General features: G+C 37.7%; 2 protein-coding genes and 1 long non-coding RNA gene across 3 annotated transcripts in view; 2 read left to right on the forward strand and 1 right to left on the reverse strand.

The window, feature by feature from the left end:
• Positions 1-11784: 11784 nt before the first annotated feature.
• On the reverse strand, positions 11785-14722 carry si:ch211-214p13.8 (B- and T-lymphocyte attenuator). Its single transcript, XM_026913006.3, has 5 exons — positions 14500-14722; positions 12765-13097; positions 12510-12653; positions 12390-12421; positions 11785-12310 (listed from the first exon to the last, which is right to left on the reverse strand). Exons 1-5 carry the CDS (start codon positions 14582-14584, stop codon positions 12014-12016), a joined length of 891 nt encoding a protein of 296 aa, XP_026768807.3. The 5' UTR covers positions 14585-14722; the 3' UTR covers positions 11785-12013.
• A 5984-nt stretch (positions 14723-20706) lies between these two features.
• On the forward strand, positions 20707-50882 carry LOC113525438 (basement membrane proteoglycan). Its single transcript, XM_026911949.3, has 4 exons — positions 20707-20999; positions 39018-39114; positions 49690-49871; positions 50828-50882. Exons 1-4 carry the CDS (start codon positions 20936-20938, stop codon positions 50875-50877), a joined length of 393 nt encoding a protein of 130 aa, XP_026767750.2. The 5' UTR covers positions 20707-20935; the 3' UTR covers positions 50878-50882.
• A 12438-nt stretch (positions 50883-63320) lies between these two features.
• The window catches only part of LOC113547128 (uncharacterized), a 9647-nt gene continuing 878 nt past the window's right edge, over positions 63321-72089 (forward strand). The window contains exons 1-4 of the long non-coding RNA XR_003404780.3: positions 63321-63596; positions 66566-66674; positions 68690-68866; positions 71336-72089. The exon at positions 71336-72089 is cut by the window's right edge and continues 878 nt beyond it. This is a non-coding gene — a long non-coding RNA (uncharacterized LOC113547128). The remainder of the gene's footprint in view (positions 63597-66565; positions 66675-68689; positions 68867-71335) is intronic.

Below are 72089 nucleotides of genomic sequence, written 5' to 3' on the forward strand. Positions count from 1 at the left end.
TTTATCTTATATTTTATATTGTGCACCAACACAGTAAATTGTGCACACAACATAATGTTGGCTCAAGATACTAAAGCAAGGTCACGAATCGGTGTTTTTTGCGTGGGATGTAGACTATTTTTCATGTTTTTATTTTGTGATTTTGAGGTGCTGTGCCAATAAAATAATGTTTTGGTTGATCTGATGTGCTTTCCTGTAAAGAAAACATGCCTACAGTTTGCTGGACAAGCTGATTGAGCACACATCTGCTTACATAATTTCATCCATATAAAATTTGTGTAAGCATTGGCTCTCATTAACATGGTCACTCCACTGATCTCAACTGTTTAAAGGGATGATCTAATTAATTAATTAATTAATTAATTAATTGTGTCATATTTATGTAGTTAATATTGTGCTTCAAATGGCATTCCATTGTGTTTGCATATGTTTACAGGCCAAAACACTAATTTCAACATGACATTCTCTATATATTTGTAAAGCTAGTCTATTAATTTGATAAACATATAAAGATCTACATGAAATATTCCTGAACAATTTATAGAAGAGAAATGCGAAAAATCTAAAATTTACAAAGCTGTAAAAACACCTTTTTACAGCACAAAAGCTACATTTCAAGTAAAGTTCTTTCAAGTGGAAAAGCATGCAAAGGAAAATCTTTTTACCATTGACTGTGTGTTGTGATGTCAGGTGTATTTATGTCAAAGAACTCAGGCAAGTTAGATGTTGTGCAAGGTCCTGACTATGAATTCAATTCAATTCAATTTTATTTGTATAGCACTTTTAACAATGGTCATTGTCACAGAGAAGCTTTATTCCTGTACAATATATAAATTCAGGATATGAATTTTAAATTGATAACTTTATCCCTAAAGAGCAAGCCTGAGGTGGCAAGGAAAAACTCCCTGAGACGACATGAGGAAGAACCCTTGAGAGGAACCAGTCTCAAAAGCGAACCCATCCTCATCTGGGTGACAGTGAATAGTGCAATTATAAATAATTCCTTTCTTTAACTGTGTGCTACATGCAATTGTGTGACCAGGAAATTCATGAAGTCTGATCATGAAGTCATGATGTGGTGCCACTAACAATTGCCTAATCACACACACACATACGCATGAAGTCTGATTTGTTGAGATTGTTAGGTATGCTAATTGTCACGTAATGGTTACGGACAATGTACGTTGTGTGCAGAGTGCAAGCAGGGACTCCGGCAATATTAGCTATAACAGCGTAACTTAAAAGGAGAGCCAGAAGGTAACACAGACATGGGGGTGCCCTGGGATATAAAGCGACCAAACATCCCAGGTCACCACAACACTATATGCTCATAAACCCTCTAGATCTGCTCCTTTACCTAAGAAAAAACTATTCACAAAAGACTTGACTAATAATTCTAGCACTTTCTGGTCCATAGAGCAGGCTAAGACTGCCAAATGCAAAAAGCATACACCACTACGTATACTTCCTTTTTTTGGTGTTTTTAGTACATCATTAAGTTATTATGTGCACTACATTTCACTAGAATGTAACCTGGAATGAACCTAGAATTATTATTTGACTGGCACTAAAATATATGTCATATGTGTGTCATACGACAAGCAGCTTCCCTGTTTTATGTTCCGGTTCAGTTGTACAGGCATTGAGACAGACCTTTTTTTTTTTTTTTTTACTTAAACTGTATGTATGTCATGACACCTTTTGACATTGGCTTGTCCCCAGAAAATAAAGCCAAAGCAGTTTATACCTACAGGGCTGTTATTTCTGTGTATAGGGCCAATCTCACACACTAACCCTGACTAACTCCACAAACAGCATACCTTCATTTGTCTTATTTTCCTCTTTCTGTCTAGTTTATTCAAATTAAGCTGCCAAAAGTATTTCAGTGTGATATCATGACCCCTGTTGCCCCAGAAAATAATGTAGGTGCTACTGAAAGAGGAAATCAGGCTGATGTGAGAAACTGTGTGGTTTGCACATAAGAAAATCATCTGAGTTAAATTTACTCCTGTCAGAGCTCATAGAAAGCACGTGGTCTTGAATGGACTATGTGTGTGGTTGTGGTATGAAAGTTTATATAGCAGAAGACTTCCTCCTGCATTTATTACCACACATCCAATATTTTAACACTGATTGAGCAGTGTTTTTTTATGTAATCTTAAAACATAGTACATGCTCACTCTGTTTCTACAGACTGAAGCACCACAGATTGTTAGTGGAGGATGACAGTGAGATTTAAATCAGAATATAGAGAAGTAATCTTGATGGAAGTGAGTGAAAAGAATGGACACTCTCAACCAGAGGGGAATGAGGAAGTCTCGCCACCACCGTCTCTGAAATATTCATTATTCCTCTGCAATTCATGCAAATTTAATACATCATATCTATCACATTTTGTACGTAAATCATCATTGTTGTGTTGTGATCAAATCCCTTTTAGTAAGAGGGACTACAGAGCATCTATAAAGCCAATACAGTAATGTAATTAAGTAGTTATTCACATTGCACCAAATAAGATATTCTGCAAATGCAACCTTGTCCCATACATAATAGAACGGTGCCACACCTAAGTCTGCTTTTATTCTCTCTTTCAAAATCTGAACTATAAACCATTCAATTCAATCTAGTTTTATTTATACAGTGCTTTTAAGATCAGAAATAAGACACAAAGCAGCTTTACAGAAATCCAAATGTAGATTTAGATGCCTAATGAGCAATTAAGAGGTGACAGTGGCAAGAAAAAAACTCCTTAAGATGACATGAGGAAGAAATCTTGAGAGGAACCAGACTGAAAAGGGAACCCATCCCCCTCTGGGTGGCACTGGATAGTAGGATTATAAATCATTTCTCTTCTAGAAATGTGTAATCTTATGTCAAACATTACTAAGTGTGTTAAAAGTATGCTTAGTATGAACAGCTTTTGAATAAGAATGCTGGGATGAGCGCAGGACGGTCTTTATAATTACAGCAGCAGTTCTTATGTACAAGCATACAATATCCAGTGAGTGGTGAGATTATGCACTAAAGCAAGAGTGAGAGTTGGGCGTAAATTATTTTTGGGAAGTGAAAATCTTTAGGGTGTCCATGTCAGACTATCCACAGCAGCAGAAGGTGAATCACAGGAGCAGAAATCTACAAGCACAAGTAGAGTTTATGAGACCTGATTCTCAACCACACACTCTCTAGAGATCTATAGAGCTCATTGTGCACTACATAAATAGAGGGAGAAAGTTAGCACTTCCTGTGTACGTCTAGTTCAACTTTGATGTGAACTGAAACCCGACATCTCTTCAAAGACACGACTGAGATTTAAAGACAAACATAGATGCGTATATGCTTACAGTTGAAACCAAGTTTACAATCCACAAGTTTACATACAACAAGTTTACATCCATCTAGGCTAAAGACATTCAAACTTATTTTCAGTGGATTAGATGTTTTTATACACATTGTAAATATATGGTGGGATTGCCTTTTAATTGAATCAAATGCTTAGAGTAGCCTTCCACAAGCTTCTCACAATACTTTTTTGCTTATTCCTCCTGACAGAACTTGTGTAACTTTCCAACACTTTCACTTTGTAGGCTTTAAACTATTTTGTTACAACTTTGGAGGTATGCTTAGGATCACTCTGCTGCTAGAAAACCCAGTTTTGGCCAAGTTTTCATTTTTTTGGCTGATGTCTTGAGGTGTTGCTTCAGTATTTCTAGATCTTCCTCCTTCTGAAGTTTCTGATGCCATCAATTTTCTGATGTTCCAGCAGAACACCCCCACAACACGATGCTGCCACCTTCATGCTTCACAGTTGGGTTGGGGTTCTTATGATAAAAAAGACTCCATATATAGTTCTGATCATTATGGGCAAACAGTTCAATTTTAGATAACACTCCTCCAAAAGACTGGTGATCACCTACAAACTTCGGTCTGGCTTTTTTTTTACTGGTCTTAGAGTAAGGGCATGATAGCCTTGTGGTACTCTCTTAATGGTGGATGTATATACTTTGGTACTTGATGCCCCATCTCCTTCACAGGTCCCTTTGTTGTGGTCTTGGGGTTCAGTTGGGGTTGATTTTGTGTCTTCTTCCTGAACAATGCAGTGTCTGCATGGTCCCAAGAATTTTTATTTGCATATATTTGTTTGGACAGATGATCATGGTATCTTCAGTTGTTTGGAAATTGATCCTAAAGAGGAACCAGACTTGTGGAGGGCCACATTTTTTTCTGAGCTCTTAGCTAAGTAGCTTGCTGAGTTCCATGGTGTCAAAGCAAAAAGGCAGTGTCTCTAAAGGTAGGACATTTTACAGCCATAGGTGCGCTCTTAATGATGACATATCTTTAGCCTAAGTGTATGTAGAGTTTTGTTCTCAGCTATTTGTGCATGAACCCGTAATTTAAGATTTCAGCAAATGTCACATCTACAAACTACCAAAATCCTCAGCCAACTACAAACTTAGTCACATGCCTTGTCATACAGTTCAGTAACTTGTTTTAGTCTCCCCATTTAAAGTCCCTAGCAATCCACAAGTTATGATAATTGTTGTTTTCCAATATTGATGTATAATGTTTTTTGAGTTCTACCTAAACTAGTTAAATCTGTCTGCTGATCTATCCTTTGATTTTCATTTAATTCACAGATGGTTTTTAGACAATTCACATGTGTTTCACACGTGAATTTTTGCACCTGCAGAGTGTGTGGTTTCATTGCTCAGATGATTTTCTCACAATAATTCTTTTCACATAATGTCACATGTTCACTTTCAGGGTACAAAATGCTTTTGTACAGCTTTTTTAGCCGAAGCCCTTATCCAGAGTGACTTGCATTTATCTCATATTTATAGAACTGAGCAGTTAAGGGTTAAGAGCCTTGCTCAAGGGCCTAGCAGTGGCAGCTTGGTAGGGATTTAAACTCATAACTGTTTTTTTGTAAGGGTTGCATCCGAACCCTGTTTCTCAGACAGAGAAGTCTCTGCATATTGATAGAACTGAATTTGTTGCTTATGTCGCATACAAAATATGTACAGTTTCGTGAAAGGTGTCGCACCAAATCATACCTTGCCAGAGACTGAAAGTGGCAGTTTTAGCACCTTGAAGCGATGATCTGGCACGTGAGCGCTTTGCTTTCCTGGAAGCGTGTTTGTGCATGGTGGAACTGCTTGCAGGCAGGATGGGTGTGCATCAGCTGAGGTGTGATGAGAGGCTGAAAAAAAAAAAACACCAAGCTACAGGTGTCTGCGTGCTGCCTGTGTGAAATATGTCCTAGCTCACATTTTACAGCGCTTATGCGTAGCATTGCTAGGAGTCTGGGAGTGTGCATATCTTTAGATATATTTTCTTTGGCTTATGGATCATTGTTAACATCACTTAATGTAAATATAAATTCCTAACTCCTGTCTGTGACAGACATTTTCAAACCAATTCCCTTTTTGAGTACAGCAGTTAATACCATTATTTAATGTACTCTATTACTCAATTGGAAGGCCACAACAACAACAACAACAACAAGTGAATATCAAATTAGTCACCAATTTCCCCATCCTTCCACTCAGAATAATTACTGCTGTTGCTTTTGTGTCCATACAGCTCTGGAAAATCAGATCTGTGACACATTAAGGCAGAAAATGTGATTTATGTCACTTCAACCTGGTAATATGAACACAGCCTTTCTGTTTAGATCAGGGCTTATTTGACTGATCATTATCAGTTTGCAAATGTTAATTGAGACTTCTTTATGCATGCAAATGTAAAGTTTGGTGTTCCACAAGACAATGTTCTAGACCCAGTGCTTTTTCTCCTCATACACTACCTCTGGGTACAATTATTCATAAAAATGGTATTTGCTACAACTGATATGCTCATATCAGTATGTTTCAGCAGTATGTTTCAGCAGTATGTTTCAGCAACTGCTTAAATAAATCACATTAACATATACCATGCATTAAAACCCATTTAAGATCTGACTAAAGAATTTTGGTAATGGTCTGATTTGTGTAAAACAAATGTTCATGACAACTGGTATGAACCCACCAAAACATTCATAACATGTTCCCTGACAGAAAGCTGGATAAACATAAGAGTCATGTGATAATCCTGCCATCGCATCCACAGTACAGATGTGCACCAAGTCCAGGCCAATCAGCTGTTATGATATGATATGGAACAATCAGTGATACCACACATGTGAGTCACATTTGTGGGGGGGAAAAAGGTTCTGTTTATACAGAAAGCACTGGAAATGCAAGGTACATACCAGCAATATAAGTGCTTCACTGCAAATTTAATTAACCAGTCCCATAAAATGATCAGTCTCATAGAATATCCTCTTTTTAAATAATTAAAATCACCAACCTTTAAATAAGTCAAAATAAGTCAAAATGAACTTAAATTTTAGTTGAGAACTAAAATAATTAGTGAATTCTAAATAGGAACAGACAAAGAATAGTTGTGTGTATGTGCGTGTGTTTATGTGTGTGTGAGAGAGAGAGGAATGTGTGGATGTGTGCATGTGTGTGGGAGGAAAAGAGAGTGTGTGCGCCTCTGTGTGTGGTGTGTTCTCTGCTCTAGACCTCACGTGTCCGTGTGCGCATTCGTGCTGAGCTTAGAAAAGAATGAATTACCACAAAAGTACTTTAAAAGTACTGCAAAAGTATTTTAATAAAGGTACGCCCCCTATCGAGTATGCATGGTAACTACACATTGTATTGCAATATACTACAGTATATTGGTAAATATAGTATATTATAGCATTAGCATAAAGCATCCATCCATCCTCTGTACCATTTATCCTACACAGGGTCACAGGGGGAGCCTGGAGCCTATCCCAGGGGACACTCTGGACAGGGTGCCAACCCATCACAGGGCACACCCATTCACTCATTACAGACAATTCAGAGATGCCAATCAGCCTACAATGCATGTCTTTGGACTGGGGGAGGAAACCAGAGTACCCAGAGGAAACCCCCAAAGTACGGGGGAGAACACACACACACATGATTCAAACCTCCAACCCTGGAGTTGCAAGGCAACCATGCTAACCACTAAGCCGCCATGCCCCCTAGCATAAAGCATACAGTAAATTAAATGTTTTATTCCCCATTATTGCCAATATTTTGGTTCGGTCTGTTATATTTACTGCTATCTGAAACAAAGATAACAACCAGTCGACCAACATGTCATAAGATGGATTAACCTGGCATCAGATGGTTGAGCAGTTCATAAAGAGCCTTTACCATCTCCAAGCTCATGAGCGTTACAATTTAGCTTTTGACCATTCAGCTAATGAACACAGTAGAGAGAAATAGTAGGAGCGGTATAAAGGTATAAATCTGCATTATCAACTTTTTAACAAGTTTGTGGTTTTAGGTTTGCGTGTTTTTGTTAGATAATATTATATTTGGATAATTTGGTTTCACTGATTTGAGTTTGAACCACTACTGAGCCAGGTCTGTACTACAAACGGGCCAGATATTTATAATTGCCATTTGGACTTGCACCAATAGACCAGTGTCAACAGTATTCTTTGTCAATGTATAAAGATTGCAAATATGGTCTGGCGCAGATTCATAAAACTGGTCAGATCCGGTATTGGGCTGCTTTCTGAAAAAAAAAAAAAGCATTGGGTTGGCTCGGTTATGTGGATCCGGAGCAGCACTACATTTGGCCAGTGCAAAGCAGTGTATTCCAACAGGCATGATCTGTCATATGGACTGCTTTTTGTCCATTTTTTTATGTCAAGTTGACGAGTTTAAAATATTTCATGGAATACGTCATCTCAGTTTCCATTTCTCCAGCCATTTTTTTGCTGATTTTCAGTGGAATCCTCCCTCAAATGTATACATGTGGAAAGAGTACACCTTGCAGGCTGCCTTGTGCATGATGCTCAAACTGCATGGCGGTTTCATACAAACCAAAATGGGTGCAAACACCTTAGTACAGCAGTTTGCATTTCAAACCTTCCTCAATGTACACTGCTTAGTAAGGGTTTTTTCTTGCCACTGTCACTTGCTCATTAGAGATCTAAATCTATATCTGGATTTGTGCCATTGTTAAAAGCGCTACACAGATTGAACAGTTAATACGAACACACAAACATAACACAGGCAGCAATGATAATGCAATGCATAATCCATTGTCAAGTGCTAAAAACCCATGCAGATGTGGTTCCTCTGAAGTGGTGAAAATACTTTATGTGTCAGAATTTCTATTCCTGCTCCATCTGAGGTTATTTATGGCCATGAGCAGGATGTCTGGGATAGATAGATAGATAGATGGAAACTTTACTGATACCAAGGGAAATTGCAGTGTTATAATAGTGGTAAAAAGACAAACATTCACTGATAACCATAAGTACAATAAGATAGCACAGTGCAAAGTGTTAAAAGAGAGAGAGAGAGAGAGAGAGAGAGAGAGAGAGAGAGAGAGAATCTAATGTAAATCTATTAGGGGGCTTGTCCCTAAAAGATAAGTGGAAACAAACTTGTAAACAAGGCACATAGATATTGTGCAAGAAAGTGGGAGATGCCAGTTAAAATGTGCCATGAGGTACTTCTTCTTCTATTTATACTATTACTACTACTACTACTAATAATAATAATAATAATAATAATATTAATATAATAATAATGAGCTTTGGATGAGTTAAACATTGGGCTATAGTCATCTCCCACTTCTCCATCTCTTTCTTTTCTGTTGTCTATATCACCTCATTTCTCTAAATATGCAGCCAATATTCTCTCTCTCATTCTCTCTCATAATCACCACACATACAGTGAGGTTGAAAAGTCTGAGAGCACTAGTGAAAATGCTTCTGTTTGGCTTTTTTTTTTTTCAATTTAAAACAAAGTTTTTCATTACAAATGATATTCTCAGCAATAACATGAGTGAAAAGTAGAATCTTATGAATATTTATATGAATTTTGTGAACAGAACAAAAATAAATGAATTGTTGTTTGTTCATCATGGTGGAAAACCTGTACTGAGTAGAAGCTGGAAAGTTCCACTGTGAAGGCACTAACGGTTGTCCAGGCTTAGTAATCATAACACTATTCTGTGTTCAGTACATGCGCTTAGCTCTTATTACTCCACACCCATCCACCTTAAACTGTAGATGAGGCACCAGTTTGACTGCTCATATTTTTTTCCATTGACTTGTACGCATTTATCACAAAAACAGAAACGTCAATTTCCGTTAAAAAAAAAAAAAAAAAAAAAAAACTATGTGTGGGGAATTAAAAAAAAAAAACAGCATTAACATACCACTGTAATAACATTCTTTGAAGCATTAAACGTTTTTATTTTGCTGTTCTGATGATGGAAAATTGGTAGCAGCTCAATAGCACATTTTTGACAAAGAGTGAAGAGCAATAAATGATTTTAAAAATGTAGAAAACATAAAAAATGCAGAGCTGAGTTATTCACCCTGTCAATATATACACTTAAAAGCAGAAGCTTCATGTCTGTGCTGTATTTAAAGAACTGTGATGATAACCAACAAAATTGCATTTGCAAACGCACAAACACACACACACACAGTATAATCACACATACTATGTACAAATATACGATATTACACTGATGGTATGTAATCGGTCCAACCTTGCACATTTCTTGGAGTTTGTGAACATACTGTGTAACAAGGTACAAACACTGGTTGCTTTCTGTTTTACTATGTGTGCATGCTAAGGAGAGAGAAGAGGTGTCCAAACCACTGTGATGTGTGAAGGGGTTTACATAAGACCCTGACTACAACTAAGTGACTAAAACTAGAGCAGGGGCCACTACTCACTGTTTCCGTAGGTCAAATAAACACACTGGTAAATATATAAAAAGAGTGGGGTGTTATTTGTGTCCCACTGAGATTACATTTATAAATACTACTCTCTGCCACTTTATTAGGAACATATGTACCACTGATTTATGTAATTATGCAGTCGGCCAATTATGTGGCAACAGCGCAACGCAAGAAATCATGCATATACAGATGAAGAGCTTCAAGTTAATGTTCACAACAAACATCATGGGGAAAACTGTGATCCAAGTGACTCAGTGACTCAGTGACCGTGGCAGAGGTGGACTGGTTTGAGTATTTCAGAAATATGCTGAGAGTTTCACACACAACAGTCTCAAGAGTTTACACAGAAAGGTGCGAAAAACAACAACAACAAAAAAAACATCCTGCAAGCAGTAGTTCTACAGGCACCTTGTTGGTGAGAGCCGTCAGAGGAAAATGGGCATACAGGAAGGCTCAAATAATCTCTCTTTACAACCATGGTGAGCTGGAAAGAATTTGAGAACACACAATATGCCAACCTTTCAGACCACTGGGCTACAACAAGAGAAGACTATATCAAGTTCCTCTCCTGATAGCCAAGAACAGGAATCTGAGGCTACAGTGGGCACAGATTGACCCAAACTGGACAGTTCAAGATAAAAGACCAGGTGACATTTTTCTCATTTTAAACATTGTTAAAGTATCTTTCACAGCAACCTATATGCAGGTTTCAGATAAATAACTTTAATAAAACCTCTACAGCACCAAGACCAAAACTTTTCCCAGTCCCAGCCCACTATAACTACACTTTAGGGTAGTTTAGTGTAGCTTAACATGTTATTATTATCTAAATGCATGATTTCTTAGATTCAGATTCAGAAAAATTAAGCAAAAAAAGTTTACATTTTAGGAATTACAAGTGCTAAATGGAACGGCAATCATGAAATCACTCATATGTACAATATATACCCCTAGTAGGGCAAATACAGACCTAATGTAAATCACACATTGCATTACTGCAATAAAAAAACAAACCAGAATCAAGATCCTGTATATCACTGAGGAAACAGGGCTTTTAGTTACTGAAACATCTCAGAGCAGAGAGTGACTGGTCTTCTAAGTCCATGGTTCTCAAAGCGAGGCCTGGGGGCTCCCAGTGGTCAGTGATGTATATTCATGTATTGCTTTTTTAAAATCACAGGATGGTGGTGGAGATCACTATTAGCTAGTATGAAGGTTTTTATGATTATTATTTAGTTATCATAAAGGTAAGCCAAATCGGCTGGTCACTTGAAATGAAAGGGGTTAATCTAAACCTCAGTCATTACAAAAAAATATTAATAATGTTAAGTTTAACTGCAATTATATATATATATAATACTGTGCAAAAGTCTTAGGCACATGCAAAGAAATGCTGTTGAGCAAAGATGCCTTCAAAAATAATGAAATTAAATGTTTCTACATTTAAAAAAAATCCTATAAAGAGCAGTAAACAGTAATAAATGAAACAAAGTCAATATTTGGTGTGACGATCCTTTGCTTTTAAAAAAAAATAGTAGTCTCCGGTACAATGTGTGCAGTTTTATAAGGAAATGAGCTGTAAGTGTTACTGAGCATCTTGCAGAAGCAGCCACAGTTCTGACTTTGTCTGACTTTGACGGTCACTCTTGCGTCTTATTTTTGCAGCAAAACCCAGCAGCCTTCATTATTTTTTTTGTCTGAAAAGTGTCTCTTATGTAATCTGCTGCTTTCTTTTCTGATATACAAACATTTTTCTGTAACATTTATTTTTGTGCTGGAAAACTAATGTTTGGAAATCTAAAAAGTTTTTGTACTGAATTAATAATGTAGAAGTCATAAAATAAAAATCTATAACCAAGTTTGTACTAAAAAAAATAAGGTGCCTAAGACTTTTGCACAGTACTCTGTATATATATATATATATATATATATAAATATATATATATATATATATATATATATATATATATATATATATATATATATATAATACGATTTATAATATCTACATCTGAATGAGTAGAACCTGTGCTGTGATCATAAGTGGGGCCTTTGGAAATTCTTTTACTCTGGAAAGGGTCCAATTATATGTTCTGCTCTGAGAACACTTTTCAATAACTACAACTCCTGTTTTGCATATCACAGTGCTTACACCACTTCTGATTTCCCTTCTTCTTAAACATGGATTGAAATTCTGAAATTCTCCCAAATTACACCCAGAGGTTTTTAGCCAATTCGGATGGATGCATACTCTGATAGCTGTTCTCTTGATTGTTGGCGGACTGCAGAAGGTTTTTGGGCTGTGGGATGTTGAAGAGTGGCGTATACAATCTGCTGTGACCCGTCACCACTCCGGTTTCCATTCCCCATGACCGCTGTGCATTCCTGACTGGCCCCTGTATACAGAGCGTCTGAATATAAATCATCTGTAGGCGTATCATAGATGTTACTTTGCTCTTCTGGAATTTCCTGGGACTTTCCTGATGTGGTGGCGCTCAGTGGCTTTGGACAGAATGTTGCATTCTAGAGAGGACAAAAAAAATGTTTTTAACATTGCTTAAACAATGAGTAAGAAACTATACCATGTGCTCATAAGGCTTACTTTGTGTCTGCGGCTGTTAGCTTTTCCTGAACCTAAAAGAAAAAAATGGTTTTATGTTTTATTAAATGTAGAATGGTCAATTTTACATTACAGCTCATAATGCATAGTTACAACACTCACATCGATTTATGCACAGGAAAGAGATCAACATCACAATCATGACCAGGCCGAGTATTCCTGAGCAGATGAAGACATACAGAAGCCAGCTTGGCAGCTTCTCTGTAAATCTATCAGGGTTAGTTGTATTGGTGGTGTAGCTGGAAACTATGGAAGACAGTTAAACTGCATTATTTTCAGTTCATATTATATTCTAACTACTATCACCCGCATCAACAATAATTTCCAATATTTTAGAGATTTGAATCCATTCCTTACCTGAAACATTCACATTAATGTTGTGGCTCTCTAATGAAAAGTTAGATGCGGAAATCATACATCTGTAAATGCCATTATCATCTGTTGATATGTTCCAGAAGATCATGTGTGAGGTAATGTCTTTTAATCCTGTTTGTTCTTGTGTAATTGTTACTTGATTTGTTCCACTGATGCGTATAAAATTGTTTTTATTATCAATTTTAATCCATCCAACAGCAGGAATCTCCTCACAATATGTCACAGGGCAAGAGATGTTTAACTTGCTTTCACTGGAGGCCGTGTAAAGAGTGTTCTTCCGAACTTTGATTTCAGGGACACACGAAGCAATCTGACCTACAGGAAGCAGATGAAATTCAACTTATCCTTAAAAGACCACCAAATAATTTTGCAATAAAAATTACTTCATGTTGAACCAAACCAAACATTCATGGATTTTTGTTGATATTTGATTTAAAAAGTCTGGATTTTTTTGTAAGCAGAGGAAGAAGACAGCACTGAAAATCTGACAGTCATGCGTCGTTTTGATTGATGTTATTATCTGAGGTTTTTACTGCAAAAAGTGTTGCAAATGCATGCTCCTGACCATACCAATCTAGCTCAGTTTAAGTGTGTCACACGAAATGTAGTCTACCCAAACCACATGTAGCTCCCCTATATTTTCAGTAGTGGATTTTTTTTTCAGTCTAAAGTAAGATTTAAAACAAAGCTAAATGACATCAATAAATAGACACAAGTCTTACTCCTAGGGCTAGTTCATTTTTTTTTACACATGTATACAAGCATATAGCCACATCGGCTCTGAATATGCATTCATCCAGAGAACTTGGTTGTATAAAATATTTCATAATTTTCCATCTGCAACTTAGATTCCATGAAACTCTATTACTTCTGTTACATGAAATACAGGTTTAGCAATTAAAGCAGTTTCTCTTCTGGTATGGCTTGAGGGTTTATCTTGACACATGAAATGGCAACAAAGAGTTTAAATGCTGTTTAAACCAATCCAGACCTTCATAAACAAAATATTGTTTTCCTAACTTCTACTAAGGAGAGAGAGAATATGATAGCCAAATATGAATATAGTCCATGCTCAGTCAATCGATCGATTGATTGATCGATCGATCGATAGATAGATAGACAGATTCATGGGTTTATTATTATTATTATTATTATTATTATTATTATTATTATTATTAATAATAATAATATTATGAAGTTTAAATATATTACAATAACTGTTCATTATTCTACAGGTGGTAATGCCCTACTTGGAATTAACAGGAAAGTTGGGCCTGCTGTTCGTCTCTCATGCTCAGAAAGTACATCGTGATCTCCTTTGCTAAACATTTGTCCCATAAAACAACTTGTGGCCTTCAACGTAAGAAAAAACATGTAATGTTTCTGGATAACATTTTGTTTCTAGGCCATGCTGAGAAAAACTACTAAACCACCATGTGTCGCGATTTACTGTTAGGCTACCAAGTGGGAGACGCAAGAGGACAAAGCGCACCGTTAAAAGTTCTATAAACTTATGAAAAAAAAAAACAGTTTGGAACCAGTGACATGAAGCGGAAAACAAAACAAACTCTTGAAAGATCTAGGAGTGATTTCAACAGTTTGAACAACTTTACATGGCAAAATCAGGATTTTAAACAGCGTAAATGAATAAACTGAATAAACTAATGATCAACATGCCTTAAGACAACAACAGCTAAACAAAAAGAGGTTGACTTACCTTGTGTAGCTACAGGTACAAGGAGGATGAAAACCACAAGTATGCTGTTTACTACCGAGATAAAAAACAGAACTGGTCTAGCCATGGCGAATGAAAGAACAACTGTAATGAAAAATGTGCTTATCGTCAAGGCAGGTTCATTTTCATTTTCTGGAGTCAGAGTCACTGAGTGAAGATTAATGACAGCCTACACATTCTCCTGCTTTCACTGTATGTGCCTTCCTCTGTGTCTCTCACACAAACACACACGCGTGGTTTCCATTTCCTTCGTCTTAAATACAGCCACCTTCAGTTCTGTCTGACATCCTCCACATTACTTAGTCAAGTGTTGCTTTGCTAAAATCTTTATCTCTCTGATTTCATTCCATTGTTTTTCAAGTCAGAGTTGTTCATCTTTTCTAAATTCACTCCTCAGTGTGCTGAGTTTCTGAGGCTGTTGTACCTGCACTGAGGTAAAGTCGATATATTATATATATATTAGACTGTAATACATAGCTACTTAGTGTGTATTTCACATTTATGCACAATAAATGTTTACCCTACATGATTGTTCTTAATAAAACAGGGACACTCAGCATCACAGACATGAAACCACACTCTTCAACAAGCTCTACTGCTCTGCCAGCGTTCATCACCACTTCCAGTCAGAGGAAGGATTTGTGGCTTCAAAGGTTGGTGAAGCATTTCTATAAATGCTAATTTATAATCCAGACATGTGGAAGTTGTTCTGGGGTTAACCACAGTGTTGTAATTTACAGTATAACATACAGTACATTAGAGAGTCTCCTAAAAGCACAGGAACTCTCTTGGGATAGAAATGTTTTGCAAACTGGATTTTCATGAATACATTTAAATTTCTCATGTAAATGCTCCTGCAGAAGATTTACGAATTGATTCATTAGTATCCAGTTTGATAAATGAGGCCCAATATACATGTACAGTCCCCTCCGAAGTATTGGAACGGCAAGGCAAAGTCTGTTGTTTTTGCTATAGCCTAAGATAAAGACATTGTTTGAGGTTTGAGATCTAAAGATAAATATGAGACAATAGATCAGAATTTCACCATTCATTTCCTGATATTTACATCTAGACGTGTTAAACAACTTAGAACGTGGCACCTTTTGTTTGAACCCACCCATTTTTCAGGTTATCAAAAATATTGGAACATGTGACTAAAAGGTGTTTCTTCTTGCCCGGGTGTGCCCTGTTAGATTGATTGTTTAAAGAAATGACAGTGTAATACTCTTGGTTTCAATTTTTAAGACTGCATTTGTTGTTAAAAAGGAGAAAAGCAAGCCATTTTGAAGCTGAGGAAGGAGGGCAAACGGGTCAGAGCCATTGCACAAGCATTGGGCATAACCAATACAACAATTTGGATTGTCGTGAAAAAGAAAGAAACCACTGGTGTATTAACAACTAGACATGGAACAGGTTGGCTAAGGAAAACAACAGCAGTTGATGCCAGAAACATTTTGAGTGAGCTGTGAAAAAAAACCACTAAACAACAGTCAGTGACATCACCAACAGCATCTACAGGGCAGTGGTGAAGGTATCACCCAAAACACAAAGACAACACAACAAAGGGGAACAAAGGGGGGCAAGTGGAACATTTTAGACTGGCCAAGTCAATCTCTAGTCCTTAACCCAATTTAGAATGCATTTCACCCCCTGAAGAGAAGACCGAAGGGAGAAACCCCCCAAAACAAACAACAACAAAAAGAAACTGTGGTACAAGTCTGGAAAAGCAACAAAGAAGAATGCAACAGTTTGGTGATGCCACCTGGCCACCGGCTTGATGCAGTTACTGCAAGCAAGGGACATGCAACCAAAGTGTTATTTACTTTAACTTACTTTAAGGCTATCTGTTCCTAGACTTTTACTCACCTAAAAATTAGGTGGTCTGCCACATTCCAAGTTGTTTAACACATCTAGATGTAAATATCAGGAAATGAAACCTGAAATTCTGTCCTATTATCTCATATTTATCTTTTGATCTCAAACCCAAATGTCTTCAGTGTATAGGAAAAAATGGCCTTGCCATTGTAATACTCCCATAAGGGACTGTATGTACCAATTTTCTTACTTTGCAGTAGTTCTGAAAGTAAAACCTTGCATTTTGCCTTGAATTATGCCTGTAAACAAGGTATTAAAGAAAAAATAAGCTTACCACTAGTTAGCCAAGTAAACATGTATTACTTACAGTCATACACTACTAAATTAGTCTGGATTATGTGTTATGGTAAAGAACAGCAAACTAAAAAGTAAGTCAACACCTGCTTGCTTTCTTCTTCCCTGTCTCTGTCCTGACAGGTTGCACAAACTCGCCAAGTAAATCTGTCAACGAGCTATCATGATTCATGGGCATTAGAGTGGGGCGAGGATATAAACTTGGTAAAAAGCCAGCATGAGAGATGTTTTTTCGCTTTTCTCTCTATATGCCAGGTGTGCAACTGTTACCATTTTAGTTAATCTGGATTCTTTAGATGATTCATCTTTCAGTGTTCATTTGACAGTCTTCCAATTAGTAGCCCAGAGGCTTAACCTCAGAACTGTGTATTATGAGAACCTGAGAACCTACTGCTCTTTTATGACAAAAGAGGCATTCAGTGTTAGATTTTATGACAGTGCGATATTTTATGAGTCTTATAACCTTTTACCATTGTTAAGCTGCTACATGCTAGTGCTGGACCAACCTGAATTTGACCTTCTCTTTTTTTGTGGAGCCTCTGATGGGACATTGTGGTTATTTCTTAATGACTTAATGAATTAATATGTTGAGTTAAGCTTCTCACTGTGGCCATAGAAACCTAAGCATGGAGATGATTGATAATAATACATTTTATTTCAATCTCAGAAAGACACATAAACACATACTGGAGTCACAGGCACTGCCGAGTGCTACTTTTTTAGAAAGTGTATGAAACTTTAAAATTACCTGTCTGTAATAAAATGCACACTGTAACAAGTGAGAGGTGCCTAAAATTAGTCATTTAGCCTAAATCTGAAGATACAGTGAAACCTTGTTCTGCTTCCCTAGTCTGTGTCTGCCCTCTTGTGGCAGAAAATAGTACATAAAATAGTACAATCACTTTATCACTTCCATCTCTACACATACAATGAATTGCTAAATTATTAGGTAGACATATTGCATACCTGAATGTGGCCATCGTATTGGGTTAAACTTATCATATAGGCCAGTTAGTAGGTGTACAGTTACCATTATTTGGGTGGTGAATTATTTACAGCACAGCAGTAACACTGTAGTAGTGTGTGTGATGCTGGTACAAGTGGAGAAGAAAACCTACGGTATTAGAGATATTAGAGGTATTAGAGAATATCTGGGAAGTACTGATCACTCCCTGTATGTGACAACAATTTCTCGTATTCTTCATATGTCTGGGCTATGGAGTAGGGTGGCTAGACGGAAGCGCTTTCTCACAAAAAAAAAAAAACATCCAAGCCCAGCTAAATCACCCCAAACCATGTGGCAAAATGGGTTATGGTCTGATGAGACCAAGATAGAATTTTTGGGCATACATCTAAAAGATATGTTTGGTGCTAGAAAAAAAAAGGGCCAAAAAACATTCCCATGGTGAAGCATGATGGTGGCAGCATCATGCTATGGGGCTGCTTCTCTTTAGCTGGGACGGGAGCTCTAGTCAAGAAAGAGGGAATCATGGATAGTTAAACAGCTATTAATGAAGAAAAATGTCACCTTCCAGCATAATAATGACCCAAAGCACGAATCCAAGTTAACAAAGGAACGATTTCAGAAGAATACGCTCAATGTTCTGGAATGGTCCAGTCAGAGCCCAGACCTAAATCCTATCATAAACCTGAAGAATGACTTGAAGAGGGCTGTGTACAGCAGATTCCCTTGCAGTTTGATAGATCTGGAGCATTTTTGCCAGGAAGAGTGGAATAAAATTGCCAGTTAAGGGATTAAAAAATATCAAAATATTAGTTAAGGGATGTGTGACCAGGTTATTGTAAGTTTTTTCTTTTTTTCCAATAAAATGTTTCTATTTGTTTGTACTTGAATGTTGTTGGTTGCTATATCACATTAAAGGTGGAAAAATATTTGACATGATTTATCATGGTTTATTTATTTATTTTTTTACATCCCAAAATCCTGGAATTTTAACAAGGTTGTGTAGACTTTTTATATCCACTGTATTATGTTTACAACACATCTTTGCTCAGAGCTGCAAGTCTGTGGTGATGAAGTTTTGTGCTTTACCAAACCATAACAAATGCATTCTCAGAATTTGCACACTACAATGCTGCACCCAATTTGAACGCGTCTTGTGCTCTGTTCTGCTCTCTTATCCTGTCGAAAAATGGCATATTACATGTATCAGTGGTCAATTTTGTGAGAGTTATGAACGAGAGTAGCAGTGTTACATTCAAATAGGGGCCATCAGGCATTGGCTGATTGGGGCAGTCGTGGCCTAATGGATAGAGAGTCGGACTTGCAACCCGAAGGTGAACCTGAAGGTCGTGGGTTCGAGTCTCAGGTCCGGCAGGGATTGTAGGTGGGGGGAGTGAATGACCAGCTCTCTTCCATCCTCAATACCACGACTGAGGTGAGACCCTTGAGCAAGGCACCGGACCCCCAACTGCTCCCCGGGCGCTGCAGCAAAAAAGGCTGCCCACTGCTCCGGGTGTGTGTTCACGGTGTGTGTGTGTGTTCACTACTGTGTGTGTGCACTTGGATGGGTTAAATGCAGAGCACAAATTCCGAGTATGGGTCACAAGTCACTTCACTTGGCCACAAGTCACTTCACTTCACTGGCTTTATGTACAGGTGTAATTTAAGGCTGGAGTAAAATGACAGTGCCATAGGAAGCTGATAGGAAGGTTTGATCCCCAAGGTTGGCTCACCTCCTCATGTGGATGGTGCTGAACACCAGGTTTCACTGGGGAACTGACAGAGACCTAATATAAATGAACTTTTTTCCTTGTCCTGATGAATACCTCATTTGGTGGGCAAGACTGTTGTACCATTTGTAGTAATGTGTCTGGTTTTTAAGGTCATAGGATATTTTCCCTACTAGTAAACCTATATTGGAATGATATAAAATACCTTGGTACACAATCTGAGTATTGTTCCAGTTTTCCATAAACACCCAGGGCAGGAAATCACAGCAACATACACCTGGGGGTAGACGAAAACATATCCCAGAGGAAAGGAACACTCTAGAGAAGCTAAGTGCAGCTACCGTGAGTCTAGACAGAACAACATTTGAAAACACTAACTAAACACCCTAAATAAGATGTTTGTGAAGCTCCTAATATGACAGTTATAACAAAGCATACACAAAAAGGTTCCTGGAACCAAAAACTCAAGCCCTGTGTAAATAATGATAATATCCTAATCAGTGCAAAAAAAAAAAAATTTAAAACGGCCTTGCATCCCCTTGCAGTTTTTACAGCTCACTTTGTCTGAATCAAATCTCTCACAGAGTATGATAAGAAGAAGAAGAAAAAGAAGAAGAATGATCAATTTTATTTATATTGAACATTTGAGGCAAATCTAACAGTGCTACAGTAAAACAAATTGGAGATAACTGTACAATAAACTATAAATCTAAGGCAAAGAAAGGCCTACAAATTATAATGCTACATTAAAATAAAATATTAAAATACAAAAACGTATACTAAGATACTAAAACAGGGAAGGTAAAGACACAGCAATGCTATTTAATAAAATATCATAAAATATTCAACAAGGTATTGTTGTAAAAACACAAATTTAATTGTAATCCATTAACGATTTCAAAAAGAAATGTTTAGACGACCTGTCCTGCAAAAGGGTCTAGAGGATAATAAGAAAATATTCAAATTATTTCATTTATATTGCATTGGAAAATGTTTTTCCTTTCAGTAAAGCACCTCTGATTAAGTTGGAAGGAGTTAAGTGAGGGAGAGATGAAGCGTGTGGTCCATTTTGAATGGCCTCCTCAGTAAGAACTGTCCCTTTGTATTTGGGTCAAAAGTAACGGCTGGATGCAGTAGTGTGCATGTTTATCTGAACAATCAGCTCTGCAAATGGTGATGCATATCCAAAATCTAGTTTGGGCAGCACGAAGAGCATGCATTTGTGTAGAGCTAGGAGTAGGCTTACTGAACTGGAAGAACAACAAACCTCTTGAGTGACAGCTTTTCAAATCTTTAGCCACTGTCTGCTGGTTTGAGTGAGTGAGTGCTTTCGTTTACACATCAGTGCCTCCTCCCCTCAGAGCTGAGAGTGAGTTATGCGTCTGTGCTTGTGTGTGTGCGTGTAAATGAAGTGTGTGTGCGTGGGCATGTGTGTGTGTGTGTGTGAGACGGTGAAAGCTGGTCACTCTTTCGATGATTATTTAAGTAAGTGAGAAGTAACAGCGAGAAGACGGTGCGCGCGCGGAGGAGCTTTTTCTTCTACACGAGCTCCATTATGTTTGTGTGTCGGCTTCTGCACTTCGTTCTGCTTCCTGTCATTTACTCATCTATGCATCAGGGTAAGGTCGTTGTTTTTTTTCATCTTTCTAAAGCCTGTCACTGCCGCGATATGCAGTTCAGCTTCAGTCTACTTTATTGACATGCCAAATAACAACAACAACAACAACAATAATAATAATAATAATAATAATATGATACCCGTGTTGCCAAAGATACACTGGAGATCTGACTACAGTTTGTTTGTGGTTCATCTGATTTGTCATTTGTGCATTGTGAAAACACACTGGTGTGAGTCTCCTTCACGTTTTGCCTATGCAGAAGAACTTGCTGCACATACATGACTCCACTGTTCTCAGCTTTCCAGGGGGCATGTGGTCTTACAGAAAAGTCTGCAGTGTTAGAAAGTGACATGACAGATGTAACTCTAGCAATTAAGTAGTTAGGCAGCAGTAGTAGTAGTAATAATAATAATAATAGCTACTGTATTGGTATTATTATATATGTGGTGTATGCATGTATTTTGTCTACACCTGTCACTCACATAAGTTAAACAGTCAGTGTCTCCACACCAAACAAATCCATTCTTAAATTCATTTCTTTTAGGTGACAGAAAGCTGGAGCTACATATACTATATGGCCAAAAGTATGTGGACATCTGACCATGACCCCTATATGTTGGCCTTTCCCAAACTTTTGCCACAAAGTTGGAGGCACATGTTTGTCTGTATGTCTTTGTGTGCCCCTGTGCATAAAGCGAGCTCCATGAAGACATGGTTTGCCAAGGTTGGTGTAGAAGAACTCGAGTGGCCTGCACAGAGCCCTGACCTCAACCCCGCTGAACACCTTTGGGATGAACTGGAAGACCAATTGCACCCCAGACCTCCTCACACGACATCAGTGTCTGACCTCACTAACACTCTTGTGGCTGAATGAACACAAATCCCCCACAGCCACGCTCCAAAATCTAGCGTAGAGGCTTTTCTGAAGGGTCGAGGCTGTTATAGCAGCAAAGAGGGGGGAACAACTCCATATTAATGCCAAGCCTTTGGAATAGGATGTTCAGCAAGCCCATTATGAGTGTCATGGTCATGGTCAAGTGTCCACATAGCTTTGGCCATATAGTGTATTTACAGCAAACCGCAAGTTCTTCATCCATAAAGACAAATGTGAAGGGGACTAAGACCACTTTGTTTTCACAGTACACAAATCAAGTAGGCCACAAAATGAACCACAACTGAACTGGAGGTGGTCTGAGTTTGGTTCACTTGTTCATTTGTTGTGTTGACATATGTGGCAAAAGTGCTGAAACATCGATCTGAGATCACTTGGAACATTAAAACGGGCCAAGTTTGAAAAGACCTTTAAAAAGAACCATATGTGAAAACACCCTTAGTGTGTAACATATTGCTTTATAGATAAAGAACATGAGGTTTGCTGTAAATACACTATATAATGTATTTACCCTATAATGTAATGTATGTGCACTATAAAGTATACTCAGTCCTGTTAAACTTGACCTAAAGGGAACTAGCCGCAAATGGCCATTTGGCGCTTTTCACAATACGTGTGGACTTGAAAGGGGACTCTGTACTCTTTCTGGAAATTTTAGCATCGATGAGATCTCAGACTACTTGTTTTCCACACCACAACTCCTAGTTGAATAGTGAATATGTGTAACACAGAATAATGTCATTCAAAATGGTTGCTTTACATGATGCTATCATTTGGCTGAAAATCAGAGCAGGCGAAACAGATTTGAAGTTAAATACCAGAAGCATTTTTGATGCTGAACCATCAAAATCGACTCATGCTTAATGCTATAGAGCTACTGACTGTAGTACTGACTAATGTGAGTGGTTGGGGTAGACAAAATACATGCATGCAATACATATACTACTACATTGACATGCAAAATATGATAATAATGCATGTTTCATCAAAGATTTGTTTACAGTGTTAAGGGAAGGCAAAATAGAAACCACATAGGACTAAGTATTAAACACATTAAAATGGAGGGACAACAAACAGTAAATATTAACTATCTATATAAAAGATACACTACACAGTATAATGTAGTATGATGTTTGATGCATTGCACACTAAATGCCCATCTGTTGCTCATTATCCACAAAGCTGGGAACTTGGGGGGACTTTGTAGCCAATTTTTTTGCCAGTTCTCTGTGGATATTTATTCATCTGCCTTTAGTAATTGCTTTGTAATGATCAAGGGCACAGTGTATCTGGAGCATATCTTGGAAACACTGTTAATAAAACATACCTCCAATACTCAGAAACTGGACTGAAGGAACAAAGACACACACACATACCAACATACACACACAACTGAGCATCCTCTATTCTCTCTGCATTTTTTTGCAAGTTTTTGCACATGTTTATGCTGCTACATTACTCATTATATTATACTGTACATAGGCTGCTACTCTTATGTTTACACTTATGTTTACACTATTTCAGCTACTTGTTTTGTGCTCTTGTACTCTTTGCACTATTGTCACTAGGTTCACTTTAAACAGAACTGTGTACTGGGCGGCGCTGCACTGTGACTTACTGTGCCCGTTGTCTGTCCCAGTAGTCATTATACTGTCTTGTGCTGTCTGCACATGTTTGCACTTGTGCACTTTATTGTATAATTTATGTAGTCCCTTGTAGTTCTGTGTTTGTCTTATGTAGCACCTTGGTCCTGGAGAAACGTTGTTTCGTTTCACTATGTGCTTGTATATGGCTGAAATGACAATAAACTCCACTTGAACTTAATACATCCCAGATGGGACACCAGTCCATCACAGAGCACCATGCCCACACATTCACATACTCATTGACACCTAGAGGCAATTTAGCCTTGCCAATACACCTACAAGCATGTGATGTTTTTTTGGGGGGGAAGAAATCAGAAGAAAGCCACACAGATTGTTGTTTTGTAGATGTGTGTATTAGTTAGTTTAGAGAGAGTCTAGACTGACTGGGGGCATTGTTGTTTTTTGCTCCAGTCCAGGCCTTGGCATTTTCACAAACTAATGAAGTGAAGTGACTTGTGGCCAAGTATGGTGGCCCATACTCGGAATTCGTGCTCTGCATTTAACCCATCCAAGTGCACACACACAGTAGTGAACACACACACACACACTGTGAACACACACCCGGAGCAGTGGGCAGCCTTTTTTGCTGCGGCGCCCGGGGAGCAGTTGGGGGTTCGGTGCCTTGCTCAAGGGTCTCACCTCAGAAGAGAGCGCTGGTCATTCACTCCCCCCACCCACAATCCCATTTTGTGGGAATGAATTTCATTTTAAACCTGAAACCCTGACACCACATACCATATACACACACTTGGTAATGCAAGCTTTGAAATTTCAAGTGGTGGCTAGCACAGTTTGTTTTGAGAGTAACATAGTACAGTGCAATTGACAAATAGTGGGCACGTGCCTTTGTGTGTGGGGGTGAGTGTAAAAGGGAAAGCTCTTTGTGTGTGTGTGATTATGGGTGTGTGTATGTGTGTGTGTGTGTGGGTGTGTGTAAGAGAGAGAGAGAGAGAGAGAGAGAGAGAGACAAAAAGCTCTAGTTCTCAATTATTGTCTGTAATGGGGCATATTCACCTACACATATCAAGAGTGATTTTACATTTTTAAAACAGTGTTCCCACACGGAAGTGATTTAATCTTTTAGTGATTTAGTCATTTAATATCTTGTTGTGCAATCAGGAAGTGTGGCATTATTCCACTCCGTATTGTGCAAGATGGAAAAAAGTGCACGTCTGCTCAACAACAGACTATAATCGTATGTAACTAGTGTAGATTCACATGTGAATTGTGACTTATTCTCATAGCAAAACCATTGGTAACAGGAAGTGAGGCTTATTAAGCAAACATTTTAATACTTTTCCTGGAAGATTCTTCAGAGTCATACCAGATTTGCTCAGCATGATTTCAAGATATCCATGATGCAAAATTGTGAAGGAACTTTTGGCATATTAAATGGTGTTGTGATGGCAAGGTGAAAAATTAACATCATGCTTCTCAAACAAGAAGTGTGGCATAATTCCACTTTACATAATGCAGTGAAACCTGCTGAGGAAGCAGAATAAAATTGTTGACTCTGTCCAGCAGTAATCATTAACAGATCTCTTCTGGAAGTGTTGTGTAATTCTAATGTAGGACATGCAGTATGGGAAAAAAAATCACATATTTGTTCAGTGAGGCAACGTAATAACATCCAAATGCCAACACTTACAGGAAATAAAAGGCATTGTTGCGTTCTTGCAACATTTGTATCTACATATGTTTAGTGCTCAAACCTGTGGCTGTATCTTTGGGTTTGGATTTAAATATGAAGTGGGCATGACCTATTCCAGAAGTTTTTTTGTTGTTGTTGTTGTTTTAAACTAAATACGAACCTTACCACTACGTACCCCAGAAACACTGGAAAACACTGTTTGGTATTATTTTTAAAAAAAAAATGTTCATTATGTTTTCTAATGAATTTAGTTGGTACTGTTTCTCAAAATATAAACAACGTAGCAGCCTGATTTAAAGAATCACAACTCCGACCAGTCAGTCACTAAGGATGAATGAATGACTGATGGGCATGCATTGTGCAGCATTGCACTTTGTTAATAAGCTTGGCTTTTTTTTTTTTGTCTTGCAAGCTTCATATCTAACTGTATGCTTATGCTCTCATGAAAATAAAAGCCTCCTATTCACGCAATTTTTTTTGCATCCCACCAGACCCCAGGCCCACAGCTCTAATCTTACCTTCTCTAGAACCTTTCTGATAAGATTTCTAAAAAAAAATGACTTTGTGAAGGTACATCTCAATTTAGTGTAAGGAAGAGTTAGACGAAAGGAAGTCTTCAACCAAATGAAAGTTGGTATGTATCTTGAATGTATGAAATGTTCCATCACAATCACTTAGACAGAAACTAGGATTTTCAGCATTCCTACTGTTGATGCTTTCTGGTTTCTTGGTAACATGATAAGCTGTGTTTTTTTAAACATATTAACTTCAAGAGAGAGAGAAAAGAGAGCCTGGTGAGGGAACGACTGTTTAGAGCTGCTACAACGTAAGTCATACAGTAACTAAAAAAACAGGAACTTACTTGTCTCATGGATGTTCTGCAACATGAAATCCTACTTTAAAAGTATAGTCTTCGGTTAAAATTATAATCTTTGTCTCATGCTAAGTCATACTACCCTGCTGTCGATTATTTACCTATAACAGCACACCAGCAAGTGTTAAGGCTTGTACAGGCTTGTATAGTGTCTATTAGACAATGCCATTATGAGTATTCTGCAGTATGAGTATTCAATACTGGGCTTGGTTTACTGTCTCTGTGTGGCTTCTCATGTTCTCCTCATGTCTGTGTGAGTTCATGCTGGAGGATGGATTGGCCACGCTAAAGTGCCCTTAAATGTAAAAGAGCGTGTGAATGTGTGTGGTCAGATGCAGGAAGTCCGTGGAAGGAATGCACCACTTGCAGCTGCAACCAGGATCACTGTGAGGAGAGAAAGATATTTAGTTTCCCAGAACTCCCCTAATGCTGGGACTTTTCTGTCGAGGGAAATGTTGTCCAGGGCAATCACAAGATCTCAGTGTGGGAATGCATCATAAAGCAATGTACGGCAGCTCAGATTGCTGGGATTTAGTTTCTAAATCTGAAGGGCCATTATCAGAAAACACTTCGCAGGGAACTCCAGAAGTTTTTTTGTTGTTGTTGTTGTTTTAAACTAAATACGAACCTTACCACTACGTACCCCAGAAACACTGGAAAACACTGTTTGGTATTATTTTTTTAAAAAAATGTTCATTATGTTTTCTAATGAATTTAGTTGGTACTATTTCTCAAAATATAAACAACGTAGCAGCCTGATTTAAAGAATCACAACTCCGACCAGTCAGTCACTAAGGATGAATGAATGACTGATGGGCATGCATTGTGCAGCATTGCACTTTGTTAATAAGCTTGGCTTTTTTTTTTTTGTCTTGCAAGCTTCATATCTAACTGTATGCTTATGCTCTCATGAAAATAAAAGCCTCCTATTCACGCAGTTTTTTTTTTTTGCATCCCACCAGACCCCAGGCCCACAGCTCTAATCTTACCTTCTCTAGAACCTTTCTGATAAGATTTCTAAAAAAAAATGACTTTGTGAAGGTACATCTCAATTTAGTGTAAGGAAGAGTTAGACGAAAGGAAGTCTTCAACCAAATGAAAGTTGGTATGTATCTTGAATGTATGAAATGTTCCATCACAATCACTTACTAGGATTTTCAGCATTCCTACTGTTGATGCTTTCTGGTTTCTTGGTAACGATAAGCTGTGTTTTTTTAAATATATTAACTTCAAGAGAGAGAGAAAAGAGAGCCTGGTGAGGGAACGACTGTTTAGAGCTGCTACAACGTAAGTCATACAGTAACTAAAAAAACAGGAACTTACTTGTCTCATGGATGTTCTGCAACATGAAATCCTACTTTAAAAGTATAGTCTTCGGTTAAAATTATAATCTTTGTCTCATGCTAAGTCATACTACCCTGCTGTTGATTATTTACCTATAACAGCACACCAGCAAGTGTTAAGGCTTGTACAGGCTTGTATAGTGTCTATTAGACAATGCCATTATGAGTATTCTGCAGTATGAGTATTCAATACTGGGCTTGGTTTACTGTCTCTGTGTGGCTTCTCATGTTCTCCTCATGTCTGTGTGAGTTCATGCTGGAGGATGGATTGGTGCCCTTAAATGTAAAAGAGCGTGTGAATGTGTGTGGTCAGTGGAAGGAATGCACCACTTGCAGCTGCAACCAGGATCACTGTGAGGAGAGAAAGATATTTAGTTTCCCAGAACTCCCCCAATGCTGGGACTTTTCTGTCGAGGGAAATGTTGTCCAGGGCAATCACAAGATCTCAGTGTGGGAATGCATCATAAAGCAATGTACGGCAGCTCAGATTGCTGGGATTTAGTTTCTAAATCTGATGAGCTGCCATCCATAGCAAGATGTTAAGCAGGACACACACACATGCAACTATGATCATACTCACTTCTGTTTCATATAAAGCAGCTATTCATTATGATGAATGTCCTCTCCATGCAGCGGCATGTTTTTTAAGACCAAGATTAAGAGAAATTTTATTATTATACCAGCCTACAGCTGAACAAATAAATATTCCTTTTGGCTTGATCGTACAGTTTAACAGGACAGTAAAATGCAGTATGGTAGCTCAAATCCTAACTATAACTATAATACAGTTATAAATACACAGGTTAACACAGGCCAAATTTCTGTGTGTCAGTGATACAAATAGTGCATAAATATTATATGTCATCTGTATCAGCAGCCAGGTATAATGTAGGTCAAGGGTTCTCAAACTTTTGGAAATCAGGTACCCCTATAACTGGGGAAAAAAACAATCCTCTGACACTCTTAGTACACCCTTAGTACTTAGTAATCCAGCTATTCAAATATTTGGCACATTTAAATGTGTACAGTAATATTTCAGCTATTTATTGGAGACATATCCATATTTATATGGTAGCAGTGGTAGCAGTGTTTACAACATCTCAGCACCATGGAATCATGACAACCCTATGTGACAAGTGAAAGATCTTTAGGATAGCAACATATTTGTTACATTATAAGTTATTGTACAACATCTGGATATTTGGGGTAATATATCTGTAACATTAGAACAAGAAATAATTTAGTATTCATATGTTCATGCTTACATGATATTTAAAAAATCTTGGCTCAGAATCAAAGTGACTGTCTTGTTTGTTAATATCTTCTTTTCCTAGCTGTGTGTATTGTGCAGTGGAGATTGTTCTTAAATATGGAAATATAAGCAGGACTTGGTGCTCTTTCAACACTAGCATGCTATCTCTCATACAGTATTTACTGGTGGCTTAGCCAAACAGTGACTCCGGTGAAATAGTTACCTCTGGCATGGGTCACAGATATATTTGGTTGACATACACTCTACACACCAGGACATGCCCATTAAGTAAATCCAGGATGGCTTTGAATGTACCATGCTAGATTACAATAGCCAAAATCAAAGAGATTTTTCATAAAGAGTGGCACACCCTTTAACCACTTTTTAATATTGTTACTCTCATACAGTCAGGTCCATAAATATTGGGACAGTGACACAGTTTTGTAATTTTGCCTCTGTACACCACCACAGTGGATTTGAAATGAAGCAGTCAAGATGTGACTGAAGCGTAGACTTTCAGCTTTAATTCAAGGGGTTTAACAAAAATATTGCATTAACCGTTTAGGAATTACAGCCATTTTTTACAGAGTTCCTCTATTTTCACAGGCTCAAAAGTAATGGGACAAACCATAAAAATATAATCATAAATATAATATAATCATAAATATTAGGATTATTTTTATTACTTGGAGGTAAATCCTTTGCAGTCAATGACTACCTGAAGTCTGGACCCCATGGACATCACCAAATGCTGCGTTTCCTCCCTTGAGATGATTTGCCAGGTCTTTACTGCAGCCATCTTCAGTTGCTGCTTGTTTGTGGGTCATCCTGCCTTCAGATTTGTCTTCAGTAAGTGAAAAGCAGCTCAGTTGGGTTGAGGTCAGGTGACTGACTCGGCCATTTAAGAACATTTAATTTCCAAGCTCTTGGGCTGCTTTCACACTATGTTTTGGGTTGTTATCCATCTGTACTGTGAAGCGCTGTCCTATCAGTTTTGCAGCATTTGACTGAATCTGAGCAGAAAGTATAGCTCTGTACACTTCCGAATTCATCCTGCTACTTCTATCAACAGTCACATTATCAATAAACCCCAGTGACCCAGTTCCATTGGCAGCCAAACATGCCCATGCCATAACACTGCCTCCACATGTTTGACGGATGATGTGGTATGCTTTGGATCATGAGCCCTTTCTTTCCTTCTCCATACTTTTCTCTTCCCATCATTCTGGTACAAGTTAATCTTGCATCAGAACTGGTCAGGCTTTTTTTAGAGGTTTTTTAGCAAAGTCTAATCTGGCCTTTGTGTTCTTGAGTGTTACCAGCGGTTTGCATCTTGAGGTAAACCGTCTGTATTTACATTCATGAAGGTGGCTCTTGATTGTAGACTTTGACAATGATAGGCCTACCTCCTCCAGAGTGTTCCTGACTTGGCTAGATGTTGTGAAGGGGTTGTTCTTCAATAAGAAAAGAATTCTGCAATCATCCACTTTAGTTGTTTTCTGTGGTCTCCCAGGCCTTTTGGTGTTGCTGAGCTCGCCAGTGCATTCCTTCTTTTTAAGAATGTACCAAATTGTTGATTTGGCCCTCCTAAAGTTTCTGCTATCTTTCTGATAGGTCTGTTTTGGTTTTTCAGCCTAATGATGGCCTCCTTCACTTGCATCAACACCTCTTTGGACGGCATATTGAGAGTTCCCATGAACAGCTACCAAATGCAAATTCAACACTTGGAATCAGCTCCAGACCTTTTATCTCCTTAATTTATTATGATATAAGGAGGAAACAGGCCACAGCTGGCCATGAAACTGCTTATCAGTCAATTGTCCCATTACTTTTGAGCCTGTGAAAATGGAGGAACTCTGTAAAAAAATGGCTGTAATTCCTAAACGGTTAATGCAATATTTTTGTTAAACCCCTTGAATTAAAGCTGAAAGTCTACGCTTCAGTCACATCTTGACTGCTTCATTTCAAATCCACTGTGGTGGTGTACAGAGGCAAAATTACCAAAACTGTGTCACTGTCCCAATATTTATGGACCTGACTGTATATGACTCTATGTCACAAAGCATCATACTTTATTTGGCTGGGAAGATGGGGAAGATGACAACAATAGGAAAGTTTGCTAGGTTAAAGGTTGATGATTTGAAGCATATCAGGATGAATCAGTCAGTTCAGAAGGAGAGGAGCCAATTATTTTTGACTCTCAGATCGCAAGAAGTGAGAATTTTCTCACCACACAGCAATAAAGTGACTCGTCGACAAATTATCTGATGCATTCACCTCTTCACACTACACTACATTACAGTAGCCTGTGAATAATTATAATGTCCAGGTTGAGCTGTGTTTCTTGTTTGAGTGACTTGATAACTTGTATCAGACACATCCATCTTAAAGCAGTAAATACCCACATAATTATTTAATGTGTGTATAGTGTTGACTTTCTAGATCATGGCAGAACGGCATTCCTTGCAGTGCAGTGAATCATTTTTGCATCAGTGTTTTCAGCCACTCTTTCCAAGACAAGCCAAGTCACTTAGGCTTTTATTGTTATTCCTCACATCACATGCTGATTATGTATTATTAGGAATGAAATATACTTCCCAATTACCATGGGACAGCATGAGACCTCAGACAAACAATACAGTAAACATTAAGCACTGCAAGAAACCAAAACTCTGTTACACAGTAGTGGCAATAATGTTATCTTTGCTGATGGTCTTGAGCATGATGTGTGGATTACTAAATACTGTGCCTCTTGTAAAGTGACTGAGTGCAGTGACTGCAATGTAATTAAATGCTGTGAAATGAGGTTAGGCGTCCATCTGATTGATCTGCTGAGGAATCTAATGGCCTGTGGGAAATAGCTGTGCAGTCTTTGTCCAGATGGGAGGAGTGTAAATAGATTGTGAAGAGTGAGAGGAATCTATCCTGATGCTTTAGCAATCATGTCATGGGTCATATAACATTGTCTTTCTACTGCCTGCATTGGAAAAAAACAAGCAGAGGAATTGAATAAACAGGGCTGTTATAATAAACGCATCTTGGTAATGTTAGCCAGTCACCCCTTAAAAGGACTACACTGACTGAAGGAGCAGAGCACAGAAGAGCACGTCTACATTCAAATGTGTAACTTACTGCAGGTGTCAGATATTTTGTCAAATAAATCAAAAAAAATATTCCAGCGATTTTTTTTTTCCTCAAAAAAAAAAAAGTTGAGTATAAATGTTTACTACTGTTTACCAGTATAATTCAGTTGGTACCTTACATTAGCTACTTATACTTACAGTACTTTGATTAAAATGATGGATAATGTCAGCTAGCTAGCAAAGTCAGCCATAATTCAAATTTCTAAATTCCTGACAACAGTAAAATCAATATACATGTGAAATTATATGACTGCATTTTATCATTTTACATATTAATTAATTAATAACACTATACTAACTCCTTTGAGTTAGCCATCTAAAGTTGCCATTAATGTACTAATTCAACTCAAGTCAATTTTGTTTGTATAGCACTTTTAACAATGGACATTGTCACAAAACAGCTATACAGAAATCTGGATATAAAACTTGAATTTAAAATTTTCCCTAATGAGCACGCCAGAGGCAACAGTGGCAAGGAAAAACTCCCTGAGACATCATGAGAGGAAACTTTGAGAAGAATCAGACTCAAACAGGAACCCATCCTCAACTGGGTGACACCAGATAGTGCAATAATAAATAATTTCTCTTCTATAACTGCATACTTTATAGTCAAGTAGTGCTAATTGTGGAAAAAAATGAACTTCAATGTATGAGAATCAATAGAGTCATCTACTGTGCATGCTTTGGCTCCAATTTGCGCAAGAGGGCAACTCCCATTTCAACCCCAAAAACGGCTTAAAAAATGCACAGTGGGAGTGAAAGGCACCATGTTGTGAACTCGTACTGTATATACAGCCATTGATCCTGATGGTAGGCTAAATGAGTATTAATTTGTTTAATACAGATCTGTTTGTCAGAGGAAGGCCATATTATGCTGGATATTATTTATCACTGAAGTGTTAGGCTTGTGTCCTGGAGGCCCAAAGTCCTGTATAAATTTGCATGTTTTGTCTGTTTCCCACAGTGAGAGACATGTTCAGACATGTCTGTATTTTTTTGTCTGTTTCACTTCTGTTTTTCGGATAGTTTTCTTTCAGTGCGTGTAGCTTGTTTTTGAGTATGAAGTCTGTCAATATATATTTTTATTTATTTACATTCAGCCAGTCTAGGATAATCTAATCTGTGCTAAGAATCTTTCATAAAACTACTTTAAAATGTCTAGGAAAAACTTTCTTATATCATCACTGTGCCTTTTAATAGTGTCCACTTTCTCAAGTATTTTTCATGTTTTTGTAAAGGCATGAAAGTATAGAGTAAGTAAACAATGCTACAATCTACATCCATGGCCCTACAGAGAATTGTGTTTTTCGTCTTTTAACCGATTAAGTACAGTATAAAGCCATATTTGGATGGGATTAAATTTACATTGGGATCTGGAGTAATTCCACCGTTTGTAGGTGCTGTGCTGTGACTTTATTTCTGTACTTGTTTTTTTCCGCATGAGGGTGTACATTGTGGATTTACGCTTTCTCACATTTATCCAATGTAGGAAAATCTAATGTTTCCTAAGAATATTTCTTAAGAATCGACATGCCTTAGTCTAGAAAACTCTTTCACTTTACTTGTTTTTCAGTGCAGCCTCACTTCCTTATAGCGCTGTGCCTTTTGTTAGTTTCTGATTTTTGATTATTATGTTGAGTATTATAAGATCACTGTACCTTTTGAAAATACTTTCTGCTTTTTGAGTATTTTAAATCTTTATCTGCATTGATGTACTTGAAATTAGTTTATGCCAATTTGGCATAAATCCGGTTATAGCACTTGAAGATTTTTCATAATATGCATCACCATATTTTAGTTTGTTAACAAAGTACAAGCAAGCAGTAGTACCACATTTGTTTTTGTTTTTAAAGAAGAATTTTCACCAGCCATATAATGAGTGAAATAGAAATGGCACAATACCACTTTTACTTCTCTAATACTGATACTGATACTGAAACGAAAACTCGTTTCAGTATCCAATATTGATACCCATCATATTGTTTTCTCCTAAGGTCTAAAATGACTTTTTTAATCTGAAGTTCTTAAAAATACAGAAAAAAATACTTAGCTAAGACACAACTTACAGAGAACCAGGAAACCAACTCCACCCATTGGGGTTGTGTGAGAGTGCTCTCTCAGTGCTGGTCCCAAACCAAGATAATTGGAAAGGGTTGCATCAGGAAGGGCGTCCAGTAAAAACTGTGCCAGATCAAATATGACCAGGAGCTGCTGCAAGAGAAACAGCAACACCTTCAGCTATCAAGTCAAGTCAGGTGGGTTTTTATTTGCCATTCCTCTGTATAGCTCGTATGTTGGAATGAAATGTCGTCTCTCCAGGATAATGGTGCAATACAGAAAAATACACAAGACTACATAAAGTGCAAATACACAACAGTGTGAGATGAGTGCAGGACAATAAATACACAGAACAATATGCGTAGAACAATAAATACACAGAACATGGACTGTAAATTATTGAGTAGTGGAGTAGTAGTAGTAGTAGCAATATTATCGGCAAAAAGAGTCTCATAAATAAAGTGTCTAATGCAGCACTGTAAAGTGCAAGTGTGCAGTGGTATAGAGTCATACTGGGTTAGGTGTTTGACTAGCTCAGGTGAGCATTGGAAGGCAGCAGGGTGTTGAGTAATCGGACTGCCTCAGCGAAGAAACTGTTGCGGAGTCTGGTGGTGGTGGCACGGATCCTCCTGTACTGTCTGAGAGTGAAGAGTCCATGACATGGGTGAGAAGGCTTGTCTGCAATGCTGGTGGCTTTGACTGTGAAGATGGTTCGTAGAGAGACCCCAATGATCTGTGCAGTTCCCGTACCACACAGCTGGTCAGGATGGTCTCTATTGTCCCTCTGTAGAAGATGATGAGGATGGGAGGAGGGAGTTTGGCTCTCTTCAGCTTCTGTAGGACATGGAGGTGCTGCTGGGTCTTCTTGGCTAGGCAAGATACAGTTGAGAGTCCAGGAGAGGTCCTCCATCATGTGCACACCAAGAGTTGCCGATCCTGATGGACTGGGGTCTCCCAGTCAAAAAGTCTAGGATCCAGTTGCAGGGGGGAGGTGGTCAAACCCAGCAGGCTCAGCTTTTTTATTAGTTGTTGTGGGATGATTGTGTTGAATGCCGAACTGAAGTCTATGAATAGCATCCTTAAATAATTGTCCTTTTTGTCCAGGTGAGTGAGAGAAAGGTGTATGTTGTCTTCCGTTAAGCGGTTAGGATGGAAGGCGTACTGAAATGGGCCCACTGAAATGTGGTGGAGGCTGCTCTTTATGTGTTACATGGCTAGCCGTTTCAAGCACTTCATGATGATAGCTGTGAGTGCAGTGGGCTGGTAGTCATTCAGGCAAGACACAGACCATTTCTTCGGCACAGGGAATATACACTGAGACAATGTGCATGGTGGTGAACTCTCTTTGCAGGTGTGGCAGCGCTTTACAGTCATAAACTCCACCAGTGACGAACACTAACTTGTGACCACTACAGCATTCCTGCACCATTTGTTGTTGGTGTAAACGCACATGAGTCTTATCAGAGAGTGCTGTTATCCTGTCAGTGTGAGGTGTGGTTAGCCCAGCTAACTGAATGGCTGTGTCTGGAATGTTGTCTGTATAATAAAATATAATAAAGTATAAAGTACAAATATAATAAAAATCAATCCTAACAGAAAAGAATACAATCCAATCTCTTTACATGTAAACATTTATGTTTCAAAAAAATCTTTCCCAAAACCAATTCCAATCTTTTCCATTTGTTACAGAATCAGATCGAATTCATTCTTTTTTCTACAATATGCAGTTCACCATTTTCAGCTGGTATTGGCCCGATGCTGATTCTGGGTATTGGATCGGTACCATCTCTAGACTGAAACTGTGTGACTTAATATAAAATATTAAAAGGTTATCAAGTTCTTTGGCTGTAGTATTGTCTGTGATTATTGTGGCTTACACGCAATAGGGAAATGGCTCTTTTATTGACTGTTAAACATTCTAGGGATTTTAGTGACACGAAAGGTGCAACCTCTGGTAAATATATAATGGCATTTTGTTCCTGGAAACCTGATCCTTTCCTGAATAATAATTGCCGTGTGATTCTAACCAAAACATGCTACTGGCTGCAAACATTTGTTAGCATATAAACAGAACATATGAGGGAAAATCTGAGTAATAATATGTTTATTCTTGATTATTACTACCTTAACTAGCATTAATAAAAGCATAAAACAGAACCAAAAAAACCAGATCAAATCGCTGAATTCCTAGCAATATACAGAGTGCAAAAGTTTGCATCCTCCTTGTTTTTTTAAGAATTGTTTATTTGTTTAATACAGATAAGAATTACAGATAGTCAGATACAAAAGTATCTACACACTACATCACATGTTAGACTTGGCACAAATGACACTATGATAGTGTGAATTACAATAATAGTACCATATCTAATAATAATAATAATAATAATAATAATAGGGATAGAAGGCATAGAAGCAAAAACAATAAACATCCTCCATGGCTTTTTAATTGAAAAAAGGAAAATGAACTGTAGTACAGCTGCAATGCAACTCATAAAACAAACAAACAAAAATGTAGAAAAGGTTTTGACATGACCTTCCCACCCAGATTTGTGTATATGACAAGGCAGTGCATTATATCTATTAGCGTTGTAGCAGATGTTACAAGAAGAAGCAAGCTGGCAGAGTTAGACCATGTTCAAAGGAATGTGCGGTGACCATGCACACAAAATCTTTTTGTTTAGAGGATACTAAAGAGGCTGGAGGTAGTTATAGTAGAAAAGGATGGTCATACATTGTTATTTATGTACATTTATATCACATCGATAGAGGGAGAAATGCATTAAAACAGTTTATTTGAACTATTATTAACTTAACATATTAACAACCATGTGTGTTAATTGTGATAATAAAGGATCATTTGTAAAACCCACTAAAACACACCAATGCCCTTGCCTGTATTAAAGGACAAGCAAACGCCTACTCTTGACAACACCACCCCCTCTTTCCCTTCTCTCTGAAAAAGGCTGTAAGCTGATATACTAACCAGATCTGTGGAAAATTACGTCTTTCAAATGACCAATATGACACGCGTTGGCCTTAATGAATAGGCACTCTGAGTCATTTCTACCTGAAAGTACAAAATTTAGGCCAGGTTCAATGCAAATAGATTAATTTAGCACTCACAATATCAGTTTCCAAACCTGAAATTCTTGTCTGGAACTGCAATTGAAATCTGTTTCCGCTAGACAGACCAGCATCGTTTTAAAAGGAATTATAAAAAGTGATTCTTTCACACATAGCTTAGCCCTTGGGCATACATTCTTTCCCACCGCTATTTTGCATGTGCTGTAATTCAAGTGATTATTTTCTTTTGTAGTTCACCCAAAAGCCCTTGCACATGCAAATTGGTACATGTTATTTGGCTTCTTAGTAAATCAGGCCCTAAATGTCTTGTTCTGTGTGTTCTTTATTTGTTTAAGAAACTTATGCACTCAATTAGAATTTTCAAAACAAGAAAAAAAAGAAACCCTAACTTAACCCCCAAACCCCCAAACCCCCAAGCATAAGGGCTGACACCCAACCAAGTGCACCTAACGAGTGAGATAGGTGATGTTTGAAACAAACAAGATCATTTGACACCTAAATATATGATAAGAAACAATTACCTGCCACCATCTAAACAAAAACCCATGACATAATGGCAGAAAGACATAGTGGCTCCCAAACAGGAGCCGTAGTAAGCAGTGGTACGCTTGTCCCTCTGGGAACACCCCGAGGAAACTAGGCCTCAGAGTGGTTCCCTATCAGAAAGGGTTCCAATCTGATCTGATTTGGTTCATTTCATGCTGCATATAATACAGCAATCCTAAAAGCAAAAACAAACAAAAAAAAAGACATTGGCCAAGGGCAGGTAGGACTGAAAATGTTGTCTCTACAGAAACGTGTCAGACAGCAGAGACAGCAACAGTTGCTGTGAATGCATTTATTAAAAGTAAAGACTGGCAAGCACAAACAAATCCAAATCAGAAAATCCAGGGCAAAATCCAGAAACAGGCAAAGGGTCAGAAGATGTACAAACACATATTCAAAGGACAAAATTATGATCAATCAACAAGAAGGCAAATATTAGTCAAAACCAGAATGAGTCATGAATCAAAGGCTTGGTATCTAATCCATAAACAGAGGTAAACAAATACTTCACAAAGTCTGGGTGCTTATATTGTGAAAGGTGGTAATTGAGTCCAGATGGGTGCAATCAGTAATCGGGTGAACCTGAGCGTGTGACCTGAGAATTGGAGTCCATAGTGGCCATGTTTGTAGGCCATGTTTGAAGCCGAAATCGATGTTGACGTGACACTCTGGAAAAATGTAAACAAATTTTGGCCAAATGCGAGTAGATATCACAAAGGATGGAGAACATGGAGCCAACACTAAATAACACTAAATAAATGACTAGAGAATTATGTAAATAACTGGTTTAAAAATATTTTGTGTATCACATTTGCTGTTTAGTTCCTCTTTTTGTTCATTGGTCCAAATATCCAGAATGCATTGCATTTCCTCAGCAGTAAAGCTCTGTGCATTGGCTCAGTTTGCAGCTTGTGGCTTTTAGCAGCTCAGCATCTACAGAAAAAATGCTGCATGCAAGCAAACATACATCTTTGGAAATCCCCCAAAAAAAATCCCATGTTTAAAAAAATTTCCGGTTTCTCAATTTATTTTACTTTCTTGCAGCAATCAAACTGCACCAGGGTTTGCTTGGAGTTTACCTCACTGAAACATTCTCGAACCTGTTGAGTCCATTTAGTCTACACCTGAGTCTGATTGCTGTGTTCTCACCTGTTTAAAGAACCACAGGAAAGAGGAAAACGCACAGGGTTCAATTCAGAGCACGCTAAGAGTGTAGAGGCTGATGCACTGATGTAGATTTTTATCAGCAAGCTGAAACAAAGGAAACAGAAACCAAAAGAACAAACGGATACTCATAAGCAGGCTCATTGACGTTTAACACCATCATCACATTCGGTAAGTTATTTACTTTGCTCAGGGTCACAGTGGATCCAGATACACTTTGAATGGAAGTCCAGACACCCTGGATGCAGATTCAGAAGAACAGATTCAGATGATGTGAAAGCATATTACTACATAAAACTGCTATGTCAACATGATGCAGAACCAAGATACAAACATTTTCTATATCTGTTTCATGTTTCCAGCTGTTCCAGTTGTGGTTCCTGTAACTACCGAAACTGCTGAGGTGTACGAGTGTGTGCATAGCTCTGATCCAACTGCTGCTAACTACACCTGGTATAGGTAAGGAAGATTCAGCTGCTGCTGGCTTTGATTGGGAAATAACAGGAACGAGATTATGGAGTTAATTTTGTGCCAAAATAATAAAAAAAAAAAAAAGTAAAAAAAAAAAAAAAAACTAAAATTAAAAAAAGTTCCAAATAAAGTAATAAAATCCACAAACAAAATATTAATTATCAAAAATGTAAAAAAAAAATTATTTTGTAAATGCAAGTAATGTGAATCAAATCAAAATGAGAAGATTTCTCATTTTGCTTTCTTTTTTTTCTATTCGTGAATTTTTCTGATTCAGTTTTTTTTTTTTTTTTTTTTTTTTTGCTTCTGGAATCCTTTTTTGCTTCTGACTTTTGGCAATTTTTTTTACAAGGGGTGGGTCTTAGAAGAAGGCATTCACCTTAAATCTCTATTGGTCATTTGATTTTGGAGTGGGAGGTGCTCTGAAAGTTAGACACACCCACCCCATTAACGACAGATACATATTTCTTTATCATGCTAGTGTCTTCATTCCATCCAGTTGAGTAGCAGTTCAAACAGATAACTGAGTGATGAGGCTGAAGCTGGCTTCAGGGATATTAGTGCACTTCATGGCATCATCTACAGGTGCGAGCTCCTAAGACGGACTTTTTAAGGTGGAATGGAAAATCCGCATAAAACACCAACTTCAGCCTCATCACCTAGCTAACGTTAGCTGTTTATCCAGCTGGATGGAATGAAGACACTTGCATGCTAAAGAAATATGTGCGAATGCATCTACAAACAATTCAGTGGCTACCCATATTATTTTGTCAGCTCTTTAATGCAAATACAATACAGTTTAGCTGCTGCTGAGCACTCGGCTCCATTCGTTCCGCCATGTTACAGGACGCTCCGTCGTTAATGGGGTGGGTGTGGCTAACTTTCAGAGCACCTCCCACTCCAAAATCAAATGACCAATAGAGATTTAAGGTGAACACCTTCTTCTAAGACCCACCCCTTGTAAAAAATATGCCAAAAGTCAGAAGCAAAAAAAGATTACAGGAGCAAAAAAAAAAAGAAAAAGACTGCATCAGAAAAATTCAAATAGAATATAAGAGAAATATATAATAGAAACAGAAATAGTTTCTCTTTATTATATATCTTCATTATAATTCTCTTTCAGGTCATTTCAGCTACGCTGATTAGCATAACCAAATATTATACTGTATATTCTCTATATACTGTACAGGACAGAGGGGTTATAAAGATAGGGGTCATACTAATAGAGCTACATTTAGAATTTTTATTTATTTATTTATTTTTTATGCAAGGAAGATGGTATGTATTCTAAACAGGATAATTCTATGAAAGTTAAAGCTTTGCGAGGTGATCTGTTTGAGCAGAGTGTACAGATGAGGAGGTGACAGAGCTGGCCAGACTAAAGCACTAAAGCTCCGCTGCATCGCGCTCTTTAGGTAACTGTTAACTGAAGTTAAAATACACACCATCGTGCTTGTCATCTCGAAGATCTCTAACTAGCCGAGCCGAGCCTCTGCCATAACTCTACGTCATACCATATAGCTGCATTGCATCTTGGGACTTTGAGTCAGGCATTTAGTGTTTCTACTATTTAACATAGGTTTTCTCATTAATATGACTGTAATTAAACATAATTAAATGCTGGAATATCATTAATGAGAAAAGAAGCTATTTTGTTTTCTAGGAGCTAACAGTGAAATATGACTTATTATTATTAGGATTGTTGAATTTTTTTTTCTAGCAAACAATAACTTCTCTTTAGGGATAACAGATAAACAGCACCAACCAACAAATTAAATACAATAAATCTTTCAAATCTTTCAATATAAACATAATTTACATGTTTCAGGATTGACTTTTCATTCAAGCACAACAAACTGCATGTAAAAAAAAATCATCTTTCATTCTGTAACCCAACAGTACCTTGGTTTATACACACTTTTAAAGACTTATAGTCTCATCAGCCTCAATAAAACATAATGCAATGAGGTTTTAGGATAGCCACATTCTCTAAGTACAATACTTTCAGTAATACTACTAATTATACTCATAAGATTAGAGTGACACATCACCATCATATCCTGGAAACATTATCATTAAGCAGTATTGCATGAGCAAGAGTGAGATTAGATTAAATATCAGCACGGCTGTGGTTTGGCCGTAGCTAATCACAGTTGTGCTGATATTCAGTATAACCGCACGATTGTGAGTGTGACATGGCTTTTATACAACAGTTCTATAAACAAGAAACTAATATTGAATAAGAGACATTTTGGATACCATATGGCCAAATGTTCTGTTTATTTTTGCTCTGCTAGTGGAAATAGATCCCGAAGAAGCCACACTCGTTTAATAGTACATTGGCTAGCTCGCTAGCTAGCTCAGATTGATTTGTACATTCCCAATAAAGGTGCTTCTGGAGAAATTGGCTTCCCTTCTTCCTTTTCATCTTCATCTGATGAGCTTTCATATTTCATATTTTAAGTCAGAAGTTATATTCCTGAAAGTATCGTTTGCAATGTCCGCTGATGACGTCGCTAACACTACAGTGCTAACGGTTTGAACTGGTTTTTAAAGATTGTTAATTTTTTTTTCTATTACACACCATTGTAACTGTGCTAGCAAACAGTAACATCTCTTTAGGGATAACGGATATACAGTACCAACCAACAAATTAAATAGGATATATCTTTCAAATCTTTCAATATAAACATATTTTAAATATTTCAGGATTGACTTTTCATTCAAGCACAACAAACTGCATGCAAAAAAAATCATCTTTCATTCTGTAACCCAACAGTACCTTGGTTTATACACACTTTTAAAGACTTGTAGTCTCATCAGAAGCATTAAAAACAATGGTGTGTTTTCACAGAGTCATTTAAAGCTGTCATTAAAAAAATCATTCATTAATGAGATGCTACTTTGAAAAACAGCCAGTCAGTCGCTAATGACTTTGATTTGAAACAGGTTTTTATGCAAGGTATTGCTGCTGACAGTCACTGTTTAGTTTAAATTGGAGTGTACGTCATCAAAACACCATTGCTGGCTAACATAAGCGTTCACATACTAACGACTAAATTCAAGTAATCAAATTAGTGCTAGTCTGTAAGTCTGCATTGAGCAGCCAGAGTGTTTAAAACATTTTGGTTTTAGTATTAAAACTAGGCTCGGCCATTTAAAATATTTATACAACAGCATTTGCAAATCATGTGAACTGACCACACCATAAGAAAGGCGAAGAGGGCATACATTGGATTTTGTTTATCGGCGTCTAAACATGGCATCCATGTTGCTGTTCTGGTTTATGCTCTGTAACAAATCCTTCTGAAAATCCTTAGGCCTGGTTTATGCTTTGGCATTGACACATATTTGCAAATTTGCATTGGGACAGAGAGAGGGGGTTTATGGGTAAGAGTGGTGTTTGGACACACTTTGAAGCTCTTGCATGCTATCTTATAGGGAGCTAATTGTGTGATGTGCATATGTACAGTGCTGTTCATCAACATGCCTTCAAAAGAGCGCTGATTGGTTGGTGAGGAGGTACTGTGTGTCTGGTTGTGTACCTGGAAATTTTAAAGTTTCAGTGTAAACAATTAAAATTTTGGATGTTTTTAACTAAAAAAGTCAACTCAGAATTTCATTACAAAATAAACATTGGAAAACAATGATCATATGCTACTTATAAAGCTTAGGTTTGGATTTTTCCTCTAACTATTGCCACACCCCATCTCACATCACGACAAATCCAATGACAAGAAGTCCCTGATTTGTCTACTTGTGTATTCCAGATTCTGTCTGATGAAAACTTTCAATAGCCCTAATTGGATTGGGTTAGTTTATCAGAGGGTCATCAGTATTGCATTTTTTTTAAGCAGCAGCAGTCAAACATCTTTTTTGTCCAATGCGAGGTGACACATGCATAGAAAATTATAGACGTGTATGCGGATGGGACTAAAATTATCAGCTGTTAATTTTAGTTTTTAGCAAAAAACAGTAAGTAATTTGGCCTATAGTTTTCTGACAGGAGAATGGAGAAAAACACAGACATGGCCAATCCGGATGGTAATAAATTAGCTAGATAGAGGAGCACCTGTAAAATAGGACCCCATGGAAATTTAATCCCACCCAAACAGGGCTAATGTCAAGGGCTAGATTAGTGCCAGCAAGTTAATTTTAACCCTCTGGGGTTGACGGTGGCGCCGGCACCACCACTTGCAGTTTTTAATGATAACAGCGAAAAGAACTTAAAATGCTCAGTCTTTTTTGATCATACACATAAGAGTAATGCATCGTTTGAATCTGTAAAGGGTCTATTTTTATTTGTGTACACTCACGACATCAACAAATCATTGTGCTTTTGTAAAATAAAGAAAATATACAGGGTGTGCTTTCAGCCGTCTCAGTCTCCGCGCATATCTGTTTGAAACGCGTCACTAAAATGAACTGAAACTCAAATTCTTGACACACAGAGATGAGAAATATATCTATGGAAAGCTTGAGGTGTCTGCTTTTAAATGAAGCAAGTCAAATCGAAAACAAATATTCTCAGTTTATGTAATCAATATGAAACCAAGGAAAGGTACAGTCTTTCTGTCTCACTTCATTATCTGATAATGACCTGAGGCGGGACACACCCACACGCTATTCACAGGGAAAATGGTTCGGTGATTCACGTACGAGGCATGTGGAAGTTACAGAGACGACAGGAAGGACTGTCCTCGGAATGCAGATAATTCACTCTCTAAAAAGTCTGCTAGGGGATCTATAGGGTGGATTCAGGATGGGCCTCTTGTATTTGTGAAGTGGATGGACACACGAGAGGTATCTGTCTACCATCTGGATGTTCTACCATCCATTCTGCTTATACAGCCAACACTGTGCAGAGGAGAGTGAAATCACAAGCTACATGGAGGACAAAGACATTTCCATGTCCTGCACCTGTGACTGCATACAACCAGCACATGGGGGGCGTTGACCTGTCTGATCAGCTGTTAGAGTACTACACTGCACAGCACAAAACAATGAAGTGGTACAGAAAGATTTTTCTACACTTCTTGGACATTGTCTTATATTTCTTTTGTCCTCACATTCTTTCTTGTAGCACTTCCCTCTCAGTCACGTACCTGACTGAAAGGCTCATTATGCAGCTCATTAGGTGGGTCTTTGTCTTCTCAGGTGTGAATCACAGCATTACGCATGATCATTCACGCCCCCTCGCATATGGACTTGCTATACAAAAAGTGTCTTAGAAAATTTAAATCAATATCTTGTTTTCTCTGAATGAGTGAGCAGGATGATTTTCACGTCATTTTGAAGCAAAAACTCTAGGCTACTAGATCCAGTTCTCAAAAGTCTTGTGGCCAAAAAGTTTTATGGCCTTATTTCAGTAACTTTTTTTGTTGTTTTTCCAATAACCGTGCATAACTGTTATTTTGTCCAAAATACAAACTTGTACATATATGCTGCTCACATATTATTGTAGCCCAGGGGCTCGTTCTTCGTACGTCGCTTATTACATCCGAGATCAAAAGACACATCCGAGATTATATGATCCAGCTAATCATTATCTGGCTAATTCGGTTCTTCGAACACACCTGTTGTTGATGATTAGTATGGCTGGTTTGAGTTATCTGAGATCATTGCATGTTCATGCGCTGGTTTAAAAGCGGCTATGTATCGATAGTAGAAACACTGATCAGCAGCGCTGCTATTGGTTGCCCACAATGGCCAAAGAGCACGCCCACTTTTTCTCAGCGACAGAACAAGAACTCTTAATGGAGGGCTATGGCGAGTTCCAAAATTTAATAAAAACATCAGGGAACATCTCAAAGGCTGCAAAAGCCAGGAGAGAGGGTTGGCAAAAAGTTGCAGACAAATTAAATGCATAAGTAGTGACGGTGTTAGATGTTTTTATCACTTATTACAGTATATATTATGTACTTTTTTTTTTTTTTTTTTTTAAATTTTCATAATTACTTTAATCTTTTATATTAGAGCCACCACGGGACCCACTAGAACTTGGGAACAAGTAAAGGTGAAATACAAGAATATTCTACAAAATGGTAATATTAACTACATATACTGTTCATGTACTGTATGTGTACTATTGTAGACATATACATGTTCTCCGCATCTCCAATAGTGTAAAGGAAAGTGCCACTCGCAAAGAATCTCAATGCGATGCACGCTGTTTGTGCTGTTGTTAAAGCCCTACTCCAACGAGTCGAACTTTTAATGAGATTCCAACAAATTAATTATGTAAATGACACCCTCATGTGAAAAACGATATCTTTGAAAAAGTGCACTATCGCGCTGTGCTAATGTCTGTCTCGCAAAACGTGATTAATTCTAAAAGCTCTGTGAATTATCCTCGCACCTTCCGCAACAGGTTGCTGTCGTAAAAACGGGCAAGACATGGCTGCAACAGACTTCCCGTATCACCTCCACTTATAAAGCCGCGATCTAATCCTGTTTACATGAAATAAGCCTGCTCCCGAGCAGGTTTAAGCTTACTGACCCGTTGCTATGACAACAACTTCAGGATGAGCGTCGAAGAACCAAATATTCCAAGATCATGCCAAATCGTCAACAATCAAATCCAGCTAACGGGCCCCAGTTTGTGCTGATTACAGTGTAAACAGACTTTAGCAATTTATATTTTTATAAGCAAATGAAAAATGCACAAATGTCAGGGCATGTCAAAACTTCTCCAGGGCCCCGACACACCCTCAGACCCCAGAGGGTTAATGTGGCACATTTCAAACAGCTGACTTCACATTTACATCAAACAGACTTCATATTGTTTCCAGATTTCAGATTTTGGATTAGATTACTGCTGGCATTCACACAATCCTGAGCTCTGCATAAAAGCCCTTGGAGGCCGTTAAATGTATTCTCGTGTCTTTGGAGTATGTGATGCAGTGGTTCTAATGGAATCATGGACCAGGTGTTAGTTCGCAAGGGAGTGAGACAAACTAGAACTGAACGTTTTAGTGTTTTAGTGCCAGTTATTGATCAACCAGTGGGATCTGTATATACTTGTTTAAAATAAACAAATGAACTCGCTCCATCTAGAGAGAAACTCTCCATCTGTAGACACTTATCTCCTACTGAAGAGACACAAATTCCTAAAACCATTACAGCAAAGCGAATCATACTGTAGTTAGGATTATAGGATAAGAAATTCATCTTTAAAGCAATATGAAATAATAGCTAATAGCTACACACACTCACTTGTTATGGGCAATTTATCTAGACCAATTCACCTGCATGCATATTTTTTGGAGGAGAGAGGAAACCAGAGAACCCATAGGAAACCCACACGACTGTAACTGTGGTCTCAGGACTGACCGTTAAGTTGTTACCGAAAACTTCAGTGTGACTCACACTTACAGGAATCAGTTATTGCTACAACTTGAACTGTCACATGGCGAGTTCCTCTGGAACCCTGTACTCTTAGCCTGCACTATTAATGATTTATGGATCACATGCTTACCTCATCACCTGATCACATACTGCAGTATGCCCAGAAATGGCCTAAAAACCAAGTGGGCCAAAACTACCTCTACATTTATAATCTAATCTATTTATGGAAAAACAACATTACTGCTGAATTGTAAAGAATTCATTTTTAATGGATAGTGAGTTCATTAATCGCTTTGATTATGAACTTCGTCCACATCATTGTCTGTCTCATCAGCTGAGGTAAAAGTCAATGGTGGCATTTAAACAAGAGCTTCATCACCGTCTCGCCACTCCACTGATCTCGGTTCGTGCTAATGCCAGCGGGGGAATGATTGCTGATTAATTAATTTTCAGACATTAATTCATTTTAGACATTTATTTAGGCAGACTGCCTGCATTTACCATTGTGTTTGTTAAATTGCCCTCTTATCCAACATGATTATTTGCTGGCAGAAGCTAATATAAACTAATGCATAGACAAGAGTCGAAACAATAAGGAACTAAAACTCAAGAAACTGTGGATTGGTAATGTAAGATACATTATATTTGACGAGACTTGACAACAAGACATAGAAACACCAGGGTACACATAGACAAAATAATCAAGGACTAACACAAAACAGGTGAATACAATCAAGGAACAATCCAGTGGCAGGACAGGGGTGGAGACAGGACCTTATTTCATTATAATATGTGATAGCTAAACTGAAAACAGTCCAACTCAGTCCAAAATCTGTTGATCTGAGCAAATATTAATCTTACCATTACTAAGCAAATATTACATCTCAATAACAACTCATAGACTTAGAATATAGCTTCAGAAATGCTAAAGGCTTCACAGTAAAATCTAACACCATTCTCACAATTAACCGTACTTATAAAAGTAAAATAGAAATCAGGGTCATGTAAAGATTATATGATTTATTTAAAAAAATGAATGAATTCATAACCAGCTATCCAATTATCTATGGCTTTGTTAAGTCAGCAAAAGCATTGATATTTCATTCAATAGATTTTTCATTGACATGGTTTAAGTTTCTCATTGACACAATTCTAGTTGCCATGATTTGAGTTTGTCATTGACGGGATTCTCCATAATCCATTAGCTGATCACCCTTCTGCCATCTGGAATCTAGGACTATTTTGAATAATATAATGAAAAACACAGTGAAAAGCAATCTTAGCACTCCTTCAACTTCAAAAAGAAGGAAAGCCTCAATAAAACATAATGCAATGAAGTTTTAGGATAGCCACGTTCTCTAAGTACATTACTTTCAGTAATGCTACTAATTATACTCATAAGATTAGAGTGACACATCACCATCATACCTAGGAAACATTACCATTAAGCAGTATCGCATGAGCAAGAGTGAGATTAGATTAAATATCAGCACGGCTGTGGTTTGGCCGTAGCTAATCACAGTTGTGCTGATATTCAGTATAACCGCACGATTGTGAGTGTGACATGGCTTTTATACAACAGTTCTATAAGCAAGAATCTAATATTGAGTAAGAGACATTCTGGATACCATATGACCAAATGTTCTGTTTATTTTTGCTCTGCTAGTGGAAAGAAGCCACACTCGTTTAATAGTACTTTGGCTAGCTCGCTAGCTAGCTCAGATTGATTTGTACATTCCCATTAAAGGTGCTTCTGGAGAAATTGGCTTCCCTTCTTCCTTTTCATCTTCATCTGATGAGCTTTCGTATATCATATTTTAAGTCAGAAGTTATATTCCTGAAAGTATCGTTTGCAATGTCCGCTGATGACGTCGCTAACACTACAGTGCTATCGGTTTGAACTAGGAAGTGGAATTTTATGTGGCGAACACAGAGAAGCGGAGTGGTTATAGGCATATTATAAAGAATTTAGATGTTAGCCCAGTCTTACAAAGGTGTCAGTTAGTAAAGCCTCTTTCCATGACCAGTTCTGCCTCTCTCTGTCTCAGTATGCTGTGCTGTGTGGCCTGTGGGGCGGTGCACAGTAGCGCAGGCCGCCTGGGCCACGCACCATCCTGTTCCTCGTGCTTGTCTCACTCCCACATCTACCACATCCTTGCTTCCTGTACAGTGAAAACCTCTTATCATCTCTTTATACCTCTTTATACCTATCATCTCTTTATACCGCTTTATAAAGCCAGTGCACTTTTAGTGCTGGGCCAAAGCCCGGGAATGAGGAGGGTTGGACGGACATTGAGGACAGACATTCGCGTGAAGTTTGTGCCAGAATGAAAATGTGCAAACGGGTGATTTCCTGATGGAAACTTTCTGTTTTCACAGAATAAGCAAATGTCCGAGACCAACTTCCTATATTGAAAAAGTGTTCAATGGCTGCTGAGTCATCACCAGGAAAACCCCCTGCTCCTTTCTGAAGTCTCTGTCTGTGCAACAAGATCCTTTTTTTTACCTTCTTAATGTATTGCTCAGAAACATTGTGCTCATGTACCTCATTGCTCATTTTTTCTTCATAAGATATAGCTGAAAGTCACACGAAGTCCTTTTTTTTGAACACAACATGTTCACAACATATATATATATATATATGTATAGAATTTTAATACGTTCTTCTTTTGTCAAAGGCATTCTTAAAGTCTATCTTTTATATATATATATATATATATATATATATATAAAACTGTTAATTTCTCCTATGCATTATGCATGGAGACCTTTTGATGGAGACTTTTGGGTCACCCTGTACATTAAATGAAGAGTTTATATGTTATTTATGCATTTTTGCTATTCTAACTAATTACATTATGAGTTCAGCAATAAAAATGGACAAATTTCTCCATCCGTCTATCTCTGCTAGTTCCTTAACAGCATTGCATGACTAAGAGGAACAATAGAAGCGAACAAAACAAACACAAACATTTGCTAAAACATTACTGAATGTGGCATTTACAAGTTCTATATTATAAATCTGGTATAATAAATATAGGGTGGTTGAGGCTTCAAGTCACAGAAGATGTATATGTTGTACCTGTGAAGTATGCATTTAAGCTTTTTATAATACTGTACTGATATAATGACAATAAGTGGAATTAAATGGAATTGAATTGAACTTTACGAACAGGCCCTTTTTGATGAACCTTGTGCTTTTGTCTATCTGCCCAGACAGGACAGGCCCTCTCTTCCTGAAGGAATAAAAGCAGAAGGAAACAGACTACATTTCATGCAGTCAACCTCAGACCTAAATGGACTGTATATCTGCAGTATTACGAATGAGTATGGCACATTTGTCGCTTCGTTCTATAGAGAAGTTCAAGACTGCCCTCTGCGTAGGATTTTTAAAAAGGGTAAGGTGATAAAGTACACTACCAGTCAAAAGTTTAAACACACCCTCTCATAGAAGGGTTTTCTTTATTAGTATCATTTTCTACTATTTTAGAATAATAATGAAGAGATTGACACAATAAGACATTAACAGTGAAAAATTGTGCAGGGAAATCTAAAGTATTGTATATTTTCAATTCTTAACAGTATTCCTGATAAAGCTTTTATACACTGTATTCATTTCATGAAGCGCTTCACCCTTTCTAACTTTTCTTAAACTTCTCACATAGGCACATGTAGGTTACTTCTAAATGAACACTACTTGTTTGAGAAACAATTTAATTTTTTTAAGTAAACACTATTTATTAGAAATACATATTGATTTTTTTTTTTAAATGGGCTTCCCTATTTGCATAGAAACAAATGTCCTGTATAGGCCTTTATCTCAATGTCTTTAAGACAATAAACTAAATATTCTAATCTAATGATCTAACCTAATGTGTCCAAACTGCTGACTGGTATACAGTATATGGAATAAAAGCTGTGTAGATATATCCACCACTCACACACTCACTCACTTGCTTTCAGTAAACACTTTGTTGTAGTTAGGGTTGTGGTGGATCCAGTGCCTATCCCAGGAACACTGGGCGTGAGACAGGAACATGAATCCTGGATGGGGTCCGGGATGCATGTATCCATCACACCATACACACACATTCATATACTCAGGTACACCTAGAGGAAATTTAGATAATTTAATATGCACAGAAACTCGGCACAGAGGGTTACCTGAGCTCAGTACGAACCGGGGACCCTAGAGCAGTCACTTCACCATTCCTGTCTAATTTGGCTTTTTTACATTATATAACTAACTAACCTGGAATAACTCAGCTCTTTTTCTGCCCAGCTAGCCACCTGTTAAGATAAATCATCTTATGTGTTCATGCCTATTTTAAAATAAACTTTTCTCTTTCTGCAGTTTCAGCAATGTGGATGCTGCTGATGCAAACCCAGTCTCTTCCAAGTTGAACTCCTGCAAACTCCTGCAAACTCCTGCAAATGTACAGAGGTCTAAAAGTGTTCCCAGGCCTTTTTAGCATAACAGCCTTCTGGATTTTCTAGATTAGTAAATACTTTTGGGTATAAGGTCAGAGTTTTCAATTTGAGATATAACCCAGGACAATAGTCACAACAGTGACTCTAAAGATAATCACAGATTGTAAATGTGTTTAACATCACTGTACATAAAATCACTAAAGATTTTATAGTCAACTTGGAAACCTAGAGGAAAGGGATGTTTTTACTCTGATATGCCATTTTGTGAATCACATTTAGTTGCCTAGACACATAAGATGTGCAGTCGAGCGTGTGAATGTGAGAGTTGGTCACTGACAAAACTCTGAACTTTATCTCTCTATCATACTATCATACTTTCTCACACCCACTGTCATACTCTTAAAAATTAAGACTTTTTACTTCTGTATAATAAACAATGCAAAACAATGTGCATTTTTGTCTGAATAAAAACTAAATAAATCAGTACAGTACTACAGGTTCACCATATCTTAAAAATAAATTAATTACTTTATAAATTCTCCCAAATAACAAACATAGAGATTAGTGTGAGTGTGTGTGTGTGTGTGTGTGTCAGAGAGTATGATGGTGTGTGAGAGATAAAGTTTGGATTTTTTCTGTAAAGGCTTTTCATAAATTTGGGCTCACAGTGCAAGGAATATTTTTTTAGGAATACTTTTTAATGTAAGTTTTTAGTCACATACATTCCACATATGTCCAAATGTTACAGTAGTTCTAAAATTGGGTTTTGCCCGGATGCACAGCTTCTCCATATGATGATTGGGAGATCTCTCAAAGGGGCTGAACCTTGTAACCAACTACCAATTATTTAAACACTAATGAACATGACTGGCATCTCAAACTTAAACAAACTACTTAAGCAAACTTAAGCAAAAATCATGAAAAATCTTTTCATGATTTTACTTATTAGGAAAGACTAAGGATTAAACAGAATGCCAGACCAACAGATACAACAGATAAAACAGGACACATACAGCTATATACTTTAATAACAGGCACCTGTGCTTCCCTTATTTTAAAAACCACCAGCTGCCACTGCCTCACCCTCTTCCCTGTAAAACAGTCCAATCAGTGCAAAATCATTTGCGTATTTAAACAACATGACAACTTGCAACAGCTATCCTGAGATTTCAGATGGAATTCTGAAATAGTGGTCTAGATAGTCTTAATATTTTGTATGTTGTTTTTATTAAAATTCTGCTTGCAAAAAAGGAATTTGAACCCATGTAAACGTATCCATTGTCTTAAATGTAATCAACCACTGGTATCTATTAATGAATAAGTTACACTTCGTTCTCATATTACATTACAGGGTTGAGGGTTGGCTTGTCTGTGTGTGTGTTTGTATGTGTGTATGTGTGTTTCAGTGAGTGAACAAAGGGCTATTAAACATGACATTACCGTCATTCATACTGTTTGGTGGCAGTCGTGGCCTACTGCTTAGAGAGTCGGACTTGCAGCCCGAAGGTTGTGGGTTTGAGTCTCAGGTCTGGCAGGGATTGTGGGTGGGGGGAGTGAATGACCAGCGCTCTCTTCCACCCTCAATACCACGACTGAGGTGAGACCCTTGAGCAAGGCACCGAACCCCCAACTGCTCCCCGGGTGCTGCAGCAAAAAAGGCTGCCCACTGCTCCGGGTGTGTGTTCACTACTGTGCACAAATTCCGAGTATGGGTCACCATACTTGGCCACACATCACTTCACTAAACACTTTATTACAAACTTGAAATCATTTAAGCCCTTTAAGTTTCAAACCTATTATTCAGTTATTTGTTTAAAAGCATATATTCAGTAACTACTATGAATTATTCAGTAACTACAGTGAAACTAATCTAGTTTGAGTCTTATGGAGCCACTTACGAGTTTAAGGCATTAAAGGATGACCTTCATTTTATTATCATATTTATTATCTCAAGGGAACTTGTGCCTTTGGGTACCTTTTTTCAGTTTGGACTTCTGATGAAGTCCAAACAGAAATGGCATTTATGGTGCCTGAAGGTCAGACAACCAAAACTTTGACTGCTTTCACCTTTTCTAAGTACAAACTTAGAAGTAACCTACATAAATACTTCCAGAGATGACTGAGCCAGAACCAAAGATCCAGCCTTTACTTTTTATTTATAACAAAAATGCACCACATTAGATATATGTCTTTCCATTAACCACTCAAACCACTGGCTTATTATTCAGTTATTCATCTTAAATCATGTTATTCAAGTTCTACAAATTATTCAGGAATTAGATTAAAATATAAGGATACAGGGGTAATTGATTCAGATGTCAATGGCAGCTTAGCAGTTGAACTTTATTGCTAGTCATCATAAATTCACATGAACTCTAATTTAACACCACAGTTAGACTCTTGAGCAATGCACATCATGCTCAACAGCATTAGAGGTGCTGATGCCATTCCTTCCTCTTAGGTTGAGATATACTCTTCTATACATAATTATATGACTAATTACATGTTTTATATATTACAAAACTGATCAGAGGAGAGCACTACTTTTTTGTTGTTGTTGTTGTTGTTGTTAGTTTTCTGCTTGATTTTTCTTCTTTAAAATGCTCTCATAATGTGAAATTCTTTGTAAGTCAAATTCTCTGCAAGAATTTTTGGTAAATAAAATAAATTCTGACTAGCAGCTAGTTTCATGGTTTTATTGGGGGCAAAAAAATTCTAAATCCATAGTGTCCATACTGAAGGAAAGAGTAAAGATTGGTAATCCATGATGAAAATGATAGCAGGCATGAATTGGCAAACAGGAAGAAACAGCTACACAAAATAAGGCTCAGTAATACACAAAAACACTCAACGGGTCTTTGCAAAAAGTAATTGAGACAACAGGGCATAAATAGCTAACTAATTAAGGTGAAACACTGAACAGGTGAACACATTAGGGTAGTGAACCAATGACAAGACATGACAGAAATGAAAAGGCGCATGGCTATAAGCCATCTCTCACCTTGAAAAGAGGAACACCCATGTGAGAATGCTGTTTGTAAATTACAGCTCAGCATTCAATACCATAGTGCCCTTTAGGCTGGACACCAAGAGACCTGGGTCTGAACCATCACTGTGTAGCTGGATCTTCAGCTTCCTGACAGGGTGAAACTACTGCTTACAGTTAACCCTTAATACAAGGATGTGTGCTAAGCCCTCTCCTCTATTCAAAGCACACTTATGACTATGTAGCCATTAAACACAGTCCATCTCCAACTCACATTTGCAGACAGCACAATAGTTATACGCCTGATCTCCAACAAAAATGAGGAGGCTTACAGAGAGATCTTCAGCTTCCTGACAGGGTGAAACCAGTGCTTACCGTTAACCCTTAATACATGGATGTGTGCTAAGCCCTCTCCTCTATTCAATGTACACTTGACCTGACTGTGTAGCCATGAAACACAGTCCATCTCCAACTCACATTTGCAAGATGTAACCACTGGCAAGCCTCAAAAACAAGAAGACCAAATGCAAGAAACATCTATAAAAAGCTTGTATGGGAACAACATGCCATGAACAGACTTTTCAACGAATAATGAGAAGATAAGAGTCCAGAGAATGGAAGGAAGGAAATGCCCAACCCAAAGCAGTACTTCATGTTTTGAAGATGGTATGCACAGCTGCTAATGGCAGCAACGTGCTGGTTTCTTTGTACTTCTAAATTATGTGACAGCAGGATGACTTCTGAAGTGTGTAGGGTTATATTATCTGCTCACATTCAGCCAAATGTGGAATTATTTGTGGAATTATTTGATTTTCCTTTACTTTCTTTTATGCTTAAATCTGTTTCCTTTTCTTTATGCTGATTCTTAGCATTTGTGAGTGTATTCTGTACCAGAATGTTCTGACCTGATCTGTCTCGCCATAAGATAAGTAGATAGAATGTGCTTAAGGATCCTGTTATCATACAATGAGCTAAGCCTCTACATTTTACACTGATATTTTATTGGCATTTGGCATAAATTATGGCATTTCACAATCCAAATATTAATGAACCTGACAGTATATTACCAGTGTTACTGTGGACAGTGTCTTTTTTTGTTATTAAATAGTTAACACTTTGAAGGCTTCTATGGTATAAAGAAAAACATCTAAAAAGAGTACGCTTTGTGTTAACAACACATTTTGTGTTGGCATTACTTTAATGAAACTTTTTGTATCTGGAGAGCTTTTTGTATATTGTAGTGAAAATGCGTTTAAATGAGGAAGAAAAAACTGCACAAGTGCCAGATGTCACATCAGCGCCAGGTTTGGCATGAACACCACTACCTAGAGTGCATCATATCCTCACACCATGGCTGAACCGGACTCCTTTTGTCCAAGGACTTCTAATTCACATTACAAACACACCTATAAATAATCTGAACTCCAACATACTAAATGCGAAGTGTCACGCCAAGTATGCTTGTGAGAATTCTAAGCCTTTTTTTCTGATGTATGGTTTTTGTTTGTTGTTGTTATTTTTATTTTGTGCCTCATTGCCTTGTTGGTTGTTGACTGCCTGACCCACGCTTGGTTTTTGACTACGTTTTTGGCTTTTGCGATTTGGATTATCTGTCTGTTGCCAATAAATTGCACCTGCGCTGGCATCCATCTCGTCCACTGACGAAAGCTCATTAGGTGTTAAATCATGCATTTCATTGCAGACTGTCAGTGGCATTATTACCAAGCTGTTAACCTACTGAACCATCACATCTAAAATGCTGCTTTTTAAAATTTATTATGACCAATTGTTCATAGTGATTGAAAGAAAAATTATCGAAGCCCTCGCAATTCACAGACACACAAATCAATGAAAAGTGATGACAAAGTTCAAGTCAAGGCACAGTTATTTGTAGTTGTGTATCCCACATCATGAAAGCCATGGCCAAGCCAAGACTGACTCATATCCCTTTTCCAAGAAAAATAATAGTTTTTTTGATTGGTTGTGCAATAATTCCAGTCGAAAATATAATCACAGTTCTACATAAATGCATTTGATAGTCTAGTATGTGATCATATTGGAATGTGAGCATGTTTTAGAGTAGGCCTGTATTTATGTTGCATTATTCCATGGTGCTGCTAAATTCTTGATTCTGTTTGTACAGAAGGTGTTGATTAATTTCCATAAGGGAAGCTCTGGCAGTAGTTCCACCTGCAAGGTTTATATTAATGCACTCGTTCTAATACATCCATGTTTCTATAGTAACATGGTAGGCAGGCCTTGTTATGTGCGCCACTCCACAAAAATGGCTTCTAAAAATCTGTGTAGTTGTGGATGTGGTGAAATTTGTAAGGGTTAGAGGTAAAGCTTTAAGTTTTCCCAAGTGGGAAATTTTCATAACATTTAGTTATGAGAAAAGTAAGACATTCTGTTTATAAGCCCCCAACACTGGTATATGGCCATGGTATATACAATAAATCACATATACACTGCCTGGCCAAAAAAAAAGGTCGCCGTTTGGGTTTAAATAAGCAAATTCTTAAGAGCCTATGATTGGATCATTACTGCAGTGATTAATATGTTTCAGCTGGCAACAATTCTTTTAACCTTAACTGATGCAGTGTGTAGCTTCTCATTTCTTAAACAACCATGGCAGATTACGTATCCGATGGTCGTGGAAAAGTTGTTACTGAAGGGGAAAATTGTTGGCCTGCATTAAGCAAAGAAAACAACTAAGGAGATTGCTGAATTCACTGGAACTGGGTTATGAAATGTCCAGTGCATTATTAAAGCCTGGAAGGATAGTGGTGAACCGTCAACTTTACAGCAGAAATGTAGTCGGAAAAAAATCTTGAATGATCGTGATCGGAGATCTTTAAAACGCTTGGTCATGTCACATCGTAAAAAATCGACAGGAGAACTCACGGCTATGTTTAATAGTGAACGTAAGAGCATTTCCACACGCACAATGTGAGGAGAACTTACAGGATTGGGACTAAACAGCTGTGTGGCCACAAGAAGGTCATTTGTTAGTGAGGCTAATCGGTAAAAAATTACTTCAATTTGCTAGGGAGCATAAAGATTGGACTGTGGAGCAATGGAAAAAGATCATGTGGTCTGATAAAATCAGATTTACCCTATTCCAAAGCAATGGGCGTGTCAGGGTAAGAAGGGAAATGCATGAAGCGATTGACCCGTCATGCATACTACTGTACAAGCCTCTGGAGGCAGTGTTATGATCTGGGGTTGCAATTGGTCAGGTCTAGGCTCAGCCTCAATAAAATGAAGTCAGCTGAGCACCTGAATTTACTGAATGACCAGGTTATCCAGTCAATGGACTTTTTCTTCCCTGATGGCACAGGCATATTCCAGGATGAAAATGTTAAGAATCATCAGGCTTAACTTGTGAAAGAGTCGTTCAGGGAGCATGAGGAATCATTTTCACACATGAATTGGCCACCACAGAGTCCTGACCTTAACCCCATTGAAAGTCTTTGGGATGTGCTGGAGAAGACTTTACGGAGTGGTTAGACTCTCCTGTCCTCAATGCAAGATCTCAGCCAAAAATTAATGCAACTCTGGATGGAAATAAATGTTGTGAAGTTGCATAAGGTTGTTGAAACAATGCCAGGACGAATGCATGCCGTAATCACTAAAGCTAAATGCAGTGCAACAAAATATTCGATTGTGCGACTTTTTTTTTGGCCAGGCAGTGTATATGGTATAAAAATATTTTCAATCCACCTCATCTGTTTTTTTTCTCATTATTTTTTATTGTCATATACCACAAAATATTCTTCAATATTTGTAAACTAGGTTAGCCTGCTTTTTACAGAACAAACTAAAGAATAAACAGTATTTATAGCATACTACAGGCTACAAGTATGGACAAAAAAAATTCCAACAGTAATAACAGTAACAAATAATTTTATACCATGCTATAGTGAAGTCTATGTATTAAGTTGTCTTAAGTTGTCAGTTGGCTTCCTATGTTGTTATATATTTATTTTTTCATGTTGTTCTACACCTGGTTTTAACCCATGCATGAAGCTTTTGCAGTGAAGTTTTTTCTCAGACCACATCCTGGGTGCACTGTGTCAGAATGTCTACTTGTTAATCATTGCAGCAGAAGAATCTACTCCTCTGTCAGAATTATGTGCAAAATAACCCTGTATGCATAAGCATGATAATGGCAGGAAAACCACAGTGCAGCACTGTCAGCATTAATGTAATGAGGTGGCAAACTACATACAACTAAATACAAACCTTTGTCTAGATTGTTCCTGTCCAAAAATGAGATAAAAGAAGAGAGAATAAATGTGAATAATCATTCGCCATTTTAAATCATCCTGTGCCACTATCACACAACTTTTTTTTGCAGTAAGCCTTTAAGCTTTCAAGCATCACATGTTGAAATAGCAGGGCTGCTTGTAGTCAGGGTGTATACTGCAGTGGTGTACTGGAAAAGAAAAGCAAGGTTATAGCTTATGCAGCTAACCATCATAACATGAAATTAAACATGAAAATATGAAAATTAGTTGTATATTTGCTTACTTCATTTTTGTGAAGGGCAGTTTTGGTTGGACCTGAAAAAAGGGTATTCGAAAAAATAATGACTGTTCAAGACCTATTACTGTAATAGTGTGTATTCAGAACAGCTGGAAATGACAGAATGACTCACACACACATCTGCATTTGCTGAGAAGAAGTCAGCGTCATAGTCATGAGCAGGAGCAGTATTCCTAGGCACATGAATGAATAGGGAAGCCAGCTGAGCTGTGGTACATTTACCATGATGGGGACTGTTACAAGGGAAAAAAAGTGAGGTTATGGGATCACATAGGTGACTAGAAGATATCAGAAATAGGATACGTTATGTTTACTGACAGGAGAGCTGTCCTTCATAGAGACAAAAATGCGCAGAGTCATTTACCAATTAATTTTCTCATAAAATTAGTTTATGCAAAGCTACTTATACATTCACTAGGGACATAACTGAATATAATACATTATTTTGAAAGAACAAATAACGTGTTACACATATAAATAGGAGGCATACTATTTGTTTTTTTGTGGGGGTCTTTTTTTTTTTTAAAGAAAGCCTCCTTGCAGGGCATCTGGTTGAGACTAGAGGTGTGAACTAGGGCCCACAGGATGCAACAGAAAAAGCTGTGCAAGCAGGAGATAACTGCTGCCATTTCTGTCTCAGGGGGATAGAGGTACAGATCAGTGTCATTGTGTTACACCCCTAATATGCACAAATCACTTAACATATATGTTGCTGATCAGGACTGTTAAAAAAGATTATAATCAAAACACCACTGTGTAATAGAGTTTGTTGTGTAGAGTGTAGTGTGTACTCTATTGCTTATTGTTTCTATTATCTGTATTTATTGTCTTTGTCAGTGTGTTACTTCCCAAACATTATTTCTGTCTGTGATGAGAGGAATTACAATAAAGCCTACTTGACTTGACGATACACTGTATACCCAAGCCCAGAGCTGAGCGGTGAAGGGTTAAGGATCCAAACAGTGGTTATTTGTCAGTCCTCGAGTTTAAACTTTCTTGACTGCTAACTACACTGGCAATTTAAGAAAGTAAGGAAATATACACTGTGATTTGAGATTCAAAGACATTCAAATCATTGTGTTATAAGACAAAAACACAGAAGGGTGTTCTTACTTCTATCAGCAGTCTCCAGAGTTCTACCTGTGGAAAACAGTTTGACCTTCAGTGCAGTTTACATTACTGTTTATTGCTCTAACTAATATCAGCTAAAATAACAATTATAATAGATTTGGATCCATTTCTTACCTGAAACATTCACATTAATGTTGTGGCTTTCTAATGAAAAGTTAGATGCGGAAATCATACATCTGTAAATGCCATTATCATCTGTTGATATGTTCCTGAAGATCACGTATGAGATAATGTCTTTTAATCCTGTTTGTTCTTGTGTAATTGTTACTTGATTTGTTCCACTGATGTGTATAAAATTGTTTTTATTATCAATTTTAATCCATCCAACAGCAGGAATCTCCTCACAATATGTCACAGGGCAAGAGATGTTTAACTTGCTTTCACTGGAGGCCGTGCAAAGCATGTTCTTCCGAATTTTCATTTCAGGGACACACGAAGCAATCTGACCTACAGGAAGCAGAGATGTTTTAATAATAATAATAATAATATATTTGACCTCACAATTATATTTGCACCTCAAACACATTGTGAGCTATTCTATCCAGGTTAAGAATGGATGAAAGACCTTAGTGTTATAAGGTCTTGCCATGGCAAATGCCAAAAATGATACACTGAGTGGGGCTTTTGTAACACAGACATTTTTTGTCTTGTGTCATTGTCGCTGTGCACAGAATGTATATCAAACCTCTTTGTAATACTCAAAGTCAAAAAGCTGTATCTCTGGATTATCATTCATTAGCACTGGAGGTCATAAGCTTATATTAAATAAAAGGTGATTTTACTTTAAATCCAGTACGTTAATGTGTGACCTGCAACACCTGCTAAATAGTGAGAATCTGACTTACCTTGTGCAAGTACAATGACATGGAAGACGAAAGCCACAAGTAAGCCATTAAACCCTGACATCACATGTAGAAAAGCTCTGTCCATTGTGTACAATTAATAGATGGGTATCGGTTTAACTAAAGCAGGTCAACCTCAGTGTTTGACTCTGGACTGAAGGCTATCACATACTGTAGCTCTGACAAACCTCACACAAACCTCACACCCTCTCTTTCTCTCTCTTTCTCTCTCTCTCCTACTTCCTGTCTTTCTGCTCTATACTCGCAGGTCATTTTTTGTCTTTAACTCACTCATTTTATTCTGCTGTTATGTATAATCACTGGTCCGTTTACTAGGAACCCCTGTATGTATGCTCATTCATGCAAATATTCATGATGCAGCAGCTCAATGCATAAAATCATGTACGCACAGATCAAGAACAAGTTAATATTAATTTCAAACATCAGTTTGTAAGTGGCTTTGACTGTGGCATGGTTGCTGATTTCTAATCTGCTAGGATTTTTACAGATCTAAGGTATTCACAGAACAGTGTGGGTAAAAAAACACACAGAGCAGTAGTTCTGGGATTGGAAGCACCTTTTTAATGACACAGTAACTCAAATAACCACTCTTTACAACCGTGGTGAGCAGGAAAGCATCCCTGAACGCACAGTTTTTAGGCATGGGGTGTGTATCTCAGAAGAAAGGTTTGAGTTGCACTGTGATACATGTAACTACAATACTAACTCAGATTATCAATACTAAATCAATCAAATATCTCTTTATTGCAAAATCACTACCTTAATATTGAAACGTTTATTCTTTCTGTCTGCCCTGTACCTGTAGTTTCACTCCCTGTTCCTGGCTGATCATGAAGTGTAGCTCTGCTGTCTGTCACAGCTAGCTTACTAACTAGTCACATTCAATGTTGGCCACTAGTTTCAGTGTACATTATGTTATAGCTGCTAGCTAGATAGCCCTGGCTTTATGAAGATATAAGCTTACTGCTAATGAAAGGGTTTCATTTTATATTAAAGATTCTTAGAGACAATCTTAAAACTATCCATTGACTTTCACAATGAATTGTAACAAACGTTTGATCACCTATAACGCCAAATAATGTTAGATATTCAGCCATTTGCAGTTGTACTTGCTAAATAGTAATATTGTGGTTAATCTACAAAATATTTTAAGTTCAGAATCACATGTATCTGAGTTTTTTCAGACTCTGCCCCGTATGTGGAACTCTCATGTAGCACATATGTCTGGAGTTACATCTGAGGTCTGAATACTGATGTGCTCAATTTTGGTATTAAATCCTCGCTGTGTCTGCGATGGGTTGGCACCCTGTCCAGGGTGTCGCCCACCTTGTGCCCCGAGTTCCCTGGGATAGGCTCCAGGATGACCTTTGAACCTGTGTAGGATACACCATATGGAAAATGGATGGATTAATTTCATTCCTAATTTCGTTGTACACAAAGATATACAATGACAATAAAGGCTTTCATTCATTCGGATGAGTGGATGGATAGATCCTCACTGTGTGCAACTCGTCACTGTGTGCCCTGTATGCAAATCTGAATTTCAAATATGGGCCTGCATGCATCTAGTAATTCTTGTTTTCCATGTTCCTAATGACCTTGACATAGAAAAGGGAAGCCAATACCTTCCACGCTTCCACATGCTCATGCTTAGAGTTAGTAAACACCATGTCACTTATGCAACAATGTCCCCAAACTAGTTATCTCATGCTTTGTAAGAAGAATCAAAGGGATGAGCAAACATATGGTTGTGATTATATATGGTTAAAGAGTGAGAGCTACTGACACAGGTGCTTGTGTGCTTAGATGATTCTAAGATCACCACTTTTGTTTGTTCTCTCTACAATTTTCTTTTGTTTTCTGTCAAGTTTTATTGACTAAGTCTCCCAAGACATTCTTTATTGTTTAGAGTCTTGTTTCAAGGATTTAGTCTCTGGCAGACAGCCAAACCTTCAGGTCAGCAGTTCACATTATCTTACAATAACAAGAAATAATATCTTATTACCATTATGTCATAACAAGTATAGAAAAAAATGCCTGTCATGGCTTGTAGGCAGAGGCGGATGCAAGTGCAGCCCATTAAATTATTAAGTAAAGTGCAAACAAAAAAAAAAAAGTGAAAACAAGAATCATAAACATGAGCTGTTGATACAAGGCAAAAAAAACATACTGACTAGAAGCGATACTGTGGCACACACGGCAACACATGAAAATTACAACAGAAGCTTGACAATGAGACGCTGATAAACTAGAACTTGTGTAGTGCTAATCAAGGTGAAAGAGGAAACTAGTGTAAGTGATTAGTGACATGTGACATGCTGGGGCTGATGGGTAGTGTAATTCTGCGCCCCTTTGGTGATACCACGACCTATGTATTGTCCCATCTACCCACACTGCACATATGTGAGTTACTCATCAAATTCTTAGTTATTCACTAAATGGTTAGTCATCAGACATGATGTAGTTATTGCTCAAATTCTTAGTTATTGCACCTATTGAATTATTGGTAGTTATTGTATATATTGGTAGATAATTATTGAATAATTGGTATAATTATTGTAGTTACAGCACCAAGTACTGGTTATCCATGAGTGACCTGTGCCATCACTACTGTTATGGCACAGGTCATGAGGTACCTAGGTTATGAGGTACTGTTATGTAGTGTACTTATTGCTACTCTCTGCATCTGTGTGTGTGTAAAAAAAATGAGAGAACTCAATTTTCCTTTTTCCATGATCAGGAAAATTCAGATTATACAACTTCCTGTTGAACTTCCTGTGACCTTTTATGTATATTACACATAGGCTTTAGCCTATGAGTCAGCTCTCAAAAATCTGCATCCTGCCAGATTTTCTCTCTCTCTCTCTCTTACACACACACACACACACACACACACACACACACACAAACACTACTTTTTCTCCAACCCTGTCATTTATAAATAGTTCAGATTTAAAAGAATACAACCAGCAAGGCAACCAAGCAACTGGAAGCCAAAGAAGGTGGAACTAGGTCATGATCACGTAGAGGGAGGTATAAAGAAACTACCGGCTCAAGCACAAGCTCATTCATACACACTCACAGAGACACCCGACCAAACACACACAACATGCAACTCTGGCAGACTCTGGTTTTATTTTATTTTCTTTTTGGCATGACTCAGGGTAAGTCTGACAACTTGAATCCACTCATTTTTTTATATATATTCCTATGTAAATTATAGAAAAGTAGCTTAACAGAATTGTACATAAACTGCTGTGAAAGGAGTACATATTGTCAGAAGTAAATTTTTAATATATATATATATATAATTTGGTTTTATTTCAAATACATATGTAGTTTTCCAAGTTTACATTGTGCCTGATTATATGCAGTACTGTATATTATACTGTATATAGTTCTGTATATAGTACTGTATGTTATAGTAAATGATCATGTACTGTAAGTACAAGAATGTGTGCAATGCTTTGGTTTGTCATATCAGATTTAGACGTTAAAACTGGCCCCGGTATTTTATCAGATGTTTGCTCTTTTTGTTGAACTGATACATGTGATACAGGGTTTTAAAGAACATTAACAACACTATAGCCAAAACATTTAGCATTTAGCATTAGCTTTTCCCAACTCTTCTTTGCATAAACTAATGAGAAGGAAATAAACCTGCAGATGAGAATTTAAATGTACAACAACGTATGCCATACCATCAGAATAAAAGAGGTTGGGGTATATTTCTCTCTTTAATTGGAGCTAGTCCTTCGCTAGAAAAACGCGTAATCCATAACATGACAAAAGCTGAAGAGCTACCAAAAACATTACATGGTAATTTAATATTTTTTTGTATAGGCTCTACTTCTAGAAAAGTCAGGAACATGGCGTATGTGGATAAGGAGCATGTGGGTTGATAATGGAGTGGTAGGATGCCATCTGTTGGAGATACTGTAAACACTGATTATTTTCCTAGAACACTCCAGGGTCAGGGGTTCAAACGTTCTCCCCGTGCTTCCTCCAGATTAGTGAAATGAAGTGAAGTGTAGCCAAGTATGGTGACCCATACTCAGAATTTGTGCTCTGCAGTTGGGGGTTTGGTGCCTTGCTCAAGGGTCTCACCTCAGTCGCAGTATTGAGGGTAGCTGGTCATTCACTCCCCCTAACTACAATCCCTGCCAGACCTGAGACTCAAACCCACGACCTTCACCTTCGGGTTACAAGTCCAACTCTCTAACCATTAGGCCACGACTGCCCCTACAACAGTCTGCCCCACGACTGCCTCCAGGTACTCCCTTTTCCTCTCCCAGTTCAAAGACATGCGTTGTAGCCTGATTGGTGTTTCCAAATTGTCCATAGAGTGTGAATGAGTGTGCGTGTGAGTGTGCCCTGTGATGGGTTGGCACCCCATCCAGGGTTTCCCCCGCCTCATGCCCCAAGTCCCCTGGGATAGGCTTCAGGTTCCCTGCAACACACGTGTGTGTGTGTGTGTGTGTGTGTCTGTGAGCTCTAGTGCAGAGTAAAAGCTTTATGAAAATCAATAACCACATGAGCTACGTGGCCGCAGTTGGGGCTCGCAGTGGTTCCAGAGTCTATCCCAGGAACACACACGGGCATGAGGTGTGAATACATACTAGATGGCACACCAGTCCATCCCAGGGCACCACACACATTCATTCACAGCTAGGGACAATTTATCATAGCCAATCCACCACCTATTGGCAACACAAGGAAAACTAAACTACAAGAGGGAGAACTCAGGGAGAACATATGAAACTTCACAGTCACCTGAGCTCACAATCAAATCAGGGACCCTGTAGCTACCAGGTGGCCCATATCAATATAGCCCACACCTTTTTTATTTTTTATTTAAGTGCACTCAGTCATGCACAGTTTCAAATGGGGGTTGAATGATGGTTTAGGATGAGGTGGGTTTCAAGGGTAGCAACATTGTGTGAATATGCATTCATTCATCTTCAGCAAACAATTTGTCCTTGCAATGGTTGCAGTGAATTTGGGAACAATATAGTCTAATTTGTATATGTGTTATTAGATGAAGTTCTCTACAGTGATACAGTGATGATATATGCATGTAGACAATGAATGTGCATAACACTACCAGCTGCATGTCAGGAATTGTAGCGGAGGCAGATGCAAATGTAGATGATCTACTATGTAAAATACAAACCAACAACCAAAAAACTGTGAAAACAAGAACCATAAACCTAACCTGTGGCTAGAAGGCAAAACCGGCCAGACTACAAGTGAGACTGTGGCACATGCACAATGCATAATGCTACCAGCACGCACGCACGCACGCACTCCCAACGGCACCATGAAACGCTGGAAAACTGGAACTTAAATAGTGGTGCTAATCAAGGTGATCAAGGTGAAACAAGACACAGGTGAGAGTGATCAGTGAGACATGTGACATGCTGGGGCTGATGGATAGTGTAGTTCTGCGCTACTATGACACTGCACCACTGTGTTGCCCCAGTGCTAAAACCATTTAGACCTTAGGTCTTTGTATTACTTGTTTGTCAGTCTTGCAACCTTTTTTTTCAAAGATACATGAACACATTTTCCTTTAATGATCAAATGCATTTACACATAGCAGTTAACAATTGCACTGACTCCAGGAAATCATTATGCAGTGTTGAAACTAGAAGTATATCTCTATAAACCAGTGTGAAACTATTACAGCCTAAACTAAATGTGGTTAAGCTATACTATTTGAGGACAGCAGGATTCTTAAACATGCATGCAAACTCATAAAAGATTACAAAACTAAATGCCTATGTGCATGTTCAGTCTGTATTAGCATAGTGCCATGAAACGTACCAAGATGAAATGCTGTAGGGAGTTTCTCTGGAACTTTGCACGAAGGCATGAAAATGAAGAGCGAAAGCATCTGTTCAGTTTTATGGTTTTAATTCTTTTCAGCGTTGATTTGTATCAATTTCAGTTAACACAGATATTACTTGATGAATGCTCCATTAGACGTTGCTATTTCTGCAAAAGAACTGTTTTCATGCAAAAAAAAAAAATCTCTCAGGATTATTATTATGCCTGGCAAAAATGTTTAGTGACACATTACAGGAGTGCGTTTCCTTTGTATCGAGTCTGTGGCTTTTTCTTTTCCTCACAGGTTCCTCTCAGCTTGTCTACGTGGAACCTGTTGAGAATCCTACGTATGACCAGGAGTATCGATGTAAAACAGATCCGGAGGTGGAAAACACAGAATACAGCTGGCGCAGGTAAATGCATGCTCCTAATGGGAGAGGATTTATAACATTTAAAACAGGAAAGGATTTTAGTTTTATAGTGCTTTGACAATACAGATGTGCCACAGTGGCACCATCTAATTATGTATAGGGACAAGGTTGCATTTACAGAACATCTGCTTTGCTCCTTTGTGCAAAATAAATGAACACATAAAGACATTACAGTACTGGATTTATAGTTGATCTATACTTAATAATACTGAAGGTATTTTCCACAGAAACATGATTATTTCACTATTTTTATCCACTCGCAACCATCGCATATCTGAAATTTAGAAACATTGAAGAAGACTTAAGCTCTGCCCACTCGGGACAATCACGGTATGTCATCCCCAAAAAGTGTGTTTCCTAATATATACTGTATGTCACTTTTTGTGCCATTATGATATAGATCAATTTCCTTATAACCTTATATACCACACTAACTGGAGATGAAATATTAAACCATGTTGCATTTAAAGCAGTTTTTCCACAAAATCTTTTCCTATATTGAGAACCAAAAATCAGAGTTTCTAGATGATGTGCAATTAATTATCCTTAATTAGAGGGATATTACAGAGGAATTTCTCCAAATAATAATTAATTGTTGTTGGATTTAAATTTGATTTTATAGTGAGAAACGGCATAATATATATTTTTTTATAACGGTGCACATTGTATTTTTATGGTTTAAAAAAAAAATCATTTTCCAACATACTGAGAAATCTTCCACATCTGTGAAAGTCTTTCACTTGAGAGATTCTTCACAGAGAAATAAATATCTTAATTTTAACAACATCAAAAATTTAAGAAAGATTTTTGTTTTGTTTTGTTTTGTTTAGTTTTTTGTTGGTAGGGGTTGCATATTTAATAAGATAAAGCCTAAATAAGAATAAATACGCAAATGAAAAAATACTAATACAAATAATAATTGTGAGAATTGTAAGAAAGAAAGAAAGAAAGAAAGAAAGGAAGAGAGGGGGACAGAGATGGAAAGAGAGGTGGTGGTGTAGTCAGCATATGACCAAGAAAGGAGAAAAGCTTGCAGGTTGGTAACAGGAGTGTGTTGGCATTAGGGTAACAGGAATAAATCCTTCAAGGCTCAGGATACACATCATGTGATTAGGGTGGTGAGTGTTTTGGACAGTCATTAGTTTTAGTTCTGTTAATTGGCTTGTACCAACTGTATAGTTCTGTTAATTGGCTTGTAGTTGAAACTGAATTTTACATGTAAAGAACATGAAAGTCTATAGCGGTTTCACGCAGTTAATGTAAGAGTCAGACATAATCAGAAGTGAAACCAGAGTTGTGAGGTAAATGATGCTGGGAATACTGGAACTTACACGTGTAAATGATTTTGGTAATCAACTTGGGGAAGTTTTCCCAACTACCAGTTCCTTCCCTGTTTAGGAAGTGACTTCAAATCCACATGGCCGCTCACACTGTGAACAGTGTAAAGTCTCTCTTCTCTAATTTTAAATGAGTTAACAGCCATATTGGCTTTAGATCGGTTAATATACAGATACAGTACTTTGTAAAATCTATAACACTGACCATACTAATTGCAGTTTTAAAAAAGTCATCATCAATGTTAGAGTTCTCATTAATGTCAGCCAGCTAGCTTGTTGCTAAGCGACTCGCTATTGTGCCCTGGCTAGCTTGTTGATTAGCCACTCGCTATTGTCTGCTGTTGTTGTTGTGCTGCAATTTCAGTCCAAAATGTTGCATAAATGTTTAAAGTTTACTGTAGTAGAACAGAACCAGTAGCTACTCAGGGCAGTAGCTGTAAAAATGCAGTTAAAGTAGCTTTTTATGAGCTTTACATGCTCTGACAGAGCAAACAAGACACACTTTCATGGTGGCTTCCATGTTTTGTTTTGTTTTTTCACTTCTCACATCAAACGTGCCGAGGTGGAAAATGACATTATTACAACTTGCAAATTACCACTTACAAGGCACCACAAGCACAGCATAACTTCATGCCTTACTTTTTTTGACTTTCGAACTAGGCAGGACTCGTCTGGACTTCCAGAAGGAGTGAAAGCAGAGGGAGATAGACTGCATTTTCTAAGGTTGGATTCTGACCTCAATGGTGTATACATCTGCGAGGTAAAGAACCAGAAAGGTTCTGCAGCAGGCTCACTCTTTCGATACCAAGAAGGAAACCATCCAGACCTGTAATAGGGGTAAGTCAAAAACAGGTGCTTACTGGATACTTCAAATGAATGCAAATACCTAAATACTTTAATGAAATGCAAATCTGTTAGGGCTGCTCTGCTTCTAGACATTACTGGAAAATGGAGTTCAGTGAATTCTAGCTAGATATAAAGTCCTATATTGCAAAAAACACATAATATCCAGTAAGTAGCTGTTCTAAAAACCCTGTTTGGCAGGTTAGTACACTAGTATGAAAAACACAAGACAAGGAATTAATATATATATATATTTGATGGATGACAGATGGATAACAACCCAAAACATACTGTGAAAGCAGCCCAAGAGCTTGGAAATTAAATGTTCTTAAATGGCCGAGTCAGTCACCTGAGCTCAACCCAACTGAGCTGCTTTTCACTTACTGAAGACAAATCTGAAGGCAGAATGACCCACAAACAAGCAGCAACAGAAGATGGCTGCAGTAAAGACCTGGCAAATCATCTTAAGGGAGGAAACTCAGCATTTGGTGATGTCCATGGGGTCCAGACTTCAGGTAGTCATTGACTGCAAAGGATTTACCTCCAAGTAATAAAAATAATCCTAATAATTATGATTATATTAGTTTGTCCCATTACTTTTGAGCCTGTGAAAATAGAGGAACTCTGTAAAAAATGGCTGTAATTCCTAAACACTTAATGCAATATTTTTGTTAAACCCCTTGATTTAAAGCTGAAAGTCTACGCTTCAGTCACATCTTGACTGCTTCATTTCAAATCCACTGTGGTGGTGTACAGAGGCAAAATTACCAAAACTGTGTCACTGTCCCAATATTTATGGACCTGACTGTGTATATATATATATATATATATATATATATATATATATATATATATATATAAATAACCACTCTTTAAAACCATGGAGAGCAGAAAAGCATCTCATAATGTACAACATGTTGAAGACCACATCGGCTTCCATTCTGTCAGCCAAGAACAGGAAGCTGAGGCTACAGTGGGCACTGGTTCACCGAAACTAGACAGCTGAACAATGCAAATATGTCACCTGGTGTTTTTCTATTCTTCAACCGTCTAGTTTTGGTGAACCTGTGCCCACTGTAGCGTCAGATTCCTGCTCCTCTGTTGTTGTAGCCCATCAGCCTCAAGGTTCAGCATGTTGTGCGTTCTGAGATTCTTTTCTGCTCACCACCGTGGTAAAGAGCAGTTATATGAATTACCATAGACTTACCAGCCTGACCATTCTCCTCTAATCATTCTTATCAATGAGGCGTAGAACTCCAATCGTAGAACTACTACTCATTGGATTTTTTTTTCCGGTACCATTCTGTGTAAACTCAGAAACCATTCCGTGTGACTATTGTGTAAAATTCCCAGAAGATCAGCAGTTTCGGAAGTACTCAAACCACCTCGTCTGGAACCAACAACCATGCCCTAGTCAAAGTCACTGAGATCACATTTTCCACATTCTGATGTTAGATGTGAACTTTAACTGAAGCTCTTGACCTGTATCTGCATGATGCATTTTATACATTGCACTGCTGCCATATCATTGGCTGACCATATAATTGCATGAATGTTCAGGTGTACAGAGGGGCCTCATAATGTGAATAGTGAATGTACTGTATGTATTTATCAGTATAGTAACATCTAATAATTAAATTAGATATAATATCTAAATAGTCAGTATGCTACAGTATGTTATCTTTTTGCAAACATTTTAAAGCACATCATTTGTGGCAGTGGTAGCTCAGTGGTTAAGATGTTGGGCTACTGATCAGTAGGTCATGAGTTCAGTCCCCAGTGCTACCAAGCTACCACTGCCCTTGAGCAAGGCTGTTAACCCTCAACTGCTCAGTTGTATAAAAAAAAAATGAGATAAATGTAAGTTGCTCTGGATAAAGGCATCTGCCGAATGCCCTAAACGTCAATTTGTAATTTATGAAGAGCTGGGTGGCTCAAGTGAGCATGATAAAAGCATTTAGTAAGAGGTTGAAATACTGGATAACCATTCTGCATGAATACAATATAACAATGTACATAGTAATGTAATAATGTCATGTACAGAAACCTGAAAAACAAGTTACTGTGTAGACACAGTACAGATTTATTTACAGTACATCCCTTCAATTTACACAGACTGTGACTAAACAAATGAAACACAAGGGTTATTAAGATATTATTCAGGCTGCTAATGGGCAAGGCAATGTGTAACTGAGGCATGAGTCCTTGTCCTTTAACATGAAACCTAAAACCTATTTCACACCAAAAAAAAAAAAAAAAAAAAAAAAAAAAAAACAGGGAGACATTAAGTGGTTATATTAGTATTACATAGTACATATAATTTGTATGTCCATTTATTTAAAAATACCTAAAAAGATCAAGACTTCGGGACAGTGACAGCAAATGTGTTATACTTGCATGTGTATGTATGTCAGTTGCATCTGTTTACACTGTACTTTTTGTGTTTTTCATTTGTTTTTCTAGAACCCTTGAAACAGCTTCCTGGAAGAATGAAAAAAAAACTCATAATAAAGAAGACTCAGGATGAAGCCTGTTTTATTTTAAATTTCTTATTTCTGTTTTTAGATTTTATATTTCTTATATTTTTGTATGTTATAATTGTCTATTGCACACATACCTTGCCCAGGTAAGATCCATAATTATGTACCATGAATTTTTTTTATACCCCTTGAACTCCAAATTTTATAGCATTATAACCTATAATGAAATCAATCTCGTTGGGATTTAAACAATATTTCTAACATGTGAAGGTGCATAAAATTTCTTTTAATAGTTACACTTAGGTTAAAAAAATTGATGAAGTCTTGCCACATATTCTCAGGTGGATTGAAGTCTGAGCTTTGACTAGGCCATTATAGCACATTCAGGTTATTTGTTTTGATCCACTCAAGCGTAGCATTGTCAGTATGTCTAGGGTCATTGTCCTATTGGAAATTGAATATCTGCACCAGTCTCAAGTATCTTGCAGACTGGAACCCTGCCCAGTTTCCCAGTCGAATAGCTCTTTGTGCCAAGGCCAAAAATTTTAATTTTGGTCTCATCTGAGCAAAGAACTCTTTTACACATGTTTGCTGAGTCTCTAGCATGCCTTTTGGCAAACTCTAAATGGGATTTCATATGGTGCTTTTTCAATAATGGCTTTTTTCACCACTCTTCCATAAAGTCCATCTTTGTGGATTGTCCTCCTCATTGTGATTGGGCCATATTGTTTCCAGTT

Source organism: Pangasianodon hypophthalmus, chromosome 5 (genome assembly GCF_027358585.1).
Source record: "Pangasianodon hypophthalmus isolate fPanHyp1 chromosome 5, fPanHyp1.pri, whole genome shotgun sequence".
NCBI lineage: Eukaryota > Metazoa > Chordata > Actinopteri > Siluriformes > Pangasiidae > Pangasianodon > Pangasianodon hypophthalmus.

Bases quoted from the DNA above. Each gene is read 5' to 3' on its own strand.
- si:ch211-214p13.8 (XM_026913006.3), bottom strand. From the start codon at position 14,584: ATGGCTAGACCAGTTCTGTTTTTTATCTCGGTAGTAAACAGCATACTT. The intron at 12,654-12,764 runs GTAAGGAATGGA...TGTCTTCCATAG, and splicing joins CATTAATGTGAATGTTTCAG to TTTCCAGCTACACCACCAAT. The intron at 12,311-12,389 runs GTAAGCCTTATG...TGTCCTCTCTAG, and splicing joins CTAACAGCCGCAGACACAAA to AATGCAACATTCTGTCCAAA.
- LOC113525438 (XM_026911949.3), top strand. From the start codon at position 20,936: ATGTTTGTGTGTCGGCTTCTGCACTTCGTTCTGCTTCCTGTCATTTAC. The intron at 21,000-39,017 runs GTAAGGTCGTTG...TCATGTTTCCAG, and splicing joins TTACTCATCTATGCATCAGG to CTGTTCCAGTTGTGGTTCCT. The intron at 49,872-50,827 runs GTAAGGTGATAA...CTCTTTCTGCAG, and splicing joins GCGTAGGATTTTTAAAAAGG to TTTCAGCAATGTGGATGCTG.